Raw genomic sequence first — 69,265 nt, forward strand, 5'->3', positions numbered from 1 at the left:
TCTGTTTGTCTGGTCTCTGTAGGTCACAATCATGTCCTAGTAGGTACCTTAACTAACATGTTGGTCAGACAGAGCAATCGGAAACAATTTGGCCCACAAGGGTTATGAAGATTTGGTTTTGAATGGGTGTTGGACTAACAAGGGATTTTGGTTTTTGGTTTAAAATTGGGCTTTGGAAAATTTTTTGAACTAAACCTAGCATAAATTAGCACAACTCATAAAAGAAAATAAAAACAATAATAATAATTAAGACAAGCCCATAAAAGAAAAAGAAAAAGAAAAATAAAAGAAAAAAAAAAAAACAAAAAATAATTACAGTCCCAAATATAAAAAAAAAGAAAAAGAAAATAAATAAAATTATTACAATCCCAAATAAATAATTAAATTAATTATTACAAGCCCGAATTTGAATTTAAATGAGGCCCAAGTGGGTTAACTCATGGGTTAGGCTTACTTGTTTTTGGAGGGAAGCCCAAAAATAGGCTTTTAGTCCCCTTTTAGTTGCACAGCCCAGTTGGGCTTTAGGATCGTCCTAAGCAGCTCACGCTCAAGCCCAGCAGCAATTGAAGTGACTCAGCAACACAGGCCCAGAGTCTGCAGCGAAGCCCAGCTCAGTTGGTTCAAGCCCAGCAACAAAGGTTGGAACAGAGCCCAGCAGCAAAGGTTGCACAAGCCCGGCAGCAAAGAAATAGGCGAGCCCAGTTGACAGCTTCAGTTGGCAGCCCAGTTGGCAGCAGCAGGCTTTGGCTTGGCAGCAGCAACAGCACAGCACAGCTTGGCAGAGAAGGCACCAGCAGCAGCAGCACAGCCAAGGTGGTACCTGCAATGATCACAGAGTGCAAAGATAGTCAGCCAAGATAGTCAGGCCAACCCTGCAAAGATAGTCAGGCAAGTGTGCAATGATCTGCTGCAATGATTGCAAGCAGAGGGTTGCAATGATAGTGAAGCAGGCCTGCAATGATTGCAAGGCAGAGATGCTAATGGAACTCAGCAGTGGCAACACCACTCCCCGGCAGCGGCGCCAAAAACTTGGTGTGCCAATGGAAAACACACAGAAGCTTGCAAGTATACAAGGTCAAGTTTATAGAATAGAAGGAAAGCAGGGGAAAGTCCACAGGGAGTGGGAGCATACAAGAAGTTTTCCTAAGCTAGCAAATGATGTAGGACAAGATACAATTTCACAATGTTATAGTGGCAGTGAAACAAAGAAGGCAGATGGCATGAACCAAGGCTGCAAGGTAAAGCAAAGAAAACAACTAAGAAAATAAACTGAACTGAAAGCACACAGAACTGAACTTGAGTGACTGAAAAAAGAAAAGGGATTGTGGCTAAGCTAAGGCTTAGATTCCACCTGGTGTCCTAATCAGATAGAATATTCCTAGGTTGAGTTGAGTCCAATGCATACAATAGAAAGGAAAGAAAAACAGCTTGCTAACAGAAATACCCCTAGTATTGACTGTCTTTTGACAGCACAATCAATCACAAGCAATCATAGCACTGCTTTCTTCCCAATGCACAAGATAAACAAGCATATGGCATCCTATCCTAGCAATTTACCACTTGACAGTGCACCAAGGCTTCATCACAGCCTTAGCTTGTTGCTAATTAGCTCATACTCAACATGTTACAAACACAAGCATTCATCATGCAAAATAATTCAAACATAACATACACACAACAATCAACTGTACTGCATAAGAAGACTGAAATTTTGAATTGCATAAATTTTGTTTCAAGTTTCTACTGGCTAGTCCAGAGAGCATCCCCCCACACCAAACATTACAAATTTATACTCCCCTCTCAGAATTAGGGTTCCAACCCCTTTTTCCCAAAAACAGAAAATTAGGTGAAATTGATTTACCTAATGTGTTGAGATACTCACTCCATCTCGTCGACCCACTCTCCAATTACTTCTCCTCGTTCATCTCATGCTCCAATTGTTGCTTTAACATCACTTATATCCCCAATTTCTCACCTAGGGTTTCAGTGAGAAGAAATGAGAAATTGGAGAAACAGTGGTTGATAAAGAGATAGGACGTGATGGTAATGATGGGTTTAGGTGTGGTGGTGGTAGAGTGATTTGGGGAGAAGATGGTGGAGTGATTTGGGGAGAAGCTGGTGGTACTGTTGCAGAGAGGGGGGGGGAAGATGGTGTCGATGGGGTTTGAGGAAGGGTGTGTTTGGCGATGGGTATAGGTATTAGGTACTAGGGTGTTGAGCAGGTGTAGAGGATTTTGATGTTTCGCGAAGCTGGACCGATGGATGGGAAGATGGTAGGTGGATCCAATGGCGATACGGAGGTAAGCGTGGAGCGACCTCGGATGAAGGGATGTAGCAAAACGGACGATCCAAGATGGAGATGGGCGTTGCGATGTAAAGCGGGGGCTTCGGAGTTGATGTGCGATGATGGAGCGACCGTAGGATGCTGAAATGCTTCGATCTCGGCTGAAATCCGAGACGGGCTTGGATATAGAAAATGGGTTTGGGTAAGGGTTTTGGGCCTTGGGTATGCCAAGCCCATATCTTCTTTAAGAACAATTCTTCCTTCTTGAGCCCATTCCTAGCTTTTTGGTCTTGTGTGCACCATTCTTCGCGGCTTCCTTGCGTGATTCCTCCCGGCTTTTCACTACTTTTCTGCTCTATTCCGCTTCGCAATTCATCCAGACTTTATTTATTACCTAAAAATGCAAAATTAAGTAAGAAAAATTTATTCTTGAAAACAATGAAAATACAGAATATGGGATAAAATGTAGAATTAATGCACAAAGATGAGTTAAATGCCACAAAAAGGGATAAATATATACATTATTTGGCACTCATCAAATACCCCCAAACCTGAATTTTACTTGTCCTCAAGTAAAACAAAACTAAGGAAATCCTAACTATACCACTGTCGCTGGTCTCTCGAATGCATTTAGCGTATGCACTAAGCCTTTTAAACCACTAAGTGTCCCTAGTGGACGAGTTTAAGTCTCGTGAAGGTTTGCTTAGAACGTACCTACAAAGTTCTAGGTCAAAATATAAGCTCAGATTCCATCAAATGTGACATGTGCAAAACAGTTTAAGCTCACAGCAAAATGGAGATGTCAATCTAGCTATCGAAGGCACAATCCTAGCACTGATAACAAAAAAAACATGTGATAAGAGTGTAAAGTGTATCTACACATGTGTAAAGAAAGATCTGAAGTTATGACTACTAATCACCAAGAGATAGTTCTCAGGCTAAGAACTGAGGTCGAAATCTAGCTAGCTGTCCGGACTTTACGAGAATTGTGAATGAGTTGGAGGTATTTCACAATTACTCGCGTTGTACATCAATGGCATACACCCTCCTTGCTTATTACAATAAACACACAAAGATGACTCTTATTTACATTGACTACTCTCTTTTTATTTTGGAACAAGAGAGGATGGAATTGATAAATACTTGATTGATTTTTGTATTTTTCTGATATTTTTTTCTTTTTTTTTTTTTTTTTTTTTTTTTTTGGAACAAGGAAACACTTTGATGACATATACAAAAGGAAACAAAAATTACATGACACTTTGCAAGAGGTAGCCCTTTTTGATGCACCCAGTTAAATTCGATGGTTGTCTTTCTTAATGTAACCTCCACCTTCTATCCCAACCAACCAAAGAACAAGCTAGTCAAGTTTCGTTCAGTATTCTAAAGTGATTGGCAATCGTAACTTCCTATCAAACACCTTGAAGATCGAGGCCATACATGTATTGGTAGATCGTGCGCGTGCAAATTTCTTATCACAATGTGAATTGTGCTAGAATCAGGGTGCCTAAATATCTAGACTAAGACTCCTAATAATTACATATTGCACAAGAGTCAACATTTCAAGGTAAATGAGCTCCATTTTTTTATGATTTTTTTTAATTTTTTAATTTTATTTTGATTTTTCAATTTTTTTTCAAAAGAAGAAGGAGTTCGATTTCAATTATAGCATATTATCATGTATCTACTCTATACCCCCAAACCTAAACTAACATTGTCCTCAATGTTTCAAATATGGAAAATTATAAACAATATATGAAGAGGAACATGATGAGTAGAGTAAAAGGAGAGAGAACCCGATTGTACGGCGAAAGCTCGATTAAAACTCCGTTATTCAAGGCAAAAATCCATCATATTAGGAGTCACAATGGATGAGCACAAAATATATACAAAAGGAAATTTAACTAACACATTATGTACAAGAAAATTTGGTTTTTTAATGGGATTAGACTTTTGGAAAAAATTTGGTTTTGTTGGGAACATTTGGTTTTGATGGGAAAACGAAAATTTGGTTTTTAGGGAAAGATTTGGAAACTTTTGGTTATTTAGGGAAAGAGTGGACCAGTTTTAGTCCACATAGACTGGGTCTCCAGGTTGGTTGTTTCAATGTCGGGTGGAAATGGCTCAAGGAATGGCTTTAATCTCTGCCCGTTGACTTTGAAACGTTCTTGTTGGAGACATCCTCCAGCTCTACAGCTCCATGAGGAAAAACTGTGCGTACTAGGTACGGACCTTCCATCTGGAACGCAGTTTTCCTGGAAAAAGATGTCATCGGGAGTCATACAGCAAGACTTTCTGACCAGGATGAAGGATTTGCGCAGAATACGCTTATCATGAAACATCTTCATCTTCTGCTTATATAACTTGGCACTATCATAAGCCTCATTTCTCAATTCTTCCAACTCGTTGAGTTGAAGTTTCCTTTGAATTCCACTTCGTCAGAGAAAAGTTCAGCTCTTTGATTGCCCAGTAGGCACGATGTTCTAATTCCACAGGAAGATGGCACGGCTTTCCATACACTAAACGATAAGGGGACATGCCAATTGGTGTCTTATAAGCTGTTCTATAGGCCACAAAGCATCATTCAATCTCAATGACCAATCTTTCCTAGACGGTTTGACCGTCTTCTCCAGAATGTGCTTGATTTCCCTATTAAACACTTCCACTTGTCCACTGGTCTGAGGTGGTACGGAGTAGCAACCTGTGAGTTATTCCATACTTGCGTACTAAACTCGAAGTGCCTATTGCAGAAATGTGAGCCACCGTCACTGATGATAGCTCTAGGGGTACCAAAACGTGAAAATATGTTCTCCTTTAGAAATGAAATACCACCTTGTGGTCATTGTTCTGGTTGCTATGGCTTCTACCCACTTAGACACGTAGTCAACGGCGACTAGATGTACAACTTGCTGTCAGACATGGGAAATGGACCCATGAAGTCTATCCCCCAAACATCAAAAATCTCCACAATCAAATGGGTTCAATGGCATCATTTTTCTCCTCGAATGCTCCTAGCTTTTGACAGCGTTCACAAGCACAAAATAATCATGGCAATCCTTGAACAATGATGGCCAATAGAATCCACACTGCAAGATCTTTGCAGCGGTTTTCTTGGCACTGAAATGGCCTCCACATGCTTGGTCATGACAGAAAGATATCACATCTTTCTGTTCAGTGTTGGGGACACATCTCCTAATGATTTGGTCTGGACAGTACTTAAACAAATATGGGTCATCCCAAAGGAAATGTTTGACTTCAGCCAGGAATTTAGAGCGGTCTTGTCTCGACCAACGTGAGGGCATCCTACCTGTAGCGAGGTAGTTAACAATATCAGCAAACCAAGGAAGGTCTGAGATAGACATCAGCTGTTCATCTGGGAATGATTCTCTAATCAGCTCACATTCATCAATAGACTCTAAAGTTAATCTAGACAAATGATCAGCAACCACATTCTCACAACCTTTCTTATCACGGATTTCGAGATCGAATTCCTGTAATAAGAGTATCCATCGAATAAGGCGAGCTTTAGCATCCTTCTTGGAAAGAAGATACTTCAAAGCCGCATGGTCTGTGTATATGATGATCTTAGACCCTATCAGATAAGATCTAAACTTGTCTAATGCGAAAACGACGGCAAGCAATTCCTTCTCGGTAGTTGAATAATTGAGTTGGGCATCATTAAGGGTTTTGCTAGCATAGTATATCACATATGGTAGTCTATCAACTCGCTGTCCTAAAACAGCACCAACAGCATAATCAGAGGCATCACACATAAGTTCGAACGGAAGCTTCCAATCGGGTGGTCGGACTATAGGAGCGGTGGTGAGAAGGGTTTTTAATTCCTCCCATGCCTTCACACAAGCAGCATCGAAATTGAAGGCAACATCTTTGGAGAGAAGACTGCACAGAGGTCTGGAGATTTTGCTGAAATCTTTGATGAATCGCCGGTAAAAACCAGCATGACCTAGAAATGATCTGATCTCCTTCACAGAGCAAGGTTGTGGTAGATGTTGAATGAGGTCAACTTTAGCTTTATCCACTTCAATTCCTTTTTCTGAGATGATGTGTCCTAGAACTATTCCTGAATTCACCATAAAATGGCATTTTTCCCAATTTAGAACAAGGTTCTTTTCTTTACATCTGGATATCACGAGGGCAAGATGCTTCAAACATTCGTCAAACGAGGAACCAAAAACAGAGAAATCATCCATAAAGATCTCGAGAAAACTATCTATCATGTCAGAAAAAATGCTCATCATGCAACGCTGAAAAGTAGCAGGTGCATTACACAACCCGAAGGGCATACGTCTATAAGCAAACGTCCCAAATGGACACGTGAATGTAGTTTTTTCCTGATCTTCGGAGCAATGTGAATTTGGTTATAACCGGAAAAGCCATCTAGAAAACAGTAGTGACTGTGTCCAGACACACGTTCTAGCATTTGGTCAATGAAAGGGAGCGGGAAGTGATCCTTCCTTGTTACTGTGTTCAACTTCCTGTAGTCGATGCATACTCGCCATCCTGTGGTTGTACGAGTAGGGACTAATTCATTCTTGTCGTTCTGAACTACAGTAATGCCTGACTTCTTAGGCACAACTTGAATGGGACTAACCCATTTGCTATCGGGAATTGGGTATATGATACCCGCATCAAGTAGTTTCAGGATCTCTCCTTTGACTACATCTCTCATGTTAGGATTAAGTCTCCTTTGCATTTCCCTCGATGGTTTGGCATTCTCTTCAAGGTTAATGTGGTGCATGCAAATGGTGGGACTAATTCCTTTGAGATCTGAGATGGTCCATCCTAAGGCCTCTTTGTGTTCCTTAAGTACTTCTAAAAGCTTACTTTCCTGTTCCGTGTCTAAACATGATGAAATAATGACGGGTAAAGTATCAGAAGAACCTAGGAATGCGTACTTCAACGTACTAGGCAATGTTTTCAATTCAAGCTTGGGTGGCTCAACAATGGATGGAATAAGCTTGGAATCAGAGAGTAAGGGTGGTTCCACTTCATATTTCCTTTCAGTGATGTCCATTTGAGGTACAGATTCGAGCAGAGATAGGACGTCACTACAGTATGCATCATCATAGGAATCTGGGTTAAAGTTCTCCATACATGCTTGAAAGGGGTCGACGGATAGAATGTTAGTCAACGAATCTTGCATTAATCCTTCAATCATATTAACTTCATGCACATCATCATCATCAAGATTCACAGGTTGTTGACTAATATCGAACACATTCAATTCTACCGTCATGTTACCAAAAGACAGTTTCAACACTCCATTACGACAATTAATGATCGCGTTGGACGTAGCCAAGAAAGGACGTCCTAAGATGACAGGAATGTGACAGTCTGGGTTTTGTACAGGTTGAGTGTCTAAGACAATGAAGTCTACGGGAAAATAGAATTTGTCAACCTTGATCAAAACGTCTTCGACCACTCCACGAGGAATCTTGACAGATCGGTCTGCCAGTTGTAGAGTGATAGATGTTGGTTTCAACTCCCCAAGACCTAACTGCTCATAAACAGAATATGGCAGTAGGTTAACACTTGCACCTAGGTCTAATAACGCTTTATTGACCGTGTGTTCTCCTATAGTGCAAGAAATTGTTGGACATCCTGGATCCCTAAACTTGGGTGGAGTTTTGTTCAGAATGATGGAACTCACCTGCTCAGCTAAGAAAGCACGTTTTTGCACATTGAGCTTGCGCTTTTGAGTACACAAGTCTTTGAGGAATTTGGCATAAGCAGGGATTTGCTTGATTGCTTCAAGAAAAGGAATGTTGATGTTGACTCTCTTGAACAGATCTAACATCTCATTGTAATGGGTACTTTTCTGTTGATAGATCAATCTTTGAGGAAATGGGGCAACAGGAGAATGAGTTGGCAAAGGGACATTCACAGCAGTAGAATTGTCAGATTTTCCAACTTGCTCAGTTCTTTGGTTTTCTGGGGTTGTGGAGACAGCGTGGAATTTGTATCAGATTCATTAGGTTCGCCCACGTTGTTCTCGATGACTTTACCACTTCGGAGGGTGGTAATGGCATGGATTTGATCGGGTGAGGTTTCAGTGCAGGATGTTGTGCCTGTTTGAAATATCCTCTTTGGATTTTGTTGGGGTTGGCTCGGAAGTTTACCCTTTTCTCTCTCACATTTGATCCATCTTTTGATCTAGATTTTTCTGACTTTGCATCAAACTCTGGAACATTTCCTCTAGGGTGGATAATCTCTTGTCGGTATTGTGTTGAGGATATGATTGTTGTTGAGAGTTTGATTGTTGTTGAGGGTTTCTCGGGTGTTGATAACCTTGATTGTTCTGATATCCCTGATTGTTTTGATAGCTCTGATTGGGTTGAGATGGTCCTCCCTGAGTGGGTCCTTTTGACCATGAAAAGTTAGGGTGGTTTCTCCATCCTGGATTGTAGGTCTGTGAATAAGGGTTATGCTCTGGTTTTTGAAACATGGCATGTGCCTGTTCAAGCCTAGATTCCTGGACTGCAAGCAAATCGGGACAATTTTGGAATTGATGGTTGGGGTCGTTACAAGCAGCACAAACAGACGAAGCGACATGTTCTCGGAGAGTAGTGGTGGAAGGTTTTGAATTTTTATGTAGTTCTAACTCTTCTAATCTCCTAACTATTGATGCCATGTTTGCTCTTCCCTCGAAATCCGCTTCAATCCTAAAAGCCTTTGCTTCGGATGTAGTCTTTCTGGTTCACGGATGGATTCCCACTGTTGCGTCTTTTCAGCTACTTCAATCAAGAAGTCCCAAGACGCATCAGCAGTTTTGTCTACGAATAGACCATTACACATCGACTCAACCGTTGTTCGGGTGGACACATCTAGACCTTCATACAAAATTTGCACAAGTCTCCATTTTTCAAAACCATGATGGGGACATTGGAGCAATAATTCATTGAATCTCTCCAGGTATCTAGCTAAGGTCTCACCTTCTAATTGCACAAAGCTATTCAGACTTTGACGAATTGTCGCAGTCTTGTGGTTCGGGAAAAACTTTTTGAAAAACTCCTTTATGAGGTCATCCCATGTCATGATGGATTGAGGCTGTAAAGCATAGAGCCAGGCCTTTGCCTTATCTTTCAGGGAGAAAGGAAAAAGCCTTAACTTTAGGGTTTCGTCGGACATTTGAGTGAAACGCAGAGTTCCACAAATTTCCTCGAATTCTCTCACGTGGTGGTACGGGTTTTCATTCTCAACACCTCTAAAAATAGGAAGCATCTGTATTGTGCTTGATTTCAGCTCATAATGGCCATTAGCCTCGGGTAGCACAATACAAGAAGGTTGACTGGCTCTAGTTGGGTACATATAATCCTTGAGGGTACGGGGTTCTCCCATTGTTTCTGGTTGATCTGGACTGTCTCCCTCAGAACTTAGAATTTCGATAGGTTCGTCTGGGTTAATTCTAACAAGTCTGTTTGTTGGTCTCTGTAGGTCACAATCATGTCCTAGTAGGTACCTTAACTAACATGTTGGTCAGACAGAGCAATCGGAAACAATTTGGCCCACAAGGGTTATGAAGATTTGGTTTTGAATGGGTTTGGACTAACAAGGGATTTTGTTTTTGGTTTTTTAAATTGGGCTTTGGAAAATTTTTGAACTAAACCTAGCATAAATTAGCACAACTCATAAAAGAAAATAAAAACAATAATAATAATTAAGACAAGCCCATAAAAGAAAAGAAAAAAGAAAATAAAAGAAAAATAAAAAAAAAAAAAAAAAACAAAAAAAATAATTACAGTCCCAAAATAAAAAAAAAGAAAAAAAGAAATAAATAAAAATTATTACAATCCCAAATAAATAATTAAATTAATTATTACAAGCCCGAATTTGAATTTAAATGAGGCCCAAGTGGGTTAACTCATGGGTTAGGCTTACTTGTTTTTGGAGGGAAGCCCAAAAATAGGCTTTTAGTCCCCTTTTAGTTGCACAGCCCAGTTGGGCTTTAGGATCGTCCTAAGCAGCTCACGCTCAAGCCCAGCAGCAATTGAAGTGACTCAGCAACACAGGCCCAGCAGAGTCTGCAGCGAAGCCCAGCTCAGTTGGTTCAAGCCCAGCAACAAAGGTTGGAACAGAGCCCAGCAGCAAAGGTTGCACAAGCCCGGCAGCAAAGAAATAGGCGAGCCCAGTTGACAGCTTCAGTTGGCAGCCCAGTTGGCAGCAGCAGGCTTTGGCTTGGCAGCAGCAACAGCACAGCACAGCTTGGCAGAGAAGGCACCAGCAGCAGCCACAGCCAAGGTGGTACCTGCAATGATCACAGAGTGCAAAGATAGTCAGCCAAGATAGTCAGGCCAACCCTGCAAAGATAGTCAGGCAAGTGTGCAATGATCTGCTGCAATGATTGCAAGCAGAGGGTTGCAATGATAGTGAAGCAGGCCTGCAATGATTGCAAGGCAGAGATGCTAATGGAACTCAGCAGTGGCAACACCACTCCCCGGCAGCGGCGCCAAAAACTTGGTGTGCCAATGGAAAACACACAGAAGCTTGCAAGTATACAAGGTCAAGTTTATAGAATAGAAGGAAAGCAGGGGAAAGTCCACAGGGAGTGGGAGCATACAAGAAGTTTTCCTAAGCTAGCAATGATGTATGTAGACAAGATACAATTTCACAATGTTATAGTGGCAGTGAAACAAAGAAGGCAGATGGCATGAACCAAGGCTGCAAGGTAAAGCAAAGAAAACAACTAAGAAAATAAACTGAACTGAAAGCACACAGAACTGAACTTGAGTGACTGAAAAAAGAAAAGGGATTGTGGCTAAGCTAAGGCTTAGATTCCACCTGGTGTCCTAATCAGATAGCATATTCCTAGGTTGAGTTGAGTCCAATGCATACAATAGAAAGGAAAGAAAAACATCTTCTAACAGAAATACCCCTAGTATTGACTGTCTTTTGACAGCACAATCAATCACAAGCAATCATAGCACTGCTTTCTTCCCAATGCACAAGATAAACAAGCTATGGCATCCTATCCTAGCAATTTACCACTTGACAGTGCACCAAGGCTTCATCACAGCCTTAGCTTGTTGCTAATTAGCTCATACTCAACATGTTACAAACACAAGCATTCATCATGCAAATAATTCAAACATAACATACACACAACAATCAACTGTAACTGCATAAGAAGACTGAAATTTTGAATTGCATAAATTTTGTTTCAAGTTTCTACTGGCTAGTCCAGAGAGCATCCCCCCACACCAAACATTACAAATTTATACTCCCCCTCTCAGAATTAGGGTTCCAACCCCTTTTCCCAAAAACAGAAAATTAGGTGAAATTGATTTACTTAATGTGTTGAGATACTCACTCCATCTCGTCGACCCACTCTCCAATTACTTCTCCTCGTTCATCTCATGCTCCAATGTTGCTTTAACATCACTTTATCCCCAATTTCTCACCTAGGGTTTCAGTGAGAAGAAAGATGAGAAATTGGAGAAATCAGTGGTTGATAAAGAGATAGGACGTGATGGTAATGATGGGTTTAGGTGTGTGGTGGTAGAGTGATTTGGGGAGAAGATGGTGGAGTGATTGGGGAGAAGCTGGTGGTACTGTTGCAGAGAGGGGGGGGGAAGATGGTGTCGATGGGGTTTGAGGAAGGGTGTGTTTGGCGATGGGTATAGGTATTAGGTACTAGGGTGTTGAGCAGGTGTAGAGGATTTTGATGTTTCGCGAAGCTGGACCGATGGATGGGAAGATGGTAGGTGGATCCAATGGCGATACGGAGGTAAGCGTGGAGCGACCGTCGGATGAAGGGATGTAGCAAAACGGACGATCCAAGATGGAGATGGGCGTTGCGATGTAAAGCGGGGGCTTCGGAGTTTGATGTGCGATGATGGAGCGACCGTAGGATGCTGAAATGCTTCGATCTGACGGCTGAAATCCGAGACGGGCTTGGATATAGAAAATGGGTTTGGGTAAGGGTTTTGGGCCTTGGGTATGCCAAGCCCTATCTTCTTTAAGAACAATTCTTCCTTCTTGAGCCCATTCCTAGCTTTTTGGTCTTGTGCGCACCATTCTTCGCGGCTTCCTTGCGTGATTCCTCCCGGCTTTTCACTACTTTCTGCTCTATTCCGCTTCGCAATTCATCCAGACTTTATTTATTACCTAAAAATGCAAAATTAAGTAAGAAAAATATTATTCTTGAAAACAATGAAAATACAGAATATGGGATAAAATGTAGAATTAATGCACAAAAGATGAGTTAAATGCCAACAAAAAGGGATAAATATACATTATTTGGCACTCATCAAATACCCCCAAACCTGAATTTTACTTGTCCTCAAGTAAAACAAAACTAAGGAAATCCTAACTATACCACTGTCGCTGGTCTCTCGAATGCATTTAGCGTATGCACTAAGCCTTTTAAACCACTAAGTGTCCCTAGTGGACGAGTTAAGTCTCGTGAAGGTTTGCTTAGAACGTACCTACAAAGTTCTAGGTCAAAATATAAGCTCAGATTCCATCAAATGTGACATGTGCAAAACAGTTTAAGCTCACAGCAAAATGGAGATGTCAATCTAGCTATCGAAGGCACAATCCTAGCACTGATAACAAAAAAAAACATGTGATAAGAGTGTAAAGTGTATCTACACATGTGTAAAGAAAGATCTGAAGTTATGACTACTAATCACCAAGAGATAGTTTCTCAGGCTAAGAACTGAGGTCGAAATCTAGCTAGCTGTCCGGACTTTACGAGTTGTGAATGAGTTGGAGGTATTTCACAATTACTCGCGTTGTACATCAATGGCATACACCCTCCTTGCTTATTACAATAAAACACAAAATGACTCTTTACATGACTCTTATTTACATTGACTACTCTCTTTTTATTTTTGGAACAAGAGAGGATGGAATTGATAAACTACTTGATTGATTTTTGTTATTTTCTGATATTTTTTTTTTTTTTTTTTTTTTTTTTTTTTTTGGAACAAGGAAACACTTTTGATACATATACAAAAGGAAACAAAAATTACATGACACTTTGCAAGAGGTAGCCCTTTTTGATGCACCCAGTTAAATTCGATGGTTGTCTTTCTTAATGTAACCTCCACCTTCAATCCCAACCAACCAAAGAACAAGCTAGTCAAGTTTCGTTCAGTATTCTAAAGTGATTGGCAATCGTAACTTCCTATCAAACACCTTGAAGATCGAGGCCATACATGTATTGGTAGATCGTGCGCGTGCAAATTTCTTATCACAATGTGAATTGTGCTAGAATCAGGGTGCCTAAATATCTAGACTAAGACTCCTAATAATTACATATTTGCACAAGAGTCAACATTTCAAGGTAAATGAGCTCCATTTTTTTATGATTTTTTTAATTTTTTAATTTTTTATTTTTTATTTTGATTTTTCAATTTTTTTCAAAAGAAGAAGGAGTTCGACTTGGTGTGACAGGCAAAGACACACAGAAGCTTGCAAGTATACAAGGTCAAGTTTATAGAATAGAAGGAAAGCAGGGGAAAGTCCACAGGGAGTGGGAGCATACAAGAAGTTTTCCTAAGCTAGCAAATGATGTAGAACAAGATACAATTTCACAATGTTATAGTGGCAGTGAAACAAAGAAGACAGATGGCATGAACCAAGGCTGCAAGGTAAAGCAAAGAAAACAACTAAGAAAATAGCAAGGTAAAGCAGCTAAGAACCAAGGCTTGGAAGCCAAGGGCAGAGGTGAGTTTGTGCACTGACTTCAGTGCACAAAAGGCTTCAAAATGCAAGAAAAAAAAGGCAAGAAAATAAACTGAACTGAAAGCACACAGAACTGAACTTGAGTGACTGAAAAAAGAAAAGGAATTGTGGCTAAGCTAAGGCTTAGATTCCACCTGGTGTCCTAATCAGATAGCATATTCCTAGGTTGAGTTGAGTCCAATGCATACAATAGAAAGGAAAGAAAAACAGCTTGCTAACAGAAATACCCCTAGTATTGACTGTCTTTTGACAGCACAATCAATCACAAGCAATCATAGCACTGCTTTCTTCCCAATGCACAAGATAAACAAGCATATGGCATCCTATCCTAGCAATTTACCACTTGACAGTGCACCAAGGCTTCATCACAGCCTTAGCTTGTTGCTAATTAGCTCATACTCAACATGTTACAAACACAAGCATTCATCATGCAAAATAATTCAAACATAACATACACACAACAATCAACTGTAACTGCATAAGAAGACTGAAATTTTGAATTGCATAAATTTTGTTTCAAGTTTCTACTGGCTAGTCCAGAGAGCATCCCCCCACACCAAACATTACAAATTTATACTCCCCCTCTCAGAATTAGGGTTCCAACCCCTTTTTCCCAAAAACAGAAAATTAGGTGAAATTGATTTACTTAATGTGTTGAGATACTCACTCCATCTCGTCGACCCACTCTCCAATTACTTCTCCTCGTTCATCTCATGCTCCAATTGTTGCTTTAACATCACTTATATCCCCAATTTCTCACCTAGGGTTTCAGTGAGAAGAAAGATGAGAAATTGGAGAAATCAGTGGTTGATAAAGAGATAGGACGTGATGGTAATGATGGGTTTAGGTGTGGTGGTGGTAGAGTGATTTGGGGAGAAGATGGTGGAGTGATTTGGGGAGAAGCTGGTGGTACTGTTGCAGAGAGGGGGGGGAAGATGGTGTCGATGGGGTTTGAGGAAGGGTGTGTTTGGCGATGGGTATAGGTATTAGGTACTAGGGTGTTGAGCAGGTGTAGAGGATTTTGATGTTTCGCGAAGCTGGACCGATGAATGGGAAGATGGTAGGTGGATCCAATGGCGATACGGAGGTAAGCGTGGAGCGACCGTCGGATGAAGGGATGTAGCAAAACGGACGATCCAAGATGGAGATGGGCGTTGCGATGTAAAGCGGGGGCTTCGGAGTTTGATGTGCGATGATGGAGCGACCGTAGGATGCTGAAATGCTTCGATCTGACGGCTGAAATCCGAGACGGGCTTGGATATAGAAAATGGGTTTGGGTAAGGGTTTTGGGCCTTGGGTATGCCAAGCCCATATCTTCTTTAAGAACAATTCTTCCTTCTTGAGCCCATTCCTAGCTTTTTGGTCTTGTGCGCACCATTCTTCGCGGCTTCCTTGCGTGATTCCTCCCGTCTTTTCACTACTTTTCTGCTCTATTCCGCTTCGCAATTCATCCAGACTTTATTTATTACCTAAAAATGCAAAATTAAGTAAGAAAAATATTTATTCTTGAAAACAATGAAAATACAGAATATGGGATAAAATGTAGAATTAATGCACAAAAGATGAGTTAAATGCCAACAAAAAGGGATAAATATATACATTATTTGGCACTCATCAAAGACAACCATATTTATACACAAAATTCTCGCTACCTTCTTCAATTCGATAATTAATCAAGACCCAACTCACCAACAATATTCCATTGACTTTCTCTGCCATCAATTCCTCTGCTCTCTTCATTGAATTGGTGTTCTCCCAATTTTTACAGCTAACCTTCACTCCTTTCTCTCTAAATCTTATCTTTTAGGGTTACTGTTCTTGATAAGACTAGAGATAAGATAGAGTGAGACAGAGAATTAAGAGTTAATGGTAGCGTTAATGATGGTGACGCTGCGCTCAGTGTACGAAAAAGTTATTGAAGGTGTTGGCTCTGTGAAATGAAGAAGAAGATGAAATGGAATTGGGTTAGGTTCTGTTCGATGGAGAGGAGAAAACAGATGTGCTTTTGGTGTTGAGAAGTTTAATCGAATGTTGAAGTATCGAGAGGGTGAGATGTTGGATGATGGGAAGTTGTAGCAAAATTGACGGTTCAGGTGAGGAAACGGGTTTGGATATTGGGTATGGATATGGGTCAGGGTGTTATCACTTCTTCCAAGCCCAATTAGTCTTGTTAGCACACTGCTTGAGTAGCTCTTGCAAGTGGCTTGCCAAAAGTGCGCAAGCGGATTGCACTGCTTATTTGCTTGATGTTCCTTCATGCTTCACGGCCTTCTCGCAGGAGCTTTGTGTTGTCTCTCTTCCGATTGTCGCTAGCTGGCATTCCTCTACTATTTTGGCTTCTCAATTCATCCAAGCTTTATTTAGTACCTAGAAACAAAAAATTAATTAGTACAAGTATTTATTCTTGGAAACAAAGAAAATACAGAATTTGGGATAATATATGATTTTAAAGCACAAAAGATGAGATAATTGCCAATAAAAGGGTGTAGAAATATGCACTATTTGACACTCATCACTACTCCTTCTAGAGTTATTCGAAAGGAAATTTACCTAAAAGAAAGGAACTTTAGTTAAGAATAGTTGGCTGACATAAACACTGATTAGATAATATTTTAGACAAGAAGATTCTTCTGTGGGTTATGCTTTTTTACTGTTCTAAGTGGATCACGAGATTTTCATGCATATATCGGTGGGTTCAGAGTGGGCTACTTATGCCTTTAAGGCCTCCTCTGCATTTCCCTAGATGGTTTAGTATTTTCCTCTGCATTTCCCTAGATGTTGGGGTTAAGTCTCCTCTGCATTTCCCTAGATGGTTTAGTATTTTCTTCGAGATTTATATGATGCATGCAAATTGTGGGACTTATGCCTTTAAGGTCTGAGATGGTCCAACCTAAGGCCTCTTTATGTTCTTTAAGTACTTCTAAAAGTTTACTCTCCTGTTCAGTGTCTAAACATGATGCTATAATGACAGGCAAAGTATCAGAAGGACCTAAGAATACATATTTCAGAGTATTAGGCACATGTTTCAAATCAAGCTTAGGTGGTTTGACAAGAGATGGTTCAAATTTGGACTTAGAAAGTGGAAGTGGTTCCAACACAGTTTACCATTTAGCAATATACATGGGTGGTACAGATTCAAGCAAAGAGTGGACCTCACTAATGTACTCAGAATCAAAGAGATCTAAGTCAAAGTTATCTAAACATGCCAGAAAAGGGTCCACAGATAAGATGTCAGGCAATGAGTCTTGGATTAGACTCTCAATCAAATTTACCTCATGCAATTCATTATCATCAAAATCCATTGGTTGTTGGATAACATTAAAAACATTCAAATCCACAATCATGTTACCAAAAGATAATTTCAGCACACCATTGCGACAGTTTATGATAGCATTGGGTGTTTCCAAGAATGGACGTCCCAAAATAACATGAATATGATTGTTTGGGTTTTGCACAGGTTGAGTGTCTCGTACAATGAAGTCCACATGGAAGTAAAATTTATTAACCTGGATTAATACATCTTCAACAATACCTCGAGGGATTTTGACAGATATGTCCGCTAATTGTAGCGTGACAGGAGTGGATTTCAGCTCCCCAAGGCCTAATTCCACATACACAGAGTATGGTAACAGATTCACACTTGCTCCTAAGTCTAACAAAGCTTTTTCGACCTTATGTTTGCCTATGGTGCACGAGATTGTTGGGCAACCTGGGTCTCTAAACTTGGTCGGGATCTTGTTTTCAATTATGGAGTTTACCTGCTCGGTAAGAAAGGAATGCTTATGCACATGGAGCTTTCGCTTTTGTGTGCACACATCTTTCAGGAATTTAGCATACGCAGGTATTTGATTGATTGCTTCGAGAAAAGGGATGTTTATGTTGACTCGCTTAAACATTTTCAATATCTCATTGTATTGGTTTACCATTTTCTTTTGTTGCACCAATCTTTGCGGGAATGGAGCAACATGCACATGACATGGCAAAGAAACATTCATATCAGCAGAATTTTTAGATTTATCAACATGCTCAGATTCATTTTCTACAACAATAGTTTTCTTTGGAGTAGTGTGTGAAGGTGAGTCTGATTTAGACTCACTTGACTGGTATACCTACATTGTTATCAACAACTTTACCACTACGCAGAGTAGTGAAAACATTCACTTGGTCATGTGAGGGCTCATTACAGGTAGACGTACTTGCCTGAAACGCACTCTTAGGATTCTGTTGAGGTTGACTAGGGATTTTACCCTTTTCTCTCACATTTAGTGCATCATAGATTTGGCCCAATTTGAGTTCTAGACTCGCAAGTCTCTGGTCATTTAATTTCTGATATTGCAACAGACTTTCATTTATTTTATCCACACCATTATCAAAACTAGGCCTTTTCTCAACAGGGTATTGTGTGTGAGGTTGTACAGGGGGGTTTCTAGGATATGAATATCCTTGGTTCTGTCCTGCCAAACCCCCTTGCATAGGCCCTTTGACCAAGAAAAATTAGGGTGATTTCTCCACCCTGGGTTGTAGGTTTGATAATATGGATTGTTCTCATGTTTCTGGTACAAAGCATTGGCTTGTTCGAGTCTCGACTCTTTAATTTCATGCAAATCAGGACAGTTTCTAGCTAAATGTTCTGAGCTATTACAGAAAAAACACATGGGTATCTCTACCTGATTACATGAGCTAGATGCAATGGGTTTATCACCTTTTTGAAGTTCTAAATTGTCCAGTATTCTAACCACAGATGCCATTTTCGCATGAATTTCAAAATCAGACTCTACCTTATGAATACCAGTTCTATTGAAAGTTTTCCTAGGTTCTCTAATGGTCTCCCATTGCTGAGTTTTCTCAGCAACTTCATGTAGAAAGGCCCACGACTCGTCGGCATTTTTATCAGTAAACTCACCATTGCACATAGACTCAACCATGGTTCGAGTGGCAAAATCCAACCCTTCATAAAGAATTGTTGATAATCTTCACTGCTCGAAACCATGATGGGGACACTGAAGCAGCAAATCATTAAACCGTTCTAGGTATTTGGACAATGTTTCTCCATCCAATTGCACAAAATTGTTTATACTCTGACGAATGGTGGATGTTTTGTGATTTGGGAAGAATTTTTTGAAATTTTTTTTTCGTAAGCTCTTCCCAGGTTCTAATGGACTGGGGTCTCAGAGCATACAGCCAAGATTTAGCTTTCTCCTTCAACGAGAAGGGAAACAGACGCAATTTCAGGGTCTCTTCTGTCATCTGATTGAACTTCAGGGTCCCACATATCTCCTCAAAGTCTCTAACATGGTGGTAGGGATTTTTAGCGTCAACCCCTCTGAACACAGGGAGCATATGTATTGTACTTGCCTTCAGTTCAAACTGATCAGCAGTCACGGGTAGAACAATGCACGAGGGCTGGCTTGTCCTCGTAGGGTACATGTAGTCCTTGAGACTACGGGATTGAACCAACTCTTCACCCATTGTCTAGGATTGGTCTGGTCTGACTACAGGTCTGGATACAACACCAATGGGTATTTCTACGACGTCCTCTTGGTTAATCTTAACAAGTCGATTAGTTTCGTCTCTAAAAGACACAGTCATAGCCTAGATAGCACATCAATCATGTTATAGCAGACATATAACCAAGCAATTTTCAATACCAGAAAACAATGGTAGCAACTGAATCAGATGGATACACTCAGATAGAGGTTCTACCGTGATTATGAAATTCTCGGTGAAGTAAAAAATTCAACACATAGATATGTTGTTCAGATTTCACAGAATCATGCTTAAGGATATCAAAAATTGCAGGTGTGGAATAATACTCAGCAAAGCAGCTAGTGTATCAGGCTATCATGGTTTAACATTCATACAGATATAAAGTATAATGAGGTTCGAGAATGACCAACCAGGTTTAGCCACAATGACAACAATGTTCTGCTCCTTTTTCTCCTTCTTTTCCTTGGTTTGTTCTCAGCTTCACAAGTACCTGGATACTCAAGAGGGGATGTCAGTGCTTAGAGATGTGCAGTTTATCGCAATATCAATACTCGTATAAACGACTGAGAGTAATTTACTGCATGAAAATGAGTTTAGTACAGTCCGTATGCAAGTAGCAAATTGAAAATTTATAAAATGAAGAAATGTGATATTTTACAGGGATTGACACAATATGCAACTAGACAGAAAGTACAATTACTTACTTCAGTGCTTATCCTACGGATGCTTTTTTTTCTTCTATATATATATATATTTTATTTTTTTTAGAAATAATGCATAAGAAAAACTAAAAGATCTAAGTTATAATGAAATATGTTCAACTACTGAAGTAATTAAAAAAATGGAAACTAATGATGCAAACTAATCTGCAGAATGTAATATAAACAGTATGATATTGATTGAAAATTTTCTCCTAGAACTAAGATGCAGATATAACACAGATAGATTATAGTAAGCAAAATAAGAGCTATTATCCACCACTAGTATGAACAAGCACAAATTTTAGTTATGCTATAGGCAGAGATGGTGAAAGATACAGCTAGATGCAAATGATTATGACAGAAGATACTGGAAGAAACTTAACTAGATGCAGAGTAAGATATGGAACAGATTACGTGGTAAGTGATGATGCAGATTACAAATCACAAAATAACAATCATTTGCAAGTCACGGAAGACAGAAAGCTACAATTAAAACAGATCTAAAACTTCTTACAAGATGCAAAACATATAATGATGCAGATGACTAACAATTTAAGATTACAACTAATACTAACAAAAAGATGTCAGTAATCTAACACATGTGTACAGGTAATAACCTGAAAATCAGTAAATCAGAACCAAAGAATCAATTACACCGCTACCGAATCCCTGACAACGGCGCCAAAAACTTGATAGATCTGTAAACAAGCCTACAATTACTAACTGCAAGTGCACAATGTCCTAATGCAACACAGGGCAAGCATAGGTCAATCCACAAGGACATAGTGGGTGTATGGTTGAAACTATGGTTTTACTACAACTGATTTCAACTAAGAAGTAACCAAAATGGGTTTGTTGGGTGTCGATACGACAAGGCAGTGATTGAATACTAAAACAGAATGTAAAGCAAGATGCAAGAGCAGATTGTAAATAAGTAGATGAAGGGTACTAGGGTGGTTGAATCCACCTCCTAACCTTAGCTAAGTCAGTTTAGTCTTCATATTATTCTTGTCCCATGTAATGGACACCAGTCAAGATGCAAGTATGTTGTTTATCCTGGGTAGTCTCAAGTAGATGGCATGATATCAACTAAGGTAACTAATCCCTAGCATAAGCTATCTTTTTACAGCACAACTCATCACAGATTAGCTTGGTCTCTTAAGAATGAGTTGAAGCACAATATAGGGTTATTTTATCTACCTATCCTGCATAGCAATCAAAAGGTGAAACCAATATACTGTGACACAATGATTAAGCCATTCCTATATTATTTTAAACATAACAAGAATAATAATCAGAACATAATTAACTTAGCATCAGATTAAGAGTTTCATCTAAACCCTAGCAAAAGTATTTAGAACATGATTAACAGGATTCAAACACAATGATATTAAACTAGACAATTGACCCAGCTAATTTGGATGATTTTTACAGAGAAGACAACCCTATTTATACATAAAATTCTCGCTACCTTCTTCAATTTGACAGTTAATCAAGACCCAACTCACCAACAATACACCATTGACTTTCTCTGCCATCAATTCCTCTGCTCTTCATTGAATTGGTGTTCCCCCAATTGTACATATAACCCTAACTCCTATCTCTCTAAATCTTATCTTCTAGGGTTACTATTATTGATAAGAATATAGATAAGATAGAGAGAGACGGATAATAGGAGTTAATGGTAGCGTTAATGTTGGTGACGCTGTGCTCAGCGTACGGAAGAGTTATTGAAGGTGTTGGCTCTGTGAAATGGATAAGAAGATGAAATGGAATTGGGGTGGGATCTGTTCGTTGGAGATGAGTAAACCGATGTGATTTTGGTGCTGAGTAGTTCCATCGAATGTTGATGTATCGAGAGGGTGAGATGTTGGATGATGGGAAGTTGTAGCAAATCCGACGGTTTAGGTGAGGAAACGGGTTTGGATATTGGGTATGGATATGGGTCAGGGTGTTATCACTTCTTCCAAGCCCAATTGGTCTTGTTATCCCACTGCTTGAGTAGCTCTTGCAAGCGTCTTTCCAAAAGTGCGCAAGCGGATTGTACTGCTTATTTGCGTGATGTTACTTCATGCTTCACGGCCTTCTCGCAGGAGCTTTGTGTTGTCTCTCTTCCGATTGTCGCTAGCTGCCATTCCTCTGCTATTTTGGCTTCTCAATTCATCCAAGCTTTATTTAGTACCTAAAAACACAAAATTAATTAGTACAAGTATTTATTCTTGGAAACAAAGAAAATACAGAATTTGGGATAATATATGATTTTAAAGCACAAAAGATGAGATAATTGCCAATAAAAGGGTGTAGAAATATGCACTATTTGGTACTCATCACTACTCCTTCTAGAGTTATTCGAAAGGAAATTTACCTAAAAGAAAGGAACTTCAGTTAAGAATAGTTGGTCTGACATAAACACTGATTAGATAATATTTTAGACAAAAAGATTTTTCTGTGGGTTATGCTTTTTTACTGTTCTAAGTGGATCACGAGTCTTTCATGCATATATCGGTGGGTTAAGAGTGAGCTACTTCAACTTTTCATGTGAAAACGAAAGCCTTGATAAAGGCAGCTATTTGGTTAAAAGAAAACATTTTATCGTGTCTCCATAGTTGCGTCTGTAAAGCTTTGAAAAACAAGATCAACAAGTTAAGTACGGAATCCCCTTGAATAGCGGATAACTCTTTACAAGAAGTCAAGACAATCCTACGAGAATTACGCCAACCTCAGGTGAAGTAGATCGCGGACTACGTTGCAAAGAAAACAAGGATAAAAAAAATTTCAACACATTTGATAAAAAATCTTCAAAAAGCTAACATTTACTCTAATATATTTGATAAAAATGAAATTATAAACTAATTGTACTATAGAGCCCCCGAGAGCTGAAGAAAATCCCACCACCACAACGAAAGTTTCTCTCTCTTCGCTCTGAAACAGTAAAAATTTTCAAACTTCTTCCTCCCCTTTCCCTTTATTTTTTCTTCCTGATCATGGAGTAGTCTGGATAATGGATTCCTTTCGGGGGGAATTGGTAACCCAATCTATGTCAGTAATAACAGCACAGACACCAGCATCAGTAATCAACAATTTTCAGCATCGGCCAGAGGGAATAAATAAATAGGATGGTGTTTATTAGCATTTCTATACAGTTCAATAGAATAAACGTTGAGTAATAGATACAGCCACGGAAGAGTGTGTGTTTTTGTTCTCTTAATTTCTCTACTTTTAATAAGCGCAAACACAATAACTTCTAAATTATCTTAATTTTTTTTCTTCACAATGATCGATCATTGGCTTGGCTCAATCTACATGAGGAAACCTACCAAGGTAAGGGTAGAAAGGCCAATGACAATCAAAAATCTTAACAAAGTAAAGTGTGTCTGTGTTCAAAAGGTTGGAGACGATTGGAAGATAGAATTCCTCCGTGGTCGGAATCTATTACAAAGGGTGCATCAACTGGAATTGATGGGCCAACGTTGCAAGGGATGTGCATCTAGAAACTCATCTATATGTAATATCCTATGAACACCAAGAAATACAAATAAATGGGTAAAATCTGAAAGTGGTGATCCATTAGGAAAACAACAAATTTTCTTTAAATTGATAAGGAGTAGATGTGAGAGGTGAAAATAGGAGGAATACAAAAAAGACAGAATTAGGATCCTCAATGCTTTAAGCAATGGAATTTTGGAGCATCTCCAATGACACATCCTCTTCCTACATATATGGATGGATAAAGTAAATATTCTTTGCTGATTTGTATTGAAAATTTCCTTAGTTACAGGAAGTTCAAGAAATTCATCTCAGATTCTCAATGGAACCCCTGTCTCTAATTTCGGTGTCTCTTCGTGTTCCTCCATTGAAAAGACTGACATGTGTACATGTAAATTTACTTAAAATATGAAGGCTGTAACTGTATACAGTTAAGAAAAAGAGTGAAAAATGGAAAATAAAATAAAAAGCATTTAGACTTACCATTTTTGCTTAAATCCTCAATGGAACCCATTTCCAAACCAAATCGTCTGATGGTAGAATTCATCATGTGTAAAAAAGAAACTCAAACAACGAGAATCGTTCCGAAAACAAATATGCCATTAAAATAAACCAAGGAGTGAAATGGAAATAGGCCTGGCAATGATGATCAACAATCCGAGCATTTTACATAATGGACTGATAATTAAGTAGCACTAGTATGGATCAAGCAGACGAAGACTTCATGAATTTTGATCCCGTTTTATAGATTTGAATTACAAATGGGTTCTGATCAAACATGAGTGCAGTAATTGTAGCATTTTATCTCTATATCATAATTAATCAACAAACTTATATACCGGTACTACCAAAACACCATCATTTATGCTTTACACACACACAAAAAAAAAAACCATCATCATGATCATACAGATGATGAATAAATATAAGTTTGGGTTTTCGTGGCTCCGGATCGTCTACATCAAAATTTCCACTACACCTCTACACCGACCAATAAATAGCTGCCACGTGTACGGTTTTAATATACCGATATCAGGTTTCTTAAGCATCTTAAAGTTGCTTAAAATTGAAAGATTTTCAAAGAGACAAAAGAGAAAAACGTTTGTCCTCCCGTAATTATCAATTCCTACTCATGCCACATTACCTGTTCTGTACCGTAGTCTTTACAGTTTACACTATTGACGAACATTCTCAATTCCTTTTTTTTTAATTGTGCCATGAGGAAATTATGTCAATAACCTTGCACACTAAATGCTTGCATGGTACAAATCTTTTTTTTTTGTTGTGGCATAGAGCCATAGACTATGGATCTTTATTAGTAATGTATTATCATTATGTCAACGACTTTGCATTTTTTCCTGGTAGAAATCAGTTCTTCCTTCACATCAGTCGAGTTCACTTTTATCAAGCGAGAAGCAAATGAGATTGCTCATGATCTAGCCAACTGTCCAACAGAATGTCCAGCGATCATGGACATCTTCGCAAATCTCCTCTAATCTCAGTTTCCATACTGACACTAAGCTTTAGTTGTTTATTTCTCCTGTTTTGTTCCTTGGTTGTTCTGTGATTCTACCGAAATGACTTTCTACATTTATAACATAGTTATGCATAGATTGGTTGATCTCGCTGCCGTTTTCATGGTAGATCATGATATAAATGTATCACAACTTGACGGAAGTAGAAAGTTCAAAATATCTTTTAAGATAAAAACACTTGTGAGATGAGATCAAGGATTAGTAAAAGGGAATTTTAACAAACTGCCACACTTCCAATTTCCAGTTTAAGAAAGTGCCACTGTTTTTTTTCCAAAATTTATAAAGTGCCACTTTCGTTAACTTATCCGTCTGGACCCACATGTTTGGTCTTTTTTTGTTGACTTGGTCGAGAAATATGTGGCACTTTACATACTTACCCTTGAATAAGAAAACCCGTCTTCCTCTTCCTCTCTTCTACTGCCGCTGCTGCTCATGTAGTTTTCATCTATCACGAGAAGAAAATATGCAGAAGAAACTCCAATCTTAGCCCTAATTTCTTATCAACACCATTATATACTTAAACATCAACCAGGTTCTGAAATTTCAAAATCAGATTTCAATTAATTGCTTAAAAATAGAGAAAATCTCAGTTGTTGTGATTCTTCATATTTACTGTTTGATGAATGATTCATCAAATTCGTAATTGTTTATTTAAAAAACCCCAAATTGAGATGATGGGTTTATGTTAATTTGATACATGCATGTTTCTTTGAAGCTGAATTCATAATTAGCTTTCTGAATGCTAATTTGATATTTTTGTCAGTTAGGATTCTTAACGAATTTGGGTTTTCTTAAATTTAATAATAAGATTGATTATGTTTTGCATATTATGTGGATGTTAAGCATAGCTCACCCCAGGAGATCGCAGTTGATATTACAAAATTGTCAAGTATCAGTTGACGGTGCTTGATTTAGTATTTGAAGGTATGTTTTTGTATTGATCCATTCATGTAAATACAACCAAATTTTGATTTGTTGGAATGTACAGACGTGACAGTTTAAGGGCTTAATTGTGTTTCCCATTTACTCAATTTATTTGTGAGAACTTGATGTTCCCCATTTACTCCATAGGAAATGATCAGCTCAAAACTACAGTACATCTTTGGTTTTTGCGCAACAATCTCCTCACTTATTGGATTGGATGCATGAACCGTTCTGTATTAGTTCTTTGTATGGATTTTTTTTCTTCTAATTAGAACATAGTATAAAATTTGATTCTATGTCACCTGTGGGTCTGATCTTAACTTGTTGCCGAAAATCAGTCAAGGGAATGTTACAAATACTTGTGATTTGTCGACGTATTTGAAGGGTGATGGGTTGAGTTTGTATCCGAAAACTGCAGGCATAACTGGGTTCAAAATACCGAGCAGTTGATGTAGTTTCAAGACCAGTTGAACCAGAAAAGATGATGTTCAAAGAGGACTGAATGGTGAATGTTTATGACTTTAAGAGGAGATGGAAATTTGGCAACGTATTTTTTGCCTTCTTATTGTGTTCGTCTGGGTCTTGCCCAAGCTTTAAGAGGAGTTGTTTCCATACGACATGTTCTCATGGCTTTGTACATTGTAGTAATCATCTTTTAGAGTTGTATTGATTTAACTCAGTTGTATTGGGACGATTTGAGGGCGTAGATGTCTTTTATTAAGATGGATAACGACCACCTATGCACTAATTGATGTGAATAGTTTTTTTGGATGGAAAAGGTCAAATGTGTGGCATTAAATAAATTCTGAAAAAAACGGTGACATTTTCTTAAACATGGAATTGAAAGTATGACACTTTATTAAAATCCCCGTAGTAAAATACAGGGAACATGGTATGAGTGGGAAAATATAATTAAGGGAGGATAATTGTTTTCCTTTTTTATCTCTATGAGAATCTTTTAATTTAGTGAATTCAAGAACTCCGATTTTGGTATTTAAGACGTGGCAGCCATTTATTGGCGGATGCAGAAGTGTAGAGAAAATTTAGTGTAGACGATCCGGAGCCCTATTAGAGGATGTTAAGTTAACTACCTGCCAAATCATCTTCACAATATCTGTACACATTCCAATTGGATATGATTTTTAGGAAAAATAGCCTAACATCCTCGTATTGGAGATGCTCTTAGTAAAGTTCTATCAACATTAGTGGAAGATAAAGATTTTTCGTTAAAAAACTAAAGAACAGTAGAAAAATCTTACTGTAGAATAGGAATTTCGAACGGTAACAAAGCTTACTGTTGTTAGGGCTGAACATGGTGTCGGTTAACCGTTGGAAACCGACCGAATCAGACCAATAAGAAAGAAACCGAACCAAACCATTTAGATTTGGATTGGTTTGGTAAAAAAAGTTGAAAAACCGACATTACTGGTTTGGTTTTGGTTTGACCTGAAAACCGAACCAAAAACCATTGGGGAACCGATTAATTTTTAAACTTAGTTTCTACCGTCGATTTAAAAATATTAGATTCTACCCATTGATTTAGAGGATAAATAGAAACCCTAAATCTAATATTTCATTATGATACTCTCCCTCTTTCTCTTTCTCTCAGCCGCCTCCCTTCTCCACCCCCAACTACAGCTGCTGCTATTCGACTTTTTTCTTCCCGTCTTTCTTCTTTTTTATTTGTCAATAACTAAATTAAGATATATTATATATCTTCTTTTGATCTCTAGAATTAGAGTAAGCTTTAACTATTCTTGATTTTTCTTTTTTTGTCTGTATATTTGTGTAAACCAATACTATCGGCAACTACGATTTTTTTATCTGTAAATTTGTGTATTTTTTTTTTAGTTTGACATAATTATTGGTTAACCAAAAACCACTGGGACAAACCGAAACCAACTGGAACCATTTGGAAACCGAACCAATGATTAATGGATTGGTTTGGTTTAGATTTTTAGAAACCAATAATATTGGTTTCGGTTTTGGTTTGGCTAGAAACCGAACCAAAACCAACCATGAACAGCCCTAACTGTTGTAGCTGTTTTTAAAATTTCTTGACCTTGTTAAACATGGGTAAACATAACACCGATATGGTGGCTAAAAGAAATATCCTCTTTAATCAAATTTAGATCTTTTCAGGGTTAAATTATTTTTAAGCTGGCTTATCACTAAAAAATGCGTGCCACTAGAAGGAGTACGTTTTAACTTGTTTTATGTGTTTGTTCTTTTCTCTTTGATCTTAAATTCTTTCATCTAATTTTCTTTTCAGCCTACTTCTACGATGCGTTATTCTTACATACGTTCTAATAGAGAGGAGAAACAACCAAAACATTTCCATCATAATGAGGAAGTTATGGGTTAAATAGCTTATCACATTGGAATGGTGTTGACCAACAAATGCATCTCCAATGGGTGATGAGCCGATGTTGGCTGAAGTTCAATGATCTATCTTTACTACAGGAACTTACCTTTTAGAATCTGCAATAACTGCTACATATTGGGCTATCTAGTGGAATCATGCGCTTTACTGAATAGTAGACAGTTAGAGGGTATTTATGATTTGCATGAAATGTCTGGGCCAGAGGAGACGGACTCACAAAGCAGGGAACAAGAGTTGAAGGTCTTTTTGGAGACCAAATTGATGAACTGCTGGTCTCAGATGCAAGAATGGCAACTCCCATAAATATCTCGCCTATGTCTCTCCTAAATAGGGAGGATATATTCATGGATGCTATTTCATCACAAAATTCTCAAAATGATATTTCTGAGAATGTTTCGTTAGATATTGTTCCTGAAACTCAAGAAGTTGCTACCATTGAATGACTTTTGACTCACCAGATCCAATTGAATTAAATAGTTCTCTAGGTTCCAATTCAGAAGAGATAAGTTAAGAAAACCCTATAGGAATAAGGATAGATCAATTTGGTTGTTTTCTAAGGTCTGATGGTATTGTAAAATCAGCCGAGGTAACCGATCCGATGACTGAAATGGGTATGTCTGAAGATGCTGAGAAACCTTCCATAGAAGAGGAAGCTGGTGATAAACTGAAAGGAATCCAGGTACAAACTAAACAAAATCTGATTTATCTACTATTGAATTAAGATAGACTAAACTGTGATATTATCAGAATCTCCTGCATAATTTAGAAAAACATTTATTTTATGAGTTTAGGGTAATTTTTTTAGCTTTTTTGATTCGAGAAGTTTAAAATTTCACTGTTTTTTTACTATGAAAATGAAAATTTTGGCCTGGAATGCACAAGGATGTGGTTCTAAGAAAACAAAACAACATTTCAATTTTTTGATAAGCTCAGTAAATCCGGACGTCGTTTTTCTTTCATAAACTAAAAAGAAAAGATCATTGGTTAGGAGCTTCTTATCTGAGTTTCAAAATGTATTCATAGTAGACCCAGTGGGTATAGCAGGAGGTCTAGCTATAGCATAGGTTGGCGGTTTCAGATTTGAAATTGTCCATTCAAGTTTTCATATGATTAATGTCCTAGTCAAAACCAACTTTTGTGAGAAAGAATGGTTGTTAACAGGATTCTATGGCTCTCCATATAAACCATCCAAGCTTGAATCCTGGAAATTTTTCGGAGAAAATAAACTATAATAAAATGACATGGATGGTTATAGGAGATTGGAACCAAATCCTGGTTAAGGAGGATAAGCAAGGAGGTTCACCTTTTTCTAAAAGTGAATGTGAATCTTTCAAAAGACTCCTTGAGAGATCAGCCTTAGAAGATATTGGTTATGAGGGAGCAGCTTTTACCTGGGATAATCAATAGAGAGGGCAATGAAAATATCCAAGAGAGATTGGATAAAGCTTTTGCTAACACTGAGTGGCAAAACCAATTCAAAGAATACTCTCTAAAAGTGCTGGTGCCGGTAGGATAAGACCATTTCCCTCTGCTATTAAACTTGGATGAAAAGTCTAATAATAAATCTATTCATTCCTTTGAATTTTTCGATACTTGGCTCAAAGAGCAAAGTTGTTTGTATTTAATCAAACTCTGTTTGGATATCTGATCATCCAAACCCAACTAATACCATGATTTTCAACTTGGCATATTTAGGAAATCAGTTATCTTTTTGGTTTACCTAGTAAAAAAATAAAATAAAATTCTTTTTGAAATAGAAAAACTAAATAAACAAAAGGTAAATAAGAATACTCAACAAAAAGTAAATTCTAAAATGTTAAGTCTCGATAAAATTTACGACACAGAGGAAGAAATTTCTAAACAACTCTCTAGAGACAATATAGTAAACCTGGGAGAAAGAAATACGAGATATTTCCACTTAAAAACTGTAAAAAGACGGAAAAGAAATAAGATAGACTGTTTGCTAAATGATGATTTGAAAGAAATAAAAAACAACAAGGAGATAGCTCAAGAACTAAAAAATTACTTTGGAAATATTTTTACAGCCATGCCAACAACTGATAACGAATCCATCTATTCTCATCTATCAACAAGAGTAAATGAACTGTATAATTTGTCTTTAATGGCTTTGCCAACCCATGAGGAGATTTGGGAGGTAGTGAAGAATATGAAACCTAACAAATCTCCGGGACCAGATGAATTCCCAGTATGCTTCTTCAAGCATAACTGGTCTCTGGTGGGTAACCAGTTGGTGGGATTAATTCAGTTCCACAAAAAATCACAGCAAAAATTGATGCTATCCAGAAAGACTTCTGGTGGGACAAGGAAAGTAGAAAAAAATGGCCACTATATAAAATCCTGGAAATTCATGTGTAAATCTTTAACTATGGGAGGTCTGGGCTTCAGGGACGTTGATAAAATGAATCAGGCGATGATGGCTAGAATAGCCCGGAGAATCATCTTTGAGCCAGACTCACAGTGGGTCAAGATGTTCAAAAAAAAAAAAAAAATCAACAAAAAATTTGTTTTCAAAGTGAAAAAGAATGTTAATTCATCTTGGATGTGGAATTGTGATCTGCAGGCAATAAATATGATACATAAATATATTTGTTGGGAGGTAGGCAATGGAAACTCAATAAATATATGGAGTGATCAATGGATACCATATCTAGACATTACGCTGGATCTTTTGTGTTCTGCAAAGAACAACATGTTAACACTTGTACCAGATCTGATTAATCGAGATACAAATAAGTGGAACCAGGAACTAATCACAACTTCTTTTCCACATATAATTGCTCAGTCCATTTTAAACATTAGGTTGTCTACAGATAGGAATGATACCTTAGAAAAGGATAAACCCAAATGGAAACTAATTAGGAATGGCAGGTTTACAGTTAAATCTTTGTATGATAGACTGTGTGGAATTCAAACTGTAGGCAGTGAAAAAGAACTATTTTGGAAAAGGTTTTGGAAAGATGATATGCCTCAAAGGATAAAACTTTTTCTTTGGAAACATTAGTCCAGAAGGGGCTATAAATGACGAATGAAGTCTGTTATAAAATATGATTTATCACGGTTTTCATATGTTATTTGAACCGTTATTTATTTGGTGTGACTCTTTATAAATAACAAATAAATAGCGTTATAAAGTACGACGACTTAAATTTATGATTTAAAATCACATACAGAATCAGTTATTAAATATCACGGTTATTGTATGTAATATAAAATAACGGTCAATTAATGCCATAAAAAAGTCACAGTTATGTGAAATATAATAACAGTTGATGTATGTCATTAAAAAGAATGATGATTCACACCCGTTATAATTCGAGGTATTTTCAGCAAAAAAAATCTTATTCAAACATAAAAGTTCCGTCACTTTTTGGCTTCCGATTCAGATTTTGAGAATTTGAAATCTATTCAGAAATATGAAATCCGTTCAGAATTATTTTGGTGTATCCGAAATTCACCCAGATAAAAAAACAAAATAAACGTTAAACAAATTGACTTTATTAATTATTTTTAAAAAAAAAATATAATATTCGAACATAAATTAGAAGACATCTCCCAACTCCAAGTTACATACTGAATTAAAAAATTAACCGATATATTGTCACTGCCATCACGCTCCTACCGAAGTCACATAGGCCTTGGGACACTTAACGAACTCACCCCTTGAAACATCCCAAAGTACAGCATATTTCATCTCTATCGCACAACATCCCACTTGGATCAAAGATTTCCTCAATCATGCAGTCATAGTGGTCAATTCAGTAGCTTACTATGAACATATGCAAGTGCAACAGCTTTTTTCCTGAAGTTCCTCAAACAACAAAGACCGAACGACGAAGGAAACCCGATATCCTGCATATGTAACAAGACAAACTTTAAGATACCATGATAGCAGCATCGTATAATCTGACTATATATTACTAAAGAGATATTCGACATCACATGCTGATAAGAGCTATTAGAGATCTGATAATGTACTGTGGTCTTGTTTTTCTGTCTTTCAGCATCAACCTCTGCTTTCAAAGCTTCGTTTTTGTGCTTCTCTCTCCGCAGATTGTGCTTCTCTTCCTGCACCTTGGCCTTAATAAACTCAGAAGCAATAAACTGAGATTTAAAAACACCAGCACACACTCCGCGTATGTATCCCTTAAAAACAGGAGAACTTACTAGTTTTTCAGCTGCCAGTGATTTAGAAGATGAGGGATTATCATCTGGGGTGACACTGTGTGTTTCTAAAAACACATCTGGCTTATATATCGCACCAGTGGGGCTTTCCTTTTCCTGTGACAACACGATGCATTAAATACTTGCAAAATTTTGCATCACAAGACAACATCTATGAAACATAATAAAGAAGAGTTTTACTGACAAGATAAGTGCCTCAAAATTCTATTATCTGCTAAGATAAGTAATTATCCTATAACAACATGCCTTATAATCTAACTAGTTGAACTTCTTCAGCTAATATTGCACTTTAAAAACCAAATGCATAACTAATAAGAGACCCTTTCAGTAAATAATGCACGGAATGAACAAGAACCAATGAAACTAGTATAAACAAGGACTCTTGGCATACGAAAAACTTCTTATGCTATCCAATCAGCGAAACAAATAAAATAACATAAGAATAATACCTTAAAAATTAAAATGCAAATTAGTGTTAAGAATTTACCATTTTAATCCACCTTGTAGGGACACCTTTCCTACCACCTATATACTGAACTTTTACTTGTGACCGTTCTTTCGCAGCTTGTTCAGATTTTTTCTGAAATTTTGGGACACTAATATAAACTTCTCCAAGTCTTCTTTCTTACTGTATGTTGGCAACTTCCTTTTCTTTTCTTGCCCAGTTGCAACATATTTGATCAATCATTTTTTTTTGTTGATTTTCAGTTCTTCATGCACTGTTTGCTTTTGTTGAAACATATTTTTTATGGACATTTGAAACATGGTATGTACAAACTTACGCCAATGATTGCCTGCCAAACAAGATGCAGCGAACTTACTATCAAGAGCATACCAAAGGCAACTACATATACTACAAAAATTGTGTATCATGAGCCAGACAAGCACCAGTAGGAGCTAAGCTTCACAGCCAGCTTCTCTTACAATGCAACACATGTTAAAAATCGAAGTGATAAAACTAAAGGAGCAGCGAATAGTGAATTACTGGAGACAACTACATGAATTTAAATAATAACAGATAGAAATTGAACGTTTTCATTCACCCAGTTAACTATAATCCTTAACCTATTACAGAACCTCATACCAATAATAAAAGAATGAACTTAATCCACTACATGGATCAATAATCAAAGCAGACGTTAATCAAATACAGTAATCATTAAATTGTCTGGCGAAAAAGGGCTTTTCAGAAACACATGAAAGTATACACTTAATGACTAAGCCAATTCAGCAATGATGTAAAGCTAGTGACATATGTAAGAAACCAGTTGCAACACGCATTTACACCAAAAGAGCCCTGATCAAAGTACCCAAGGCGTGTGTTGTTTTTGGCAAGAAAAACGAGTGAAAATGGGAAAGGGAAAAGGAAGATGTTCCAAATCAGAGAGTGGTGTACAAGTATAATGCAGACAAAGCTTCAGTCAGATGGTTCCTGCCCCACATTGTTCACCGCGGAAAGTTAGAGGAGGTGCTAAGGGAGTTTCAAAACTAATCTCAATATTATAAACCAGTCATAATTCATCTAAGTCTTGTTCTCAAAAAATGAAGTACCTAAAGATGTCAACGAGTTAAAAAATTAAGATATAGTACTTAGTATCAAGATGATTAGCAGGAAGAAAGAAAAATCCAGATGAGATTAATAAAGATAGCGATTAAATGTTTCAATCTCATTCCAGCTCAACTTTAAGAACCTGGAAATTATCTACCGCAGTGCTTGCATACCAGGCAATAGAAACTTTTAAGATGGTCTAATCCGGATTACTAGGTGAAGTTAATGTAAGACTCGAATATGTATTATCTGATTATCACATATCTCAAGTGAAGAAACAAACAGAAACAAGTTTTCAAATCTTTAGTATGCTTAAGCCACTAGAACAAATATCTAAGTTCAGAAAACATAAAGAGAGGACACGCTTTTTGATAACTACTATTTGACCAATTTTGAATGTTAACCTTATGGACACCCCGCAATGTATTGGTAAAAGAGGCTCACATTGTAGTATACTGAGTTGGGAAGACCGACTAGTCTCACTGATGTTGTTTATTTCCAATCCCTAAACTTGGATGCCCAATGGCTGGATGGTCCTAACTTCTAAGAGAACTTCAGATAGATGACATTTGCAAACAACTCAAGATAAGAGTGTCACTGGATACTACACAATATGATTACATTACTAAGATAGAAGAAAATGAGGAGCAGTGTTACACTATAATGCTAACAAAACAAGCTTTCAGCTTGGTACTTCAAATACACGGACTTCTAGAATACATATACAAAATAATTTTTTACCTAAGCTCAATCTATGTAAGTCTCACAGATTAGAAGGCATAACACTTGCGGGAAAAAGGGGCTTATGACTCTTGCTCGAAACTCCAGGGGTGGAGGTGGAGCTGACAAAGCTACAATGAGTGTCAGGAACAGAATTAATCGCGAACAAGTGCAGGGTCTCCTCAGGTTGATGCAATTAAGCTGTTAGTGAGCTCGCTGGGCATCTTGGGGGTACTCATCTAGATTCCACTCTCCTCGCCAAAAGGTTGTGTCACAGGAACAATCCCAAGAACCCCAGTTCTCATGTCAGATTTTAACTTCTGAAGATCAGTAAGTAGCCTCAGACTGATTACTCACTGATAAACTAACCTCAAAAAATTGACCATCTCATACCAACAAGTTTGAACAAGAGAAGGACATCAGGAAAACAAACTCACTTAATAATCAATGGAAAAATGGAATTGGAATGACTTGAGATTTTCAAGGTATCCAACTCTCCAGTAAAAATCAAACCAATTTATCGACCCAAAATCTCTGCAATTTTCGATTCTTAATAGAGATTTAAATTCATTCCTTTCAGATTCATGCAATAAAACTAAACAAATTCATTCCTTTCCAATTTCTACATTAACCAAAATCTTTGGATCTTATTAGATAATCATTTGGTCTCCGAAAATCAATTTTTTGATTAATCGGACAGAAGCTTAAGCAAAAAAACTGAATGAAAGATGAGAAGGGATTTGAAACTTACTTGAATTTGGTATTTTCTTCTTCTTTTTCTTCGATCTCCTCTTAGATTTGTCTAGCAAAATAACAGAGGGAAAGGGTTGAAGAAGTGAATTCAGAAACCACTTATATGCAATCAAAGTATCAAACTAATCAAAATTATTGCTTCCCAATTTCTACCTTAACCAATATACCAAATCAAAATCTTTGCATGTAAAATTTTTGGTCTCCAAAATCAATTTTTCAGGGACCAGATAGAAACTTGAGCGTAACCTAGATAAAGGTACTGAAACTTACTCAATACTCAATATCGTCGTGTCTTCTTCTTCTTCTAAGTTAGAGTCTCCTCGGGTTAGGTTTCCGGAGGGAAAAAAAAGACGGCAGGGTGAAGAGATAAACTCATAACTTCTCTTTTGGTTCTGGGGTTTTATGTTTTTTCGGTCTTGGGATTGCTACAATTGAACCGATATGGCTCTCTAGAATTCATGGCAAGTAAGCCGGTTTCTATGCTAAGCCGGTGGTTAGCCACTTTTAGGGTGTGTAACAAAATATCAGTGGGGGCGTATTAAACTTACAATATCCCACAGATTGGTTCTGTGATTTAATGGTTCGTAAAATATCACACACCTACAAACTTATCAAATTTGAGAATAACGGTTTTTCAACGTTAAATGAAGGGTTCCACTATTTTTATATTATATGACATAATTTATTTGTTATACCCTAATCACGTAATTAATTTGTCATTTAAAAACGTGATTTATGGCCCCTTTTGGACTAGTGAAATGTTTGAATAATGCTTTGCCTGTCACACAGATTCTTAGCAAATATATGCAGGATGTGGATAACAATTGCGTTTTTTGTAATAACGGCAATGACTCTTTACAACACTTATTTTTTGATTGTTGGTATGCTAAAACAATCTGGATGTTACCACCAATAATGTGGTGGCTACCTCTTTCAAAAAAACATTATGATCTATGGAAGGCAGCAGGTAACAATGTAACTGAAATCTGTGCAACCAAGTGTTGGTACATTTGGAAAGAGAGATGCAACAAAATCTTTGAAGAAAAGGAGAATTCTACGTTACAAACCTCAATCATAATTCAGAGGCACCTGAATTTTTGTTGCAAGACTATTAGGGATGAAAAAACTATCTCAAGTAGCAATGTGTACTCCTCAGACCTGATACTCTTTGGAAATCACCTGACTTGCATTGTTTTAAACTTAATTATGATGCTTCGTGGATTTCTGAAAAAGTGAATGCTGGCTTTGGATTAATTTTATGGAATGATGCAGGTGATGGGAGAGGAGCTAAGTCTGCAATACTCCAAGCTTCAAGTGCAGAAAAAGCTGAAGTGTTAGCTCTTCTACAAGGAGCTAAATGGGAAAGGGAAGAAGGTATGGAGAACTTCTGGATAAAGGGGGACTGTGAAAGAATGGTAAGGTACATTGAAGGCAAGGATACAATGATAGACTGGAAGAATCAAAAAATAGTGAAGGAATCCATAAAGACGCTGGCATAATGTAACAATTTTTTGGGTTATAAATTCATCAATAGAACTGGCAATTATGTGGCGAATAAATTAGTGGTGGAGACTAGGTAATCTTCAATTTTCAGTTCATGGAAAGAAGAATTACCAGCCTTCTTATATAAGTCTATATTGCTTTAGATAAAAATCGTATTTCTGTTAATGGTAGTTACCAAAATAGTTTGTTGTCCGAAGATCACATCAGGGCATATCCTACAATGATAACAGGACAACATTCGAAATATCCTGTATAACGGTTTCTTTCTATGATATGTCTCTTTTTACTTAAAAAAAACAAACTAATTATACTATATTTGCTAGCTAATACATTTTAATCTTTCCATAATTTTTTTTTTAAAGCCGCTAGATCCCCTCAGGGTGAGAAAGTTTCCGGGATAATTGGTGTCAACATAAATTGCCCTTTCATGTTTGAATTGACGGAAGAATAACTTTTTTTTTATCCACCTGGCTAATTACAGCTGAACTCGTCGCCCACTTGTTCTACCGTACCTGCACTGCAGTGTGGTTCAGAAAACCAAAACCAGAACAAAAGAAAACATGATTTCCTCTCTCAGAAAAGCGATTTTTCTCTCCCTTATTCGCACTCCTTGCCATTAAAATCCAAACCGAAATAAAGGAAACCCTAATTTCATTAGAAGATGAAACGAGGTCGTAAACCTAAGAATCCAGTACCAGAATCACCAGTTAACAATGTTGAAGTTGCCAATGATACTGAAGAAGCAGAAGAACCTGTTTTCGCAGAAGAACATCTTGATTCTTTAGTTCGTAGAGGAAGAGGAAGACCACCTAAGAAGAAATCCCGCCAAAATTCTGATACTCCTGTTTTAAGAAGAAATGAAAACAATGGTGTTTGTTCACCCAAACCTAATAATAACATATCATCCTCATCTGTTCGTGTTGGTATACTTAGTGAATTGATACCACTTAATGTTACAAAACTTGTTTCGTCTATGGATGCAGTTGTTAAGGTATTTTGTGTACATACAGAACCTAATTTTTCATTACCATGGCAGAGGAAAAAACAGTATAGTTCAAGTAGTAGCGGGTTTATTATTGCTGGGCGTAGGGTTTTGACGAATGCCCATTCTGTTGAACATCATACTCAAGTGAAGCTTAAGAAACGCGGGTCAAATACAAAATATTTAGCTACTGTGCTTGCAATTGGGAATGAATGTGATCTAGGTAATGTGTCTGATTTGTTAAATTTTAATGATATTGATATTTGCGTGTCTGTTGTATTTATGAATTTAGTAACAGATTGCTAAGTTGCATTTGTGCTTGCATTATGGAATTATATGGACTGGGTACCATTTGTTGAAATGCCTCTGTGAAGCTAGGTGTATCTTTAGTATCTGGGTTGTAGATGCAAGGAGGGGAGTAGGAAGTTCACCAATAAGTAGCCTGGAAGTTCTAAATGCGGGTGCTATTGAATTATATAGGAAGTCACTAAGTGATTAAGAAAAGAATTTATGCTCTTTTTATTGTTCAATCTAAGATATTGGCTCTAAAAGAAGTCATCATTATGATTTTGGGTTGTGATTGTGCAGCAATGCTGACAGTTGTAGATGATGAGTTCTGGCAAGGTGTATCACCGGTGGAGTTTGGATTTTTGCCTGCTCTCCAAGATGCTGTTACTGTTGTGGGATATCCCATTGGGGGAGATACAATATCAGTGACGAGTGGTGTTGTGTCACGCATTGAGATTTTTCCTTATGTACACGGGTCAACTGACCTGTTGGGACTCCAGGTCATTGAAATAGCATCCAATTATTATATTATTCATGTCTTTCCAGCTGGATTACGGGTAAAAGTTTCTGATGTCTCTCATTTATGGTCCTTTTTGCAGATAGATGCAGCCATTAATTCAGGAAATTCCGGGGGTCCGGCTTTTAATGACGAGGGCAATTGCGTGGGTATTGCATTTCAGTCACTTAAACATGAAGATGTGGAGAATATTGGCTATGTCATACCAACACCTGTGATTACACACTTCATTCAAGATTATGAGAAAAACGGAGAATATACTGGTAGGGTTAAGTGCCAAAATGAAATTGGGTCAGCTGTAGTTTCTCTGATGTGTGTCTGAGTTTACTTATCGCAAGTCTGGACCTTATTCCATTTACTTATCGCAAGTCTGGACCTTATTCCACATGTAGGATTTCCAAGTCTTGGAGTGGAGTGGCAGAAGATGGAAAATCCTGACCTGCGCATGGCTATGGGGATGAATACCAATCAGAAAGGTGTTCGCATCAGAAGAATTGAACCTACTGCTCCTGCATACAAGGTCCTGAAGCCATCTGATATTATCCTCAGTTTCGATGGAGTTGAGATTGCTAACGATGGGACAGGTAAGCCTGTCTTGTTGTTGTGATATCCGTTTGTACAATATGTGTTTCTTTGCCTTTTTATGCTGTTAATATGGTTGTGATCCATGTCCTCTGTTTAGCGACACGGGTTTTGCTCTGTTAAGTACTTTTTGAAGCCAACCAGTGGTTTGTTCCACTTGATGGCTTGATTTATTGGACTGCATGGTCTGCTTGTTCTTTTTCATATAATTGTTGAAACCACACTCTAAATTCCAAAGAGTTGTATTGTAGGAAGCTAAAGATACCATTTCGTTTGTTCTTGACTTGACATCCGTTTACATTTTGCTGGTAGGATAAAAAATTACTCTATCTCCATTATGATCTTCTTGGTTATATTGAAATTGACTTACTTAATTTCAGCATATCAAATTTTCTTATTTCCAGCATATCAATATGGTCTTGATTTATATTCATTTACATCTCCTTCTTTTTATGCTATGATCCGACTGAGATTTGGGAATTTGTTTGAAAAAAACAAAAAAAGACCTCTTATCTAAAACTAAGGAATCACTCTATTAAGTAAAACTAGCACACCTTATCTTTCTCTTGATAGATATATTTCTGAGTTACGCTGTTTTTTTCTGGTGTATTTCAGTTCCATTCAGTCATGGGGAGCGTATTGGTTTGAGTTACCTTATTTCCCAGAAATATACTGGTGAAAATGCATCAGTTAAAGTTCTTCGGAACTCAAAGATTCTTGTATTCTACATACGGCTTGGAACTCACAAACGGCTAATTCAGGCACACATCAAAGGAAAGCCTCCTTCCTATTTCATTATTGCTGGATTCGTCTTTACAACTGTATCGGTTCCATATCTTAGTTCTGAGGTATGCAAATTAACATCAGCGCATCCATTACTTACTGTTTCTTTCTTTCTTTCTTTTAATGGGATTAAGAGAAAACTCAAGTATATGTCACAGGGTATCACCTAATGGTTCATGTATCTGGATCACTGGATGCTTGCTTAACTTTCTGTGATTTGCTTCTGTCAAGATTTGATTAGCGAGGATAATTTTCAGGATGTGTACATAGTCCTCAATCCTCATCCATAGGTTCATTTCCACTTGGCTCCGTAATCGCTTAAAATTCATTCTAGACTATGGGGCTTCACCATGGTTGCTCTGTTTTCATATTTCTAAAGGTGTTTATGAGCTCGAATTTGGGTGATTATTTATATTGAGTACTAGTTGTTTTTTTTTATCAGTCAATAGATTGGGTTCTTAAGTATCAGTTCGAGTTGGAAAAACATTTTGGTATGGTTTGCTTCGTCACGTTCATTAGAATTATGCTCAAGTTTTAGTAGCCTTTTATCTTGCTCAAGTAATATTAGTAGTCTTGATATGAAAAGGTTGCTCCTGGTTCTGTTTCCACCAGAGCGCCCCCGCTTGTCAAGTCTCAGTAGCAATCCAGTACTCATAAATATTAGATTTAGTTTCGGCCAAGCATCTTCTTTTTTAGTTTCATACTTGAGTTACACCCTTACTCTGTTAAGGAAGCCCTAAGAAGCTAAGCCCGCGTTAAGTAAAAACTTATGTTACTTTATTTTGATAAGTAATGGCCTACAGGGGGCACACCTCAAAACTCGCTTAACCCGTCTTTTTTATCAAAATTCTATCAGTACGGGAAGGATTATGAGTACGACGCACCAGTCAAGTTGTTGGAAAAACTTTCGCATGCAATGGCTCAAACAGAAGATGAACAGCTCGTGGTGGTCTCTCAGGTTTTCTTCTCTCTTTTCTTTAACCTAGCTTTATGGACTGTTGAATCACTGTCTCTGTTTTAATTTGGCGAATATCTTTGCAGGTGCTTGTGGCTGATATCAATATTGGGTATGAGGAGATAGTCAATACACAGGTGAGGAACTCTACTAGTTTAGCTTTGATGTGATGTTGTTTAGTAGCTGATCACTTTCGGAAAGCCTGTAACCTTTTTAGTTCATGCTTTTAGGTTCTTGCTTTCAATGGTAAACCTGTAAAAAATTTGAAGGAGTTGGCGCAAATGGTGGAGAAATGCAACAGTGAATTTTTAAAATTTGAACTAGACTACCAACAGGTGTGTTCATGCCCATACCCCTCTCTCTCTCTCTCCCTCTCTCTCTATGTATGTATGTACTACAACAACACATACTTTCCCTCCTTTCCAGTAAGGCTAGAATGTATAAAGTTTATATTGCTAACGAGTTAATTTTTTTTCATCTGCAGATAGTGGTCCTACAAGCTAAAGCTGCTAAAGCGGCAACACAAGATATTCTTACTAAAAACTGCATACCTTCAGCAGTGTCTGATGATCTCAAGACATGATAGGGTAGGATATGTGACTTTTCCTTTTTCTTGCGTAGTAATTGGGTGGAAGATGTCATCTCAATCTTGCAACCGATTTCTTTTTTCTGGGGATCATGAATTCTGTGCTTAGCAAACTACTTTGTTGTATACAGTTGACTAATCTTAATCTAAATCTAAGAAAAAACTGTCACAGAATTCTCTCTTTTCTTGTTATGTTGAATTGTAGAAGAATAACTTGATGACGAATATCTTGTATTTTGAGCCTCTCTGGTTTTTAAACTGAAATGGTGATTTAATGTGATTCTTGAGAAAGAAAAGCAGCTTTGGAATAAGCGATTCTGATGCTTCTTATAGGAGTATCAGAATAGTACTCATTGTTATGGTATTGAGAGTACTGAAACCAAAAGAGCAATATTATTAGAATAACAGGAATATCATACTATAAAGTCATAAACGAAGTTTCAGAGGTCCACAATCTGGAGAACAATATTACAGTCATCCATCATCCTACTAAAACAACCAAAAGAAACCTAATTTTTCAGAAATACTAAAGCTAGATCATATAGAAAATGCATTGGAAGCAGAATATTATACGTGCTGTAATAACTTACTGTAACTTTAAGTTCACATATCACGCAGCCTTCTCAATGGTACGGTCTCTTCTATAACCCTGAAAATATGCAACTTGAACTCGTTTGGTTTTACGAGTTCGAAGATGCATACGTCGCTAGCTTCAATGTTGTTTGTGAAGGAAATCTTACGCCACCCTTCAGTAAGTTGTCCAACCTGGTGAATTTGGTTCACGTAAAGCCTGACACTCCACGTTTTTCCACGAGGATCCCTCAAAGTCATTTGTTGACTGCAGTCAGGAAGATGCGCCTTCCAGAATGAGCGTGGCAATGGCTGCGTCAACGAACAAATTGACAGTAAGATGAAAACCGGACAAGAATACTTCTTGCAGAGGCTATGCTCATTTGGCAATACTTCTTGCAGAGGCTTTTGGACTTGCATGGATCGTAAACAGGGAGGTCACGGAGGGTGCTAAGCTTATTGTTTATTCTTCTATGCAACAAACTTTTGCTGATAAAAAAGATAACACACGTGGAGAAACCGGAAACTCACCAAACAGAAACCAGTATAAACATGGGATTTCCGCATAGTGATCATTGCATAGGGCTTTTTAGAGACAAACCGAAGTGCTGCGTTCAATGCCATATTTTCTTCTTTCACTGTGATGTCACGTCTTTGTGATATAAAAGGTCCTCCTAGTCTTTCACCTATAACAAACAGATTCAGTCATATGATAACAGCAATTGATATATCAACCATGGAGAAGGAAAGAAGATGAAAAACTAGAAAAAAGTAACGACACTAAAATGTTGTGGAATTACCTTGATTCTTCACTGCCTTTTTCCCCCAGCATCTTGCAGAACGATTCATTGTAGATGCTCGACCTTTAATTATTGGAAACTTCCCTTGATTCTTCACTGCCTTTTCTCCCCAGCATCTTGCAGAAGGATTCATTGTAGATGCCCGACCTTTAAATATTGGAAACTTACCTTGATTCTTCACTGCCTTTTTCACCTTGTGTCTTGCAGAAAAATTAGTTGTACATGCTTGACTGCAATTGGCTTCAAATGCAGATTCTTTTTCACATCCATTTCGCTCAAATATTTGCACTTGTAAACAATTCTCGCTAACATATTTAAAAGCACAAAAATCTTTATTGCTCATGAAGTTATCAATCACAAAGTCTTCCCATCCATCTTTAAAGTAATAGCCGTCACCCATCTCTAGCAAGCGGACTCTCCAAACTTTTCCACTTGGACCGCGTAAATAAAATGATCCAGGAATTTCACTAGTTAATTGTTCCAAGAACTCTATCGGGACTTTCTGCAAAAACAAATCGCATTTGCCACATTAAAGAAGTACCGTGACTAAGATTCATACATCAACCTTAAAAGAAGTCACTACTATCTAACTGTATTCAAAAGCTCCAGCAAATTGAAATTCCACGCAGTAAACTAATTCACCAATAACCTCAAACAAACAAACTACAATCTGAAGTACCCATACACTGTAATCTGACATACCCTTTAAACAAAAAGCATTGTTTGATTCATATAACAAACCAATCTCATTCACTACCTTTCATTATGAAAAAGAATAGACAGCACTTTTCAGCAGTAACAATTAGAGACAAAGATGAGTTCTAAAACTTAACTCATAAACTGAGATTCTTTCTGTCATTTAAGAGATATGTATCTAAGGATTAGTAAGGGGGCTATAGGCTTTTCTCTATTCGAAGATAGCAGAGTATATCTGGAGAAGAAGTCACTGCTATCTAATTGTGTTAAAAAAAAGCTCCATCCAACTTAACTTTCATGTAATAAAATTAATTCACCCAATGACCAAAAAAACAAACAAACTACAACCTGAAGTACTCCTACTCTATAAACCAAGCTCATTCACTCCCTTTAGTTATCGAAAAATATACAGAATTTTTCAGCAATAACAATTAGAGACCACGATGAGTTATAACACAAAACAAATATATATATATATATATATTTGCTTGAGGGAACAAGTAAATGATATATATATATATATAACACAAAACAAAGTATCAAAAACATTAGTGTAGAAAACATTGTCTAGTAACTAAGGAAAAAAAATCTTTCCACAGTTTCTTAAACAAAAGAAAAGATATGATGCTTACCATTTTGTAGAAGCTTTCAGGGGATAAAAAGATCTTGAAGAACTCAGGAACTCTTTTAGTTACTAATGAAGATGACTTAGAAGTCAGTGTTTTTCTTGTCTTCTTCACCATCCTTGCAGTTGATTACACAAAATCACTATGAAAAACTCTCCACCATTGCTTCCCTTTCAAAACAAAACAAAAAATGGGTTTCTTTCTTTGCTCTATGTACTCCCCATTTTGTTTTCTGTGGAGAAAATAATAAAAACTGCAGGAGAAAACCAATCATAACTCCTCAAGGGAAGTACGGGCACTGGGGCTTCATTAAAAAATCTGAAAAACCCAACCACCAAAACCTTACATTTCTCCCAAATACTAATTGAATTTCTATCAAACTGAATGGAATTGAATGACTTTGCTTTGCTTTTCAGAGTCGAAGTAAAGACAACAGTAAAGAAGGATAATTGATGACTTAATGGCAAACCCAGGTTCATTATGGTGCACGTCTTCTTCTCTGGAAGCATTTATCAAATACTTGATGTACTCAGTGAAACACTTCGAATTCCATACACTATAATGGCTGGCTGTATCTCTGCAACCCAATTCACGGATCATACACTCATACCCACCATTGAACAAAATTGGAAACATCATTCTCACTCTCAAATCAACCCCCAACTACCCTGGTACCGTACCACATGTTTTTCCGCGGAAATACGTCTAGAGATGCCTGGGATTTTCTTTTTTTGTCCCATCTATCAACGGCTATGCAACACCATGGGGAGCCAGCCGTTGGCCCATTGGCGGCTTAGGCCTAGCAGCAGGAGAAGACGAACGCTTTTATATTGAACGATTTTTTGGGACGTCTTTTTTTGGGACCATTGTTTTATAAGGCCATCTACCCTATAATGATAAGGTATATCCTAACACTAGCCCTGCATAGTGAGTTTACTAATTTGCCCTTAACCTAATTAACATTAACCCTAATACTAACCTTATCTTAAATCGTGAAACCTAAAAAAAAAATCTGTCGCAAAACTATTTTCTCCTCTTTTTCTCTTCTTCTTCATTTCAAACTCGTCTTCATCGATTAATCGTCCATTCATAAAATTTTCATCGTCGATTAATCAATCAAGTATATAATGGTTCTTCGAAAGCAAACCAAAAGACTCCCAGGAACAAGTCCACCATTAGGACATCTAGCTAATCAAGTAAATGAAATTGAGGAAGAACTTGAACCGGAAGGTGAACAACTGATTCGGCGTAACAGTCTCAAGAATAACCCTGAGTCTGCCATGGGACCGATCCGCAGGTATTTCCCGACAAACCCATTACTTTTAATTTGATTTTCATCGGTTCAATTGAATAGAAATCATCAAAATAGGGTTCATATGGAAGTTACAGTGCTGAGTTCGGTTAGAACGCGTTTTTTTTTTCCCTAGTTTCTTAACCGAACTCCCTGATATGAAGAACACGAAGAACAGTTCGGTTCTATAGGATTTAAAACTAGGTTACCGAACTGTGAGTTCGGTTATTTGGCAAAAAATGTTGAAACTGCCATGTAACCGAACTCTACCCTTATTACCAATTTTTTTTTTCCATGTAACCGAACTGTTTTATTTTTCCCAGTATGTTGAGTATCCATATAACCGAACTTCTTCCACTATGTTCGGTTGTTTCGCATACATTTGAAAAACTGGAATTTAACCGAACTCTACCCATAATACAAAAAAAAAAACCAAATTTTCCATGTAACTGAACTTTACTATTTTTCCCACTATGTTGAGTTCTCTTATAACCGAACTCTACCCAATATGTTCGGTGTGTTCGCAAAAAACCTTAACAAACTGAACTCTTTCCTAATTACACATATATGTGGAGTTCAGTATGTTCGCAAAAAAACTGGACTAACCAAACTCTACCCTGGAACACAACTTTTTTTTAGAATTGGCCTATTTTTCGTGAATTTTTCCTACTAACCAAACCTTACGCTGAGCCAATTGAACACTCTTGAAATCAATCATTTATCGGTTAAGCTAATATCTTTTTTTTTTTGATTAGTCGGAAAGGCAAAAAATCAAACCAACCTTTACTGGAAGATCTGAGAACTCCCACGCCTCGAGGGAAAGTACACTGTGGTATCGGTAAGCGTGGAACCAAAAATGCTAGGTATGGAGGTGGTTCATTACCGGGTGTTGTCATCCAAGATGATGTCAATAGAGATAATGTTGAAAATGTAATCAATCAAATTAATAAAGATATTGTGGAAGAGATGGGCAATCAAGAACATAATCAAGGTGGAGGAGAGGAACCGATTGAAGAAGAAGGAGGAAATGAGGATGACAATGATAACGGTGAAGAAGATAGGGAAGATATAGATAAGGATGGAGATAATGAAGATGACGAATCGGAGGAGGACTCGGATGAAGAGGAAGAAGAACAAGCAGAAATTGTTCAAAAAAACCCTAAAAAGACGCCTAAAAAAGCCTTCTGCTAGATATGAATACATTCCTAAAGCCACTTTGTGTTTGCCATAGAACCCAACTTATGGTGCTCCAAGAGATGGTGGGGAGGTATTTCTTGGCTACAAAAACTCATGGGCTGCCAAGATCTTCACGATAAAGGTATTTAATTTTAACCATCAAGTTTTTTCAGCCATTTTATTATATTTTTACATATATTTTTATATATATATTAGTATATAAGATATGATGTTGTTTTTGTAGGATCATAATAATGTTGTTCGTGTCTTGAAATGTCAAAAGAACAAGATATGGAATATAGAGAATGAGTGTGATGAGGTCCGGTTGGCGGAATTTGATTGTATACTATGGAACGGGATACAACATGCGCACCAAAAATTTGATGCTGTCACTGTTTCTGCATTTGCCGAGAGGGCTTATCCAGAGACGGATACCTTTCATCTACCATTTGGCGAGATGGCAATAACTCCGGATGATTGTTTTAGAATCACATCCCTACCAATTATGGGAAAAAGTATTCGAGATGGCTGCGATCTTTTTGTACTTCATGCAAGCATGTGAAACATTATAGTGGAGTCCCTTGAAAAACCGAAGGTCCTCCATTTTCTTGATGTTACCACCTTTGTTTACAATCTTTTTGTACTTCATGATGCGGCTTTTTTGAAACTTCTCTTTAATTCTCTCAATCTCGCGGTTGAAGCAACTCTCCAATGCGTTAAACACAACCACAAAATTATTGACACATCCAAAGAGATTTTTCTTCAACCGGTGGTGAACCGATTCTACCAAACTTGTCGCTTGATTCCCAAAGTGTTTATGGTCCAACCATTGCTCCACCACATACGTTACAATATCCTCGGGATATTCGGGGCTAGAGCAATGTTCAGTAAATTCTGCAAGATTTAGATAGTACTCTTCTTCGGTGAGAGACCAAGTAAATGCCTCCCATTCCCCCGAGAAGGAAACCCATTTAGCGTGATTTATGGTGTATTGTTTATCGAATGCCTCTTTTTCATCCGCTTGTTCATCTTCCTGTAGCTTACTAACCTCTTCCAATCCTTTCGTCTTAGGTGGAAAAAGTTGTGGCTTGCACCTATTCATCACATTGCACCATATATGAAATGTACAAAGCATATTATGTTCCAATAGGAAGACTTTCTCTATTGCGTTCATCAATGCTACTTCATTGTCCGTCACGATAACCCCGGGGATATCATCATCTCGGTAGATCGCCTTCACTTGTTGTAGCACCCAAGTGTAACTTGTTTCTTGCTCTTCCTTTAGAAAACAAAAAGCAACGGTAAACGGTGACTTCGTCGACGTACGACCAACAATGTTTGTTAGAGCATTGCTCGGTCGAACTCGCATGCGTTGCTATCTCAAGCATGTTTGTCAATGTTAGTGATCAAAACTATAAGTCTTGATTTCTAGTCTATTATAGCTAAGTCTCGGACTAGGATAGAAAGTGTAGTTGAGCGCAAGGACTTCATGGCGATTCATCATACAAGTAGAATAACTACTCAAGGAACCGGTGGAACTTCTCGACAAAAAGGTATGTGAAGACTTGAACTTATCTATCACTCAAAAGTCTATCTACTCTATTTCCTACTATTTGAGACAAGAAGTCGTATGCTATATATATAGACTTTGATTATACACATTTGGTATTTCGAGCCGAGCATACCTCGCCTATCTATATCTCGAAATATGAGTTGGAAATTTTTTCGCTTTAAGCAAGTTTATCTTTACCATGTGACGAAAGTCATGATATGTTTCAATCATCTTGAAAATTGCTTTGACGAGAAATGGTGTAACAACTATATAACGTCCTCTAAGAATATTTCAATGATTGAAATGAGAGTTTAGATTACATAACCAATAGTGGACACAAGCATTGTTGTGTAAACACATTTATGTATAAGTCTTATTCCTTGAACCAAAGTTTGCGAACTTTTTTGATCAAGGGAACCGGAAGAATGGCGTGTGCCAAGTCCGCGAACTGCCGAAGTTCTCAAACTCGAGAATTTCTGCTGAAGTTGACAAACTACTTGCGTGAAACTAAGTCCGTGAACCCAGTCCGCGAACCGGCGAAGTTCTCATACCCGAGAATTTCTGCTGGAGTTTGTAAACTCTGCCCGGTAACTTAAGTCCGCGAACCTAGTTTGCGAACTTGAGAAGGTTATATATCTGAAGATGATTTCTGAACTTAAACTTAAAAAAGACTAAGGAATGCAGTTTGCAAACCGTGGCTATAAAAGTTCATTAACCGATTCGGGTGAACCAAATCATCTTTGCTTCAATTGTGTCTTGTGTAGTACATGAGATTTCCTTGCAACTGAACAACTCTCTAACTAGTTCATTTGAAGTCATTTGAACTAGTTATAGTGAAGAAGAACGTGGTTGATATGAAATGCTCATATGACTAACCTTTTGGTTAACTATAGTAGAACTAACAAGTGCATACGTTTGGGTATGGTTAACAAACCTAGAAGCGTGCATTGTCAAGTGTGTGTAACAAGCTAAGTTTTCGATCTAATGATTGAGAAATATTAGCTTGAATCTAAATCAGGTTTTCATTAACGGTGGATATTGATTGCTTTGTTACCAAGGTAACTTAATTGCAAACCCTGATTTGAAAGGCTATATAAGGGGAACTCTAGTATCTGTGCAAAACTAATCCCCACACCTCATGTGTGATACTAGTTTGCGTACTAGAGTCGGTTCTCCTTTAACCTTTGGTTTTCTTCTTCTAAAACCAGGCTAACGACTTAAAGACTTCATTGGATTGTGAAGCCAGACTGATACTACTTTTATCATAGTTGTGTGATCTGATCTTGCATCTGCTATCATACGAGTACAATCAGATTGATTGGCTTGATATTGATATCTCCGATAGGCAAGATATAAAAAGTAATCACAAACATCTTCGTCTCATTGTTTGTGATTCCGCAACATCTTATTTCGCTATCATACGATTAAGATTGTTGTGAGGTGATTGATAACTCTAGGCTGTTCTTCGGGAATATAAGACCGGATTATCAATTGGTTCCTGTTCACCTTGATTATTATCAAAAGACGAAACAAAACCTTTTAGGGTTTATCTATGGGAGACAGATTGATCCTTTGATAGACTTGTCTGTGTGATACATATTTGTTTATTGTCAAGTCTTCGACTTTGGGTTGTAGCAACTCTTAGTTGTGGGTGAGATCATCTAAGGGAATCAAGTGCGCAGTATCCTGCTAGGATCAGAGGCGTAGGGAGTACAACTGTACCTTGGATCAGTGGGATACTGATTGGGGTTCAATTACAGTCCAGTCCGAAGTTATCTTGGAGTAGGCTAGTGTCTGTAGCAGCTTAATACAATGTGTGTTCAATCTGGACTAGGTCCCGGGGTTTTTATGCATTTGCGTTTCCTCGTTAACAAAATTTCTGGTGTCTGTGTTATTTTAATTTCCGCATTATATTTTTTTATCTTTATAATTGAAATAATACAGGTTGTGCGTTGTAGATCATCAATTAGAATATCTAACCTTTGGTTGTTGATTTTCATTGGGTGATCCTTGGATATTGGTCTTTGGTACCATCCAATTTATTCCTTGTGTTTGATTAAAAACGCGCTGATTTCTATTAGCTTGAGTAAATCAAAATAAAAGAGAGATATTAACTCCTTGATATACTTTAATCTAGATTGAGTCTGACTGTCTAGTTGAAATTCTAGCAAAGTATATTGGAGTTAGTCCATATAGATTGCTAAGAGAAATATTGGGTGGTGTTGTTAGACCCCCGCTTTTTCAACGTTCAACAATGGCATCTCGTGTTTGTTTGTCTTGTAAGTGCAATCCATTATAAGAACTTCATGGAAGAATTGAGCCAATTGAACACTCTTCGGATGAGCAATGAAGAGATGAGTTATTTATTCTTCCAGACCTACCTTCTTTTGAACAGCGTAGCCTTTCTCTTGATCAAAAAAAAAAACAATTGTTACATTACTTGTCTATCCTTTGATTCATTCCTTTTAATTGTCTCAATTTCATTGTAAATGGTGGAATACTCATTTTCCTATAATAAGCGAAGCATAAAGGAATGTGGAATACTCATTTTCCTATACTTAGCAATTTTTTTCATTTTTGAGGAGTGAGCCTTGCGGCCATTGCATGTCCTTCAAGATCTTCCGGACGAGGGTGGTTATGACGACCTACCACCTTATCCATAGCTAGAAACCATTTCTTCGTTAATTTTCTCTTGTGAAATACTAGCTTGAACGGGCATTTAATTTTCTTTGAGCATGTTGTGTTCTTCCTCGTCGTCTTTCCTTTATACTCATAACCATTCCTCTTGTGACTAACATTGGGATCTCCACTTTTCTCACAGACCATTTCAAAACGAGTTTGACTTTATTTTCCATTCAAAACTGAGATGCACTTGACTCTCTTAGCATGTTCTCTAGCCCAATTCTTCACATCAATAGGTAAGTCAAATACCAACTCATTAGCATAGTGATGAGATGTATCTTCGAACAACATATCAACCGGAGAAGGTTGATCATACATTGGTATAGGTTGGCATTCCATCTATAAGAAATGTAACAACATAAATTGGAATTACATTAGAGTTCGGTTACATGTAAATTTTATCGCAATAATCGAACTCAAGGTTCGGTTCCTAAAGCAAAGTTGACATGTAACCGAACAGAAAGTTCGGCTACTTCCTATTTTATATATCTAGGTAACCGAATAGAACACTGGAAATTCAAATTATTTTTTGTTTGTTAAGTTGGGTTGTTTATGCTGTTGTTTCGAGTTTTCGAAACAACCGAACTTAATACATTTAGTATACTCTTATATTATGTAAAGTTCAGTTAGCTAGTTCGTAAACTTGCAGTTTGCGAAACAACCAAACTTTGTACACTAAGTTAACTCTTATTTGTACATTAGTTCGGTTAGTTATTGGTTAATTGGTTGCGAACCAACCGAACTTTGTACACTAAGTTAGATCTAACTTTTACGTAAAGTTCGGTTTGTTAATTTGTTACGAACCAACCGAACATAACACTGGTAATTCTAGAAACTTCCATTAACAGAGAGTTCGGTAACCTGCGTGTTTGGACCAAGTAACCGAACTGCACTTTCAGATGAGTTCGGCTACCTGTCCTTCACACGATGGAACCGAAGTACACCTTCAGAAGAGTTCGGTTACATGTTCTTCACATAAGGTAACCGAACCGTCCCAAATACAGTTGAAAAATTTACATTTTTAGGAAAGTTTTGACCAATTCATCATACATTATCTAAGTTTTTGAGCATCTGGACACCCAAATACTCTTCCTCCGGTTTTGGTTGATAAAATCCATCATATTCATCTTGAGATTGAGTTTGGGGAAGAATATAATCACCATCTAAGAAATAACTCATATCCGGATCATTGTGAAGATTAACAAATACTCTAGGAGAGGATGGAGATGAAGAATCAGATCAGTTTTCATCACTTGAATACTCAAACTTAGTGAATTGAAAAAAAAAATATTTTCCATGTTTTTCTCCTTCATCTTCTCTAACTTTACTCTCTCAATAATTCTACTCATCTAATAAAAAACCCATCTTTTAATTTAATCTCACTAATTATTTTTAACTAAATCATTTCACTAATCATAACCTAAAATTAATTATGAGGGTAGTTTAGGTATTAATATAAATATCTAGATATAGGGTGACCTAGATTTACTTCTAATGTCTTTACCCAAAATAAAACCATGGTCCCCAAATAAACATTGGTGCTCAAGAAATCGTTCTTTATATTTGTGGCGGGTGGAATTTATTTTGGGGCTGCCTCAACTATGTCCAAGTGACTTAGTTATGCTTTGTGATTTAAACTTTCCCACGGTACAAAATCTAATCATTTTCTTCTCCCAACATTTCAAGGTAGCTAGCATTATTAGGGTGGTGTTATCAACCCATACAAAACAAAATAATCGTAGTCGTTGGATGTATGACTACAACCTGGTACTCGCCTTTAGGAACTACGTAATATTTATTTTAACTGATTCCAATTAACCATTAATTTATCTTTTTTGTTTTCCAACTAATTAGATTTTCAGTAAAATAATTATATATCGTATTTCAACGAGAAATCATGGTCGACTAAGTCATTAGGTTGGCGTGGTCAATTATAAATCTTAATCTTCAAAGTGAAAAACAGTGTGTACTTCATTTTAACCTAGACGAATTTTTATAATCCGCTTGTTTTAGCCTAGTAAAAATTGATTTTAATTTTCACTAGGCTTGTTTTAGCAATTCACGTAATTACTGATCTCTTGTAAAAAAAATATAGGTTTTAAGATTTTGATTAGTTTCTTTCTCTAGTGACTAAAGAGCACTCAGAAAGCGTTTGAAAGGCAGTTAGAAAGAGTTTGATTTAATTTTCCACCGGAAGACATTATTAATAATTTTATAGCTGACATTTAGGGCATTTCTTATTCTAATATGGTCAGGTTATTTGTTTTTTTTTTTTTCAATCATGTTATGAGGAAAAAAAGAAAGAAAGTTGGCCCTAATCACCATATTCAATTTTAAAAGGCATTTTCGAGTATTATTGAATAAGGTAACTATATTTTACTTCAGCTTATTTTATTACTTAGCCCTCCACAATATCGTTTCAAGGGAAACTATCTGAGATCACATGACTATAAGAAACTGCATAATTTCAGAAGACTATTGTCATAATTGATCGACCAAAGAATGGACTTCTACGTGATGAGAAAATACTTCCCTGCCGGTCACAACAAATAAGCAAATACTATTTCAGGAATCTTTTTTTCATTTTTTATTATTATTTCAAGAACTTTAAACTAAATTTTAGGTTACATCTTAAAATATTTTGTAAGCGATTTTTTTTCCTTGTAATTATTGGATACTTAGTTCTGTAACTGAAGTTGCGAAGTATTTGTATCATAAATCCAAGACTATATTATGCTTCTATTGGTGCTCATTGTGCAAGCGTTAGGTCGTCCAAATCGATAAATGCATGTAGGTATCTAAAAATTGGAAGGGAATGGAAGTGAGATTTTTATATTTTGAGTATGAGTTGTAAGAGGTTAAGCACAAACAACCTTTACCTAAACCAATCTTATGGCCATTCAAAGACTGCTTCAACCACCGTGAATCAAGGTTGTTCTCAGGGAGGAAAACAGAAAGTAGAGAGATCCAAGTAATTTTTGGTTGAAGCAGAATGCTCTAAAAGGTGTGTTCCGCATAGTTGATTGATGATCTGTTAATTATAGATGGAATCTTTAATCTCAAGTCAGTGGGATAAGGATGAAGGGTGTGATAAGCCTCACACCTGTGATCACAAGAATAACTAAGAATGAGTCGAGTTCATCCATTGACTCATGTAACCTCATCGACCAACTCTCTTTAGCGGTGAGAAATATAGTTTAATATTCCTGGCGTGTGTCTTGGACCGCCAAACCAAAATCCTAAAGTTATCCCCCTATGTGTGATTTAGTCGGCCTTCGTGTATGATGAGTTGTCAGGGTACCGATACCCTTTGTAGTCGAGTATTCCCTATTTGGGCATTGTGACTAGTCCGTGTCATATATGGGTTACGAGATAACATAAGACACTATCATGGATCATGTGTGTGACAAAAGGTGAGTTGAAACTGAAAACCAACCTGGTGTGGCCAACCATGAGAGGGAAGAAGACACTGAATTCCTCTTTGTGGATCCCTTTAGACAAGCTCATGAGCTCTGAGAATGAGTTTAGTTGCATGAGCTTGTATTTATCGTATTCTGAAAGAGATTAAGGATCATGGGATGTGACTAGTATGGATGTTACTAAGAATCAGGCTCGGGTCATATGGAGTCAGTTGGGACATGTTTCTATTAAAGCAGAGCTGAACTTTTTGATCTTCAGAGTGGGGCTGAACTAGTTGTGGCATAAGAATAGACTAGTCGTAGCCTTAGACATAACTAGTTGCATACTAGAGCAGAGTTAAGCTAATCGCATCGTAGAGCCAAACTAGTCTGATTGACTCGATACCATCTGACAAAACCCATTTCTGACTTTTTTTTATCGTTCATCACAAAAGCATCTTCTACATTATGTCCTCTAATCATCTTGGAACCATATGTGTTTCATGGTGAGTATATTGATGATGAATGCCCATAAAAATTACCTGGTTTGTTCTTTGTTGAATCTCTCTTTTATTCATCTAAATATTCAAGGATTTTGCTTTTCGTATTTCTACGCGTGACATGCCTCCTACATATTGAATTTGGCATAAGCTTTGGTCATTTATAACGTCAGTAAGATCTGTGCAGTTCCCAATGATAATATGATTTTTGTACCTTGGTGACTATTATTATAGAGGCGGAATTCAGAATCATAGACGAAAACTAGAAGACAGGACACAAAGAAGTAATGCGAAGAAATATATCTTCTCTAGATCATGAACAAGAAAACTTTTATAATTCTCTCTTTGTTACGCTCATAATCTCTCTAGGTAAATAACCATAAAATATTTTCTAAGCTTGCTTTTACAATAATTAATTTCATAAACTTATCTCTGGGTGATTTGTCTCACAAACCTCCCTATCTGGTCTAGGTTTGTCTGTATCACAGACCACCCTCTAGATGTCTTAGCTATGAGCTAAACATCTCTATTTATAGATTTAACGGTTTCCCAAACCTTCTAGGAATCTATTTCCTTATCTAGGAGTAATTCCTTTTCTAGGTATATTTCTTTTTCTAGGAATATTACCTTGTTCTAGGAATACTTCATTTTCTAAGTATATATTTCCTTATCTGGAAATATTACCTTATCTAGGAAATATTCCTTTTCTAGGTATATCTCTTTATCTAAGAATATTATATTGTTTAGGAATATTTCCTTATCTAAGTATACTGCCTAAAAATTAGTATTCCTTCCTTACAAGTATATCCTCAATCCGTCTTGAGGATCACTAGTTCCCGGAAAGAGGAAGATACACATGTATCATGCGCCCCCTTCAGGAACTTGAACTCCTGTCAAAGTTATATTTGGAGGTTAGGGAACTCAAGAGTTCCTTTCACCTTGCTGAACCATCTCTCTTTGCGGGAAACTTGACCTTGACGTCTAATTTGAAAAGCGTCCATATGTCCTCGTCTTGTCTTAGTCACTCTTTGCTCCATAACAGAATCTTGTTCGAGTGGTTCTTCTTCCTCGTTCTTTTCTTCAAAAACACCAGATAAAAACTAGTCTTTTTCTTCGTCTTCGGATCGAGTGTATAAGACTTCATGTCTGTTTGTAGCGCAACCACCTTTTCTTCCGTAGTTTGTGGTTCGCTATGCTTAGGATCATCAACTGAATTTCCCATCTTTGGTTCCCTTGTTCTTTAAACGTATTCCAATTTTCTTCCGTAGTTTGTGGTTCACCATGCTTAGGATCATCAACTGAATTTCCCATCTTTGGTTCCCTTGTTCTTTAAACGTATTCCCTTGTTCCCTTGTAGAGAGATCTAGTGAAGACCATAAACCACAGGAATCTTCCCTAAAAAAACGAACCTTGCTTTGATACCAACTTGATACCCCACAAAGTCGCTTTGGTACCAACTTGATACGTATGATCTTTGTACCTTGGTGACTATTATTATACAGGCGGAATTCAGAATAATAATAAACGAAAACTAGAAGACAGGCACAAAGAAGTAATTCGAAGAAATATATCTTCTCTAGATTATGAACAAGAAAACTATTACAATTCTCTCTTTGTTACGCTCACAATCTCTCTAGATAAATAACCTTAAAATATTTTCTAAGCTTGCTTTTACAATAATTAATCTCTTCACAAACTTATCTCGGGGTGATTTGTCTCACAAACCTCCCTATCTGGTCTAGGTGTGCCTGTATCACAGACTCTAGATGTCTTAGCTATGAGATAAACATCTCTATTTCTAGATTTATCGGTTTCCCAAACCTTCTAGGAATCTATTTCCTTATCTAGGAGTAATTCCTTTTTAGGTATATTTGTTTTTCTAGGAATATTACCATGTTATAAGAATAATTCCTTTTCTAAGTATATATTTCCTTATATAGAAATATTACCTTGTCTAGAAAATATTCCTTTTCTAGGTATATCTCATTATCTAAGAATATTACCTTGTTTAGGAATATTTCCTTATCTAAGAATACCTCCTAAAAATCAGTATTCCTTACTTAAATTACAACTATATCCTCAATCCGTCTTGAGGATCACTAGTTCCCGGAAAGAGGAAGATACATATGTATCACCAAATATAGACAAAGGAAATGGATGATAATGTCCCTTTGTCCCATTCTTGTAGAAAGTAGAATAAAAGTTGAATTTAAAGCGTGATATTCGACAGGTCTTATCCACATCTTGTTCTTGGTGCAAGGCCTAGTTTCAATACGTTTTGGTGTCTGCAAAGGAACAAACCCTAAGTTGTACTTGTATCTGCTGCAAGGATTACGATGAATATACGAACATATTTATAGAGGGGGATAACCTAGTACATGTCCATCCTTGTTGACATGCTTTTGGTAGACGACGAATACTAAATTGGGCTTGCATTTGATGACATGCATTTGGACTAGTCGCGCCCTGATATGGCTAAGCGAGAGTCCTCGTGATCTAATAAAGCTGAATTGAGATAGTCGCTCTCCAGCAGAGTTGAGTAAGACTAGATCGAGCTATTCTAGTAAGGCTTATTATGAATTTTTGACCCTCTTGGTTCATGTAAAAACATTCTAGATGATTGACACTTTTCTTCAGATTCGTAATACAGATATGATAACAATCAATCAAGGAAAAAATAATGAAGATAGAACTGGATACTCATCATATGAATCGTGAGAAGTTGACTCTTGATATCCATTTGATCATAGAGCTTTAGTAGTCTCCGAGTGACTATTACTTTCATGTTGAGACGCTAATTGAAAACAAGGAGGGTACCAAAATACACCACCAACGCTTTCGTTCGGACCTTTGAGACAAAACCTATTACAATTGGAAGTAAACTAACTTAATCATCCTTCAACAATATATATATACGTCAACCGAATTCCAACAAGAGTGAATCTTGTAATATATATTTCAAGATACGAATTCCAAAAACAAGTCTTGTAGGTTCATTACAGTTTTAATTAAAAAACTGTTTAGGTTGATTATCGAATCACTTGAGTTTACTTGGTGATTCCAAAGATCAATTTCCAAGTATCAATATCAAGTCATATCCAACAAACAAGGATGAATGTATCTACTTTAATTGATTAACGCACAACCTGTGATATTTCAATTATAAAGATAAACAATATAATGCGGAAAAAGAAATAACACAAACACAAAGAATTTTGTTAACGAGGAAAACTGCAAGTGCAGAAAAACCCCGGGACCTAGTCCAGTTTGAACACCGCTATGTATTAAACCGCTACAGACACTAGCCTACTACCAATTAACTCCGAACTGGAATGTAGTTGAGCCCGAACCCAGTCTCATACTGATTTAGGTAGATCCGCTCTCCTTACGTCTCTTGAACCACCACGGATTTTATGCACTTGATTCCCTTAGATGACGTCCTTTACAGCCTAAGTGAAAACATTTTGGTTCTTGAATCCACAAAGCACCGGTTTTGATTTCCCTTTAGATGTGAATCAAGGTTTTGGAAATCTCGTGTTTGTTTTGAGAGAAACAATTACTAGGTAAATTAATATCAAAACAAACTTGTAGATTAGGGATTATTATACTCCTCAAAAATTGGAAGAGAAACCTAATTTCTACAAAAAAGAACAACTAGAATAAATCTAGAGATATCTTGTTAAAACTTCTAAGGAATTTATGAGATACCTTAATTGAAGTTTTCTTTTTAGTTTTGATTTCGACCAACTAGTATCGGTATATGATCGTGAACCGAAATCTATCAAAACCTAGGGTTTATGATCAACAACTCTTGAATGGTCTTATATCAGAAGAGAAGACCCTAGAATACACAAGAGGTTGAAAACCTAGATTACAAGTTGTGTAACTATCACGGATATTATTACCAGCTCGACTTTGTGGTCCCTAAAACAAAGTCTTCTTTATCTCAATCTTGTTCACGAAGAAGAGAAGTCGTGGAAAACAACCTATGAAGCTTACACCAATTTTCCAAGGGATGAAAAATGTAGCATTCACGAACCCTTTATTTATAGTGAACAATGTTAGAGCACTAGTTGAACAATGCTCGGTCGAACTCGCAAGTGTTTCTATCTCAAGCTTGTTGTCAATTTATTTGTCAAAACTATAAGTCTTGATTTCTAGTCTACTTATAGCTAAGTCTCAGACTAGGATAGAAAGTGTAATTGAGCATTAGACTTCACGGCGTTCATAGATTGAAGACGAAGAACTACTAAGGGGAGCTTGTGGAACTTCATCAACAAAAGGTATGTGGAGAGTTGAAATCATCTATCACTCAAAAGTATATCTACTCTATCTCCTATTTGAGACAAAAGTCGTATAGCTATATAGACTTCGATTATACACATTTGTTATTTCGAGCTGAGTTTCACTCGCTTACATATTTCTCGAAATATGTATTGGTAAGCTTTCGCTTTAACCAAGTTCATCTTATATACTTGACGAAAGTCAAAACATGATCATGTGAAAATCGCCTTGTAACATCTTACATGATTTGTGTGAGTTAGTCATTTGATGTAGACTCAGAATGTTTCATATTGTTCATTTGAAAATTGCTTTGAAGCTAATAGTTTGTGTGAGAGAGCTATTCTCGTCTTCTAAGAATGTTTCAATGATTAAAATGGGAGTTTAGAACACTTAACCATAATTGGATTATAAGTACATTATGTGTTGATCCAAGACCGGAATGTAGTATGCATACCCGTATACGTACTGGCGAGGTCAGGTAAAGTCCGGGAGCTAGAGTATGCGTACCTGTATGCGTACTGGCGAAGTCAGTTGAAGTCCCGGTACTAAAGTATGTGTACCTGTACGCGTACTGGATTCAACTAAAGTTTGGAAGTGTACGACAGTATGCGTACCCATTTGCATGCTGGACACAGTCCAAGTCCGGCTACTTAGGTATGCTTACCCATTTGCATACTTGAGTAGGTTATGTTCTAAAATCGGTTTTTTCATGAACTAATACATTTATATAATAAGGAATGCAATCTTTTGCAAGCCGTGGCTATAATGTTCATGAATTCATTCGAGTGAATGAAAATCAATCTTACTTCAATTGTGTCTTCTATACTTCTATGAGAATATAAATAATTGAACAACTATAGAACTAGTTTCATTTGAGTTATTTGAACTAGTTATGGGTAAGATGAATAAGGTTGATATGAAAGTGTTCATATGGCTAACTTCGGTTAACTATTGTTGAACCAACAAGGTGTACACGTTTAGGTACGGTTACCCATATCTAAATGAAGTCACTTTTCATTTGTGTGTAACAAGCTAAGTTCGATCTAACGGTTGAAATATATTAGCTTGACTCTAATCAGGTTTTCATCTAACGGTCTATATTGAATGCTTTGTTACCAAGGTAACATTGATTGCAAACCCTGATTTGAATACTATATAAAGGAGAACTCTAGCAACTGGGAAACCTAATCCCCACACCTCTTGTGTGATACTAGTTGCGACTAGACTCGATTCTCATTTAACCTTAGGTTTTTCTAAAACCCATTAGGTTAAGGACTTGAAGACTTCATTGGGATTGTAAAGCCAGATCAACTATTTTCTCTGTAGTTGCGTTTTATGATCTTGCTCTATTCTATCGTATTGATTACTATCTTCTATAAGATTTGCTCGAGATTGATTCTCCGATCAGCAAGATAAAAAGTAGTCACTAACATCTTCGTCTCATCGTTTGTGATTCCACAATATCTTGTTTCCCTACCGTACGATTAAGATTATTGTGAGGTGATTGATATTTCTAGGTTGTTCTTCAGGAATATAAGTCTGGTATATCAATTGGTTCCTGTTCACTTTGATTTATCAAAAGATGTAACAAAACTCATAGGTATATTCGTGTGAGACAGATTTATCTATTCAATAGACTTTTCTGTGTGAGACAGATTGGTTTATCAAGTTCGACTTTGGGTCATAGCAACTATTAGTTGTGGGTGAGAACAACAAATGGAATCAAATGCGCAGAATCCGGCGTGGTTCTAGAGGTGTAAGGAACACGACTGGACCTTGATCAGTGTGATATTGGTTAGGGATCAAATACATTCCAGTCCGAAGTTAACTTGGAGTAGGCTAGTGTATGTAGCGGCTTAATACAGCGTGGTGTTCAAATCTGGACTAGGTCCCAGGGTTTTTCTCCATTTGCGGTTTCCTCGTTAACAAAAATTATGGTGTCTGTGTTATTTCTTTTCCGCATTATATTTGTTTATATAATTGGAATATCACAGGTTGTGCGTAAGTTCAATCAGATGTGAATCCAACCTTTGGTTGTTGATTGAATTGATTGACACTTGTGAAAATGAGGGGGTATAACAACCACACCCAACAATTCGTTTGGCAATATGAGAGGACTTACTCCAATACACTTTCTAGAGAATCAACTATATAGTGAGACTCAATCTAGAGTAAATTATATCAAAGAGGTTAATATATCTAACTCTTAATTCAATCCGCAATCAGCAAATAGAAATCTGCGAGCCCGATTGAATAAGAGGAGTTACTTGAACTGTACCAAAGACCAATGTTCAAGTGTCAATCAATGTAAATCAACAACCAAAGGTTGTATATTCTAATTGATTGATCTTAACGCACAACCTGTGATATTTCAGTTATATAACAAAATATAATGCGGAAAAGAAATAACACAGACACCAGAATTTTGTTAACGAGGAAACCGCAAATGCAGAAAAACCCCGGGACCTAGTCCAGATTAAACACCACGCTGTATTAAGCCGCTACACACACTAGCCTACTACCAATTAACTTCGGACTGCACTGTAGTTGAACCCTAATCAATCTCACACTGATTCAAGGTACAGTTGCGCTCCTTACGTCTCTGATTCCAACATGATACTACGCACTTGATTCCCTTAGTTGATCTCACCCAAAACCAAGAGTTGCTATGACCTAAAGTCGAAGAATTGATAAACAAATCTTTCTCACACAGAAAAGTATATAGGATTGAATAAATCAGTCTCCCACAGAAATACCCAAGAGTTTTTTTTTCGTCTTTTGATAAATTAAGGTGAACATGAACCAATTGATAAACCGGACTTATATTCCCGAAGAACAACCTAGTATTATCAATCACCTCACAATAATCTTAGTCGTATGATGGAAAAACTAGATATTGAGGAATCACCAACGATGAGACGGAGATGTTTGTGATTACTTTTTTATCTTGCCTATCGGAGAAATTAATCCCGAGTCAATTATTTCAATTGTACTCAATACGATAGAATCGGAAAAGATCAGTACACGCAACTATAAGAGAAATAGTTGGGTCTGCTTAACAATCCCAATGAAGTCTTTGAAGTCTTTAACCTACAGGGTCTCGATAGAAACCTTAGGTTAAAGGAGAATCGACTCTAGTCTTTGAAGTCGTTAACCTACAGACTCTAGTCTTTGAATTTGTTTCCCAGTTGCTAGAGTTATCCTTTATATAGTTTTCAAATCAGGGTTTGCAATCCAAGTTACCTTGGTAACAAAGCATTCAATATTCACCGTTAGATGAAAAATTTGATTCAAAACCAATCTAATATCTTTCAACCGTTAGATCGAATTTAGCTTGGTACACACAAAGGAAATGTACCCTCATTTAGGTTTATGTAACCGTACCTAAACGTGTACACCATGTTGGTTCACAAATATTTAACCGAGGTTAGCCATATGATAACTCTCATATCAACCTTATTCATCTTAACCAAAACTAGTTTAAATGACTCACATGAAACTAGTTAAAGAGCCGTTCAATTGCTATATTCTCATAGAAGTATACAAGAACACAATTGAAGCAAAGTAGGTTTGGTTCACTCGAATCAATACATGAACGTTATAGCCACAGTTTGCAAAGATTGTATTCCTTATTTTTATAAATATTTAGGTTCATGTACAACCGATTTTAGAAAGCAACCACTTAAGGATGTGTACAGGTATGCGTACTTAAGTAACCAGATTTGAGTTTGTTTTATTTTTCAAACTCAGCAGAAATTCACGGACGTGAACTTTCCGCCAGTATGCGTACGGGTACGCATTCTTTAGTAACTAGTTTGAGTTGGTTTTGATTTCCAAACTCGGCAGAAATTCACGGACGTGAACTTCCGCCAGTATGCGTACAGGTACGCATACTTAGCCAGTCTCCATCAATTATTTAGTACACACACAAGTATGTATACATTTGGTTCCCGGTTCTGGACTTATACACAAATGTGCGAACACACTATATGCTTATATCCAAAGATGGTTACATGACTCTAAGCTCTTTATTTCAATCATTGAAACATTCTTAGAGGATGACAATAGCCGTTTTCACACACTATTAGCATCAAAGCAATTTTCAAGATATTGAAATAATCATTATCGAAACATTCCAAGTATACACCAAATGATTGTATCACAGAAACCATGTAAGATGTTACTCGGAAATTTTCTCATGATATAAGATGAACTTGGTCGAAGCGAAAGCTCGCCAACACATATTTCGAGAAATATGTAAGCGAGATAAACTCAGCTCGAAATCTCAAATGTGTATATAGAAAACTATATCGTAATACGAATTATGTCTAAATATAGGAGATATAGTAGAAATAGACTTTCCAAGTGATAGATGAGTTCAAGTCTCCACATACCTTTTGTTGATGAAGTTCCACAAGCTCCCCTTAGTAGTTCTTAATCTTCAAATGATGAACGTCGTGAAAACTAAGCTCAACTACACAATCTATGTCCTAGTCCGAGACATCTATAGATATGCTAGAAATCAAGACTTATAGTTTTGATCACTAACATTGACAAACATGCTCGAGATAGCAACGCATGCGAGTTCGACCGAGCAGTGCTCTAACAACTTGGATATTGGTTTTTGATACCGTCCAAGTTATTTCTTATAATAATCAGGCTTACGTATTTCTATCTGTTTGATTTGTTGATTACATTAAGAAACAAAGATATAACTCTTGGATATACTTTTCTTAAGATTGAGTCTGACTGTCTAGTTGATTCTCTTGAAAGTATATTAAAGTTCGTCCATACAGATTGCTAAGTGAAATATTGGGTGTGGTTGTTAGACCCCTGCTTTTTCAAACAAGGTAGCTTGAAATCTAAGCATAAGTAGCTTGAATCCAAAAGTTTGAGCTATTTTCCTTTTTCAAGACTCTCCTAATTTTGGGAGTCTTTCCTAAGTTACATGTCTTGCATAAATAACTAAATAAATAATTACTTTAGCATAAATTGTATTTTTGTGAATAAATCACAATTTAACTTAGGAAGAAATTCTAAAATTTCACAAACACTTTAATATGGCAATTTATTGTGTTTGGAAGAATAACTATTTTGCCTACATGAGGAAACATCAAAAACTTGACTAAAATAGACTTCTAGTCATGTATTTGCGCTCAAGTCCGTGAAACGTAACAAATAGTTCGTGGATTGTTTCCTACTAACGAAATTCAACAGTTACAACAACACTTATAAATGTTCCTTTAAAAAATCACTCATAACTTCTTCGTTATAAGTCGGAATTGAGTGATTTTTAGCTCGTTGAATTCACAAGCTCATTCACTACAACATGAGAACCTTTACAGGGATAAAGGTTGTTGTCACTAAAGTCATGGATCAAATAACCTCGAGTATATATATACATAAATGTACATTTACCGTCATGAGAATTGTTCCATAGAGTAAGCATTTGTTTCGATAAATTAGAAAGGTAAAATTGAACAAGAATCCAAATGAAATCAGTAACCACTTTCTTTCCTATGATCTCCAATCTTCAAGGGTTTTCGGTGGTTTCTGATACTCAACTACACACTTCTAATCCTAAATCTGAAACTTGACTTAAGTTGACTAGAAATCAAGATATAGTTTTGATAACTAAATTTGAAAACAAGCATGAGATAGCAACACTTGTGAGTTCGACCGAGCAATGCTCTAACACTAATGACTAGAGAAGGAAAATATGAAGTAGCTTTGACAATAGTTCGATGCCATCTAGACTGACTGGGATGTACCGAAATTGAGTCTATCTTTTTTTTTGGACGTGCTTCGGCAAGAGGAAGAGCCGGTAGATAATAAAGCAAAGTGAATCAAAAGGATAAGTCAAGACTTGAAAGCGAGAGCTGAAGAATTAACAATAATGAGTTGTTCTTCACGGGACGGATATCATTGTTGGATAGTTTTCCTGTTAAGAAATTAATATTTGCTCTGACATACCGGGAAATTTTGTCTCTAGCGTCGCGATCGACAGGCTAAAACTCCCTGATGCCCCACTCTGATGCGAGTAACCGATGTTAAGTTTTTCTTCCTACCAAGTAAATAAACGTCGATTTTTCCTTTCCAACTATGTTTTGCAAGCATGATGCTTTAAAATTATTTCCATATTGTTACAAGTTTCCCTTGTTCCACAAAGGGTGCAAATCCGTAACTAGCAGCGTCAGAGAATTTGGCATGAACCACTGACTTGCAAGTATTGTCTAGGCATTGGTCATGCCATATACGCTAATGTAGACCTATTTATATATATGTATACGCTTTGATCTTGCACTGGATGCATGCACTTATCTTTCTCTTGCCTTGGGTGCAGCGGCAAGTCACATACTATTCATGTTGTTCATCATCCTTGTGGTGAAAGTTCCTCGGGTAAGCTTCTCAAACTTGTAATTTCATTAGTTTCTGTTAGAGCACTGCTCGGCCTAGAACACAAGTTTTGCTATCTCAAGCTTGTTGTCAAATTTAGGTGATCAAAACTATGTCTTGATTTCTAGTCTACTAAGTCAAATCTCATACTAGGTTAGAATTGTAGTTGAGTATCAGAGATCAACCTTGAATACTGAATATCGACAAATACCTTTGGAGAACTTCTATATCCAGGTATGTGAAGAGTGAACCATTCTATTTTACTTACTATACCATCATTCTATCTGTTGAGACTATGTCGTATGACTTATAGTAGATTTACAAAGAAGTAGATTCCGAGTCAATTTGTCTTGCGAAGAATCTCGAAGTTTGACTTAGAAATTAGATGTTCAACGGTTCTTTACAAATATTAGTTCTATGAATTAATTTGTGGATCAATTGAAAATTTCCCATGAAAATGATTCGTCACGTGGGAATATTTTAATGCATCATAAGAGAGGAATATGAACTTACTGAATTTATTCTTAGGGTAGGTTAGTGAACCAGTTTGCAAACCATAAGTATATGAGTTTCAGAAATACATGGAAGGTTGGCGAACTCAGTTTGCAAAACACAATTTTTGCGGATAGTTCACGAACCCGGTTGGCAAACCATGGTGAACTAAATTATATGTTGGATAAATTGGCTAGTAGTTGGTGAACTAAGTTCAGAAACTGAGCTCCGGAGTCATGTAGGGTTTCTGAAATCGGTTCACGAACCGCAACACACTGACTCGTGAACAAGCCTTGCGGTTCACGAACCGTTGTACCAACTGTCCCGACAATGTTTAACAGATGCACAAATAATTATTTCTAGCATTGCTTAAACTCTCTTACACACTTCCAAGACTTCATTAATCACTTAAACACTTATGTCTGTGGTTCATGATTAATGTCTTGATTGTTTGAATGAATATCAAAAACTTTTAGGTCTTCGGATAACTTGCATAACCGGACAGTCATTATGTAAGGCACGGTTACCTACCAAACGTGTATACTCTTCTATTGTGTTTCAAAGACTAAAAGGAGGTTACTTGATTCTCATGTTATCTTATCTTGAATTCTAAGCTAACCTGGTTATGTGAAAACTATAACTAGAGCCTCTCTGTCAACTGGGAAATTCAATCGTTGACACTTTGTGTCCTGGTTGATTCTAGTGTCGTCCTCTATCGAACATTTAGGTCTACGACTAAAAGACTTCGCTTTGGGGATTCTTGAAACCAGGTCCGACTATCTTTACATTGATAGCTCGTGTATCCTGATCTTTTTTTCTGTTATCGAGGTTTTTGTCAATTCTTTCAGTCAAAATAAATAGTAATCGCAAAGTTCTCTTCGCCTCAGACTTTGTGATTCCTCAAGATAGATATTAAAGATTAATCTTAATTGATATTTCGACGATTGTTCTTGAGAGGTGGTTAAGAATCTAGGATGCTCTTCGGGAGTCATAAATTCCGGATTTGTGAGGTTTGCTAGTTTTTTATATTGCAAACCGATTTTCACACCTTAATCTTTTGATTTAAACGGAAATCAAATATGATCATCTGTTAGAGGCAGATTGGTATCAAAATTCTTCACTTTGGCTGAAGCAACTCTTAGGCTGTAAAGGACGTCAGCTGGGGGAATTAATTAAGTGTGTAGAACCTTGCGAGGTTCAAGAGACGTAAGGAACGCAACTGCAGCTGGATCACTTAGAGGATGGGTTCAGTCTCAACTATATTTCAGTCCGAAGTCTGCTAGTAGGCTAGTTTTCTTATCGGCTTAATACAATGTGGTATTGAATCTGGACGAGGTCCCGAGGTTTTTCTGCTATTGCGGTTTCCTCTTTTAAAAAAATTCTGGTGTCTTGTGTTTTTTCCTTTCTGCATTATATTGTTTATCTTTATAATTGGGTTTACACATGTTTGTATGTATTCAATCTAAGTAGATACGTGCGCTTAACTGTAATCGATTATGAGACTTATTTCTTGTAGAATTTGTATCTTGAAAGATAGATAACAAGTTTAACCACTTGGAAGAATTCTAATTGATTATTTGGATACGACTAGATTGATATTGGATATTGAGATCGTCTAAATACTCTGCTTAACAATCAGGTTCACGGAGCTTGTGTCTGTTCGTGTACTGATTGAGTAGAGGTTAAGATATAAACTCTATATACATATTGTCAAGGGTCATTAAGTTGGTCTGCTTGATATTGTATTAACTTTTGTCTATACATGTTGCTGAACGGAAAAGTTGGGTATATTTGGTATCCCCTGCGTTTTTAGAGTCATTAAATAATTATTATCATCCGACACCAGATCGAGTAGGAAATCAACAAACAATGAAATAGATCCTAGATACAAGACTGTGGATCCCAGTTGACGAAGAAGAAATTGAACCACAAGTCAGGTAATATGGGGTCTTCGGTTGAGAAATATCGTTAGTAAGATAAGTGTGATGGAAAGCGCAGTCATTTGCTTTTCGCGAAAATTCTACTGGTTAGGTGATGGGAGGGAAATAAATTTTTCTTGAATCTAATCTACTGACGAAGTTTCTTAACTATGATCTTGAATTTAGCATCTACTGACCAGTCTGACATAGTTGTTTCTTCGTTATACCTAGGCAATTCTGACATTGTACATTAAACCAGATCAAGTAACTAGCCTAGACGAAGTCCTCACTTTCATCATCTGTTTGTCTAAGCCTAGCCGATATAACCCAATTTGATCCACATCCAACAAAAGTTACAGATCCAACAGAAGACAAACCAAATGCCGCACTATAGGCCACACAAAAAAAAAAAAAAAAAAAATACAGAACGAACAAATCAAGCAGCCACTTCACTTACGTCTAGCGTTCTTTTGGAGCAACTAAGCCTGCAAAACTAAGACTATCAGACAACCAAGCTAATCCATCTAAGAAACTTAACTAAACTTTTTATGGATTACCAGCTGATGCTTAGTATTTACCCCAACTTCCCTTCTATATAGAGGTCGCTTTAGCTTGGAAGCTGGGAGCTGCATGAGCCGTCCAAGTATATATACGGCTATGTGGAAAGGGTGGTGGACAGAATTGGCCTTATTGTAATCATATTACCGTTCATGGACCAATAACAACCAAAAAAAAGGATATCCAAATAATCCTGCAATTGGGAGCCTTGACTTTTTAAGATTCTAAATACCCATGTGTCTCGAAGAGACTCTATGTTCCACCCCTTTCATTTATACTCCAAGTGCGATTGCTATAATATATGCTTTTGGTCTAAAGAGAATCGCCACCTCAAGTAAGTTCAATCAGCTAGAAGTTCAAAAGATTTTCGGAAAGTGATAATAATCGACATCGAC

At 37.1% G+C, this 69,265-nt stretch overlaps 3 protein-coding genes and 1 long non-coding RNA gene across 14 annotated transcripts; 1 reads left to right on the top strand and 3 right to left on the bottom strand.

The window, feature by feature from the left end:
- Nucleotides 1–15,400: 15,400 nt before the first annotated feature.
- On the bottom strand, nucleotides 15,401–21,998 carry LOC113355632. 3 transcript variants are annotated; one of them, XR_003362492.1, is made up of 4 exons: nucleotides 21,653–21,998; nucleotides 19,891–19,970; nucleotides 15,683–16,360; nucleotides 15,401–15,462 (listed from the first exon to the last, which is right to left on the bottom strand). It is a non-coding gene; the product is annotated as an uncharacterized LOC113355632 (long non-coding RNA). The 3 variants fall into 3 exon arrangements; XR_003362491.1 differs by lacking the exon at nucleotides 15,401–15,462 and having other exon boundaries at nucleotides 15,517–16,360; nucleotides 21,690–21,998; XR_003362490.1 differs by lacking the exon at nucleotides 15,401–15,462 and having other exon boundaries at nucleotides 15,517–16,360.
- Nucleotides 21,999–32,003: 10,005 nt separating this feature from the next.
- Nucleotides 32,004–36,156, bottom strand: LOC113355633. 9 transcript variants are annotated; one of them, XM_026598547.1, is made up of 6 exons: nucleotides 36,005–36,156; nucleotides 35,733–35,783; nucleotides 33,200–33,506; nucleotides 32,695–32,808; nucleotides 32,470–32,607; nucleotides 32,004–32,379 (listed from the first exon to the last, which is right to left on the bottom strand). In XM_026598547.1, the coding sequence occupies exons 3-6, from the start codon at nucleotides 33,200–33,202 to the stop codon at nucleotides 32,281–32,283; spliced, it is 354 nt and encodes a 117-aa protein (XP_026454332.1). In that variant the 5' UTR covers nucleotides 33,203–33,506; nucleotides 35,733–35,783; nucleotides 36,005–36,156; the 3' UTR covers nucleotides 32,004–32,280. The 9 variants fall into 9 exon arrangements, with proteins under 9 accessions (XP_026454332.1, XP_026454337.1, XP_026454334.1 ...); XM_026598552.1 differs by having other exon boundaries at nucleotides 32,506–32,595; nucleotides 36,005–36,155; XM_026598549.1 differs by having other exon boundaries at nucleotides 32,470–32,595; nucleotides 36,005–36,155.
- Nucleotides 36,157–37,684: 1,528 nt separating this feature from the next.
- Nucleotides 37,685–42,099, top strand: LOC113355634 (protease Do-like 9). The gene is made up of 9 exons (XM_026598553.1): nucleotides 37,685–38,442; nucleotides 38,808–39,007; nucleotides 39,107–39,287; nucleotides 39,417–39,608; nucleotides 40,222–40,454; nucleotides 41,246–41,347; nucleotides 41,431–41,481; nucleotides 41,575–41,679; nucleotides 41,829–42,099. The coding sequence occupies exons 1-9, from the start codon at nucleotides 37,899–37,901 to the stop codon at nucleotides 41,925–41,927; spliced, it is 1,707 nt and encodes a 568-aa protein (XP_026454338.1). The 5' UTR covers nucleotides 37,685–37,898; the 3' UTR covers nucleotides 41,928–42,099.
- A 315-nt stretch (nucleotides 42,100–42,414) lies between these two features.
- LOC113361052 (B3 domain-containing protein Os11g0197600-like) lies at nucleotides 42,415–45,364 on the bottom strand. Its single transcript, XM_026604433.1, has 4 exons — nucleotides 44,629–45,364; nucleotides 43,301–43,802; nucleotides 43,032–43,186; nucleotides 42,415–42,812 (listed from the first exon to the last, which is right to left on the bottom strand). The coding sequence occupies exons 1-4, from the start codon at nucleotides 44,737–44,739 to the stop codon at nucleotides 42,534–42,536; spliced, it is 1,047 nt and encodes a 348-aa protein (XP_026460218.1). The 5' UTR covers nucleotides 44,740–45,364; the 3' UTR covers nucleotides 42,415–42,533.
- Between the last annotated feature and the right edge of the window lie 23,901 nt (nucleotides 45,365–69,265).

Source organism: Papaver somniferum, chromosome 3, assembly GCF_003573695.1.
Source record: "Papaver somniferum cultivar HN1 chromosome 3, ASM357369v1, whole genome shotgun sequence".
NCBI classification, from domain to species: Eukaryota; Viridiplantae; Streptophyta; class Magnoliopsida; order Ranunculales; family Papaveraceae; genus Papaver; species Papaver somniferum.

What these genes read in the sequence shown, in the direction of transcription:
- LOC113355634 (XM_026598553.1), top strand. Translation starts at nt 37,899, where the DNA reads ATGAAACGAGGTCGTAAACCTAAGAATCCAGTACCAGAATCACCAGTT. An exon ending in CTGACCTGTTGGGACTCCAG is followed by an intron (nt 39,008 to 39,106) that starts GTCATTGAAATA and finishes TCCTTTTTGCAG; the next exon opens with ATAGATGCAGCCATTAATTC. An exon ending in TTCCATATCTTAGTTCTGAG is followed by an intron (nt 40,455 to 41,245) that starts GTATGCAAATTA and finishes AAATTCTATCAG; the next exon opens with TACGGGAAGGATTATGAGTA.
- LOC113355633 (XM_026598544.1), bottom strand. An exon ending in CTAATAGCTCTTATCAGCAT is followed by an intron (nt 32,380 to 32,469) that starts GTGATGTCGAAT and finishes TTACATATGCAG; the next exon opens with GATATCGGGTTTCCTTCGTC.
- LOC113361052 (XM_026604433.1), bottom strand. Translation starts at nt 44,739, where the DNA reads ATGGTGAAGAAGACAAGAAAAACACTGACTTCTAAGTCATCTTCATTA. An exon ending in CTGAAAGCTTCTACAAAATG is followed by an intron (nt 43,803 to 44,628) that starts GTAAGCATCATA and finishes TTGTTTTTGCAG; the next exon opens with AAAGTCCCGATAGAGTTCTT. An exon ending in TTTATACTGGTTTCTGTTTG is followed by an intron (nt 42,813 to 43,031) that starts GTGAGTTTCCGG and finishes TCGTTGACGCAG; the next exon opens with CCATTGCCACGCTCATTCTG.